The 63,192-nt window shown below is 62.3% G+C and overlaps 5 protein-coding genes and 1 long non-coding RNA gene across 8 annotated transcripts in view; 2 read left to right on the top strand and 4 right to left on the bottom strand.

Moving 5' to 3' along the window:
• The window catches only part of LOC100354648 (paraneoplastic antigen-like protein 8A), a 5,585-nt gene extending 3,897 nt beyond the window's left edge, over positions 1-1,688 (bottom strand). The window contains exon 1 of one of the 2 annotated variants that reach the window (XM_070062060.1): positions 1,562-1,688. In XM_070062060.1, coding sequence (XP_069918161.1) covers positions 1,562-1,581 — 20 coding nt within the window. In that variant the 5' untranslated portion in view covers positions 1,582-1,688. The remainder of the gene's footprint in view (positions 1-1,561) is intronic. The other variant, XM_051837416.2, reaches the window with a different exon arrangement.
• Positions 1,689-23,668: 21,980 nt separating this feature from the next.
• On the top strand, positions 23,669-30,137 carry CALM3 (calmodulin 3). The gene is made up of 6 exons (XM_051837396.2): positions 23,669-23,866; positions 26,906-26,936; positions 28,119-28,262; positions 28,343-28,449; positions 28,565-28,700; positions 28,813-30,137. The coding sequence occupies exons 1-6, from the start codon at positions 23,864-23,866 to the stop codon at positions 28,839-28,841; spliced, it is 450 nt and encodes a 149-aa protein (XP_051693356.1). The 5' UTR covers positions 23,669-23,863; the 3' UTR covers positions 28,842-30,137.
• Positions 30,138-32,720: 2,583 nt separating this feature from the next.
• PTGIR (prostaglandin I2 receptor) lies at positions 32,721-36,234 on the bottom strand. The gene is made up of 2 exons (XM_002722875.5): positions 35,148-36,234; positions 32,721-34,415 (listed from the first exon to the last, which is right to left on the bottom strand). Exons 1-2 carry the CDS (start codon positions 35,913-35,915, stop codon positions 34,056-34,058), a joined length of 1,128 nt encoding a protein of 375 aa, XP_002722921.1. The 5' UTR covers positions 35,916-36,234; the 3' UTR covers positions 32,721-34,055.
• A 1,639-nt stretch (positions 36,235-37,873) lies between these two features.
• LOC138846425 (uncharacterized) lies at positions 37,874-38,477 on the top strand. The gene is made up of 2 exons (XR_011383907.1): positions 37,874-38,059; positions 38,281-38,477. It is a non-coding gene; the product is annotated as an uncharacterized lncRNA (long non-coding RNA).
• Positions 38,478-43,963: 5,486 nt separating this feature from the next.
• Positions 43,964-46,836, bottom strand: GNG8 (G protein subunit gamma 8). 2 transcript variants are annotated; one of them, XM_051837391.2, is made up of 3 exons: positions 46,699-46,836; positions 44,496-44,581; positions 43,964-44,141 (listed from the first exon to the last, which is right to left on the bottom strand). In XM_051837391.2, the coding sequence occupies exons 2-3, from the start codon at positions 44,577-44,579 to the stop codon at positions 44,013-44,015; spliced, it is 213 nt and encodes a 70-aa protein (XP_051693351.1). In that variant the 5' UTR covers positions 44,580-44,581; positions 46,699-46,836; the 3' UTR covers positions 43,964-44,012. The 2 variants fall into 2 exon arrangements, with proteins under 2 accessions (XP_051693351.1, XP_051693350.1); XM_051837390.2 differs by lacking the exon at positions 46,699-46,836 and adding an exon at positions 45,532-45,631.
• Positions 46,837-54,749: 7,913 nt separating this feature from the next.
• DACT3 (dishevelled binding antagonist of beta catenin 3) lies at positions 54,750-62,635 on the bottom strand. The gene is made up of 4 exons (XM_002722877.5): positions 62,277-62,635; positions 57,506-57,602; positions 57,250-57,402; positions 54,750-56,287 (listed from the first exon to the last, which is right to left on the bottom strand). Exons 1-4 carry the CDS (start codon positions 62,523-62,525, stop codon positions 54,888-54,890), a joined length of 1,899 nt encoding a protein of 632 aa, XP_002722923.4. The 5' UTR covers positions 62,526-62,635; the 3' UTR covers positions 54,750-54,887.
• Positions 62,636-63,192: the final 557 nt, after the last annotated feature.

Here is a 63,192-nt window from a genome sequence, read left to right as displayed (position 1 = left end):
GGGTTCTAGTCCAGCTCTTTCATTCCTTATGTTGAATTCAGCCAACGAGACCCCCCCCCACCCGAGATGCCGGACATTAGAGGGCAGCAGGGAAAGGAGGCTTGAATCCCCTGGGTTTCTCCCCAAAACCCATAGCTTCTGTTGGGCAGCCTGCTCCAGCTGCCACTTCTGGGTTCTAGAAACTTCCAGAAATTTCCAGAAAATTCACCCCCCTCCTTTTTTTTTTTTTTTTTTTTTTTGACAGGCAGAGTTAGACAGTGAGAGAGAGACAGAAAGAAAGGTCTTCCTTTTTCCATTGGTTCACCCCCCAAATGGCTGCTACGGCTGGCGCACTGCACCAATCCGATGGCAGGAGCCAGGTGCTTCTCCTGGTCTCCCATACGGGTGCAGGGCCCAAGCACTTGGGCCATCCTCCACTGCACTCCCTGGCCACAGCAGAGAGCTGGCCTGGAAGAGGGGCAACCGGGACAGAATCCGGCGCCCACATGGGATGCTGGCGCCACAGGCGGAGGATTAACCAAGGGAGCCACAGCACCAGCCCATGGGATGGATCGGTTTCTAAGCATTTTGTTTTCTGGTCATATGGGAAAAAAGAAAATGAATCACTTGAAAGCTATAAATAAAAATTGAGTCCAGAGAATCTTTTTTTTTAAAGATTTATTTTATTTATTTGAAAGACAGAGTTACACAGAAAGATAAGGAGATACAGAGAGGTCTTCTATCCACTGGTTCACTCCCCAACTGGCCGCAAAGGCCAAAGCAGCACCAATCTGAAGCCAGGAGCCAGGAGCCAGGAGCCAGGAGCTTCTTCTGGGTCTCCCACGCGGGTGCAGGGGCCCAAGGACTTGGGCCATCTTCCACTGCTTTCTGAGGCCATAGCAGAGAGCTGGATCGGAAGTGGAGCAGCCGGGACTCGAACCGGCATCCATATGGGATGCTGGCACTGCAGGCAGTGGCTGTACCTGCTACGCCACAGCGCCAGCCCCGAGTCCAGAGAATCTTTAAACTAGGGGCTGGCACTGTGGTGTACTGGGTTAAGCCTCCACCTGCAGGGCCAGTATCCTATACGGGTGCTGGTTCAAGTCCCGGCTGCTCCACTTCCAATCCAGCTGCCTGCTGGTATGCCCAGGACAGCAGCAGAGGACGGGCCAGGTGCTTGGACCCTGAACCCATTTGGGAGACCCGGAAGGAGCTCCTGGCTCCTGACTTTGGGTTGGTCCAGCTCCAGCCATTTCAGCCATTTGGGGAGTGAACCAGAGGAAGGAAGACCCCCCCTGCCCGTAAGTCTGTCTTTCAAATAAACAAATAAAAATCTTTTTTTAAAAAAAAGTATTAAATAAAGAAAAGTGATTATAACAGACAACATTAAAATAAAAAGGGCATTATTTAAAAAAAAGGAATCTTTAAAAAACAATGCTGTGTGTATTTATCTATGTCATGTATTCCAAAATCTTTAAGATATTTTAAGAGAATTTTTTTTAAATTTGTTTATATATAAAAAGGAACTATATATATAAATGTACATATACATTTCAAGAAACTCACAGAAAAGTCACATTACCCTTTAACTCGTTTGTCCATGAGTTTCCGGAAGGTCCCTGGTGTGTGTGTGTTAGGGGGGTCAGCTGCCTGCCAACTCCCCCAGTCAGGAGCCACACAGATTGCCGGCCCATTTAAAAATAGTGGCTAGCACCTGTAACAGGAGTCCGTGTGGTTTCCATGACAACGCGTGGTCCCGTGGTTCCCGTGGCAACGCCCTGGTCTGCGGTTTCCCCGGCAACGCGTCCCCGAAGCCGCAGGTCCCGCCTCCCTCCCTGCACCGCGCGGTCCCGGATTTGCCTGTGGGCTTCTGTTTTTCCGGGCTGGGTGTTTTACGTGGGGATCCACACGGCGTGAAGATTCAGGGGGCCCGGGGCAGGCATCCTGGGCCCCGCGTGGCCACGGCCCCGCGGGCGTTGTGCAACTCCGGCTGACGCCGCCCCCCCACCTCTCCCACCCCCCAATCCCACGTCCACCCCCGCCCCCACAACGCGCAGGCGCCCACCTCAACATCTGTCCACTCACACCTTATCTCACAGCATCATTGCTAAACACGCGGATTATTTCCAGGTAGCCATACCTTTTTATTTTTATTTTTATTAAAGATTTATTTATTTGTTTGAAAGAGCTACTCAGAGGAGACACGGGGAGAGAGAGAGAGAGATCTTCCATCCGATGGTTCACTCCCCAATTAGCTGCAACAGCTGGAGCTGTGCCTATCCGAAGCCAGGAGCCAGGAGCTTCCTCTGGGTCTCCCACGTGGGTGCAGGGGCCCAAGGACTTGGCCATCTTCTACTGATCCCGCAGGCCACAGCAGAGAGCTGGATTGGAAGAGGAGCAGCCAGGTCTTGAACAGGGATGCTGGCACTGCAGGCCAGGGCTTTAACCCGCTGTGCCACAGCACCGGCCCCATACCTTTTTTTATTTTTAATTTCTATTAAAATACCCCAGAAAAAAAGAGAGAGGGAGATAATCGGTTGGCCAAGAGTTAATGGTTATTACAGCAGGAAGCTCACGATGTTATTTAGTCTCTATAGATGTAGACATTTCACAGTTTCCATAAATAAAAACTTTACAAAGGAGAGAAGAAAAATGTCTCCTCTCTAGAATTGTATCTAGAAAATACATGCAATCTGCTCTCTTTATATGAATAAGAATTAAAAAAAAAACTGTCATATCTGTCTTTGGCATCATTCCCCCTTTTTTTTACGAACATGATTTTTTAAATAAAGATTTGATTTATTTATTTGAGAGGTGAGAGAGACAGAGAGAGGGGTCTTCCATCCACTGGTTCACTCCCCAAATGGCCACAATGGCCAGAGCTGAGCCGATCCGAAGCCGGGAGCCAGGCACTTCCTCCTGGTCTCCCACACGGGTGCAGGAGCCCAAGCACTTGGGCCATCCTCCACTGCCTTCCTGGGCCACAGCAGAGAGCTGGACTGGAAGAGGGGCAGCTGGGACTAGAACCAGTGCCCAAATGGGGTGCCGGGGCCACAGGCGGAGGATTAACCTACTGTGCCATGGAGCCAGCCCCGCTAATATGATTTTATGGACAGAATAAAACCCATCTCCATAGGATTTTATTGCTTTAATCCTAGTTGTTCTCACAATGTGTATCCTTCTCTATAACCTTTTTAAAAAGATTGTATGTATTGGAGAGGCAGAGTTACAGACAAAGAGGTCTTCCATCCCTGGTTCACTTCCCAAATGGCCGGAGCTGGGCAGATCCGAAGCCAGGAGCCAGGAGCTTCCTCCAGGTCACCCACACGGGTGCTGGGCCGCAAGCACTTGGGCCATCTACTACTCCTTCCCCAGGCCATGGCAGAGATCTGGATCTGAAGGGGAGCAGCCGGGACTCGAACCTGGGGCCCATATGGGATGCTGGCGCTACAGGCAGAGGCTTAATCTATGCCACGGTGTCAGCCCACTCCCCTGCAACTTTAAAAGGTGAAACTGGGACAGGCATTTGGGTAGCAGTGGAGCTGCTTGTGTCCCACAACAGAGTCCCCATCCAGCTCCCCACTCACGCACACGCTGGGAGGCGGCAGGGGACGGCTGGAGGGCTCCTGTCGCTCCCCCTCTTCGTGGAGGAACGACACAAGACCCTGCGCTGTTCTTTTGTCTGCTCGGCCCTCCCCGGGTTTGCTGCTGGTTCTTCCCGGGTTGGCTACCGTCCCTTCCACCTCCGTGGAAGGGCGGTTCCCCCTGCCACTTTCCCCACTTCCGCGGGGGAGCAGCACACCGCCGGCCGGCTCTCTCGGGGGCTGCACGGATGTTCCTTCAAATAGATGTTCCCTGTGCATGTTGTCTCGCTCCTCCTTTATAGTCCTCTTCCACCAATCCCAACTCTGCTACCCACACGCTGAGTACGCTGCTCTCCTCCAATCAGGAGCAGGTCCTGCTGTTTATTGGTTGAACTGGAGGCAGCTGTGTAGAAGCTGTTTCCTCCTCTCCCAGCGCCATATTGTGGGAGAGCAGATGCATAGAATAAGTCTTAATTCCAGTAACTTAGTCTAGTCCGAGTTGCTCCCAGTTGCTCCCCACAGGCTCCCAGCTCTGACTCTGCCCGTGAACCTGAGCCTGAAGCAAGCTGTCTGGGCCATCCCTCTGAGCCTTCTCCCACCTTGCGTTAGTGTCTTTGGAGGAGTTACGGTGACCTCACCCCAAAATCATCACCACGCCCTCGTCCTGTGCCTGGGGATCCCGTCGTGATGGTCAGGAGCACACCACCCCTCCTTTACGAGCCTCAGTTTCTCTGTCTGCTTAATGGGGTGTTGGGAGGATTCTGGAGGCAACACACAGGAATCGGGGGCCTCTGGGTTATAGAACCCCCTCAGCACCTGTCAGTCAACGTCGCTGTTACCCTCTACGTGGAGAAATGGGTCCCGGCACTGTGGCGGGGTGGGTGACACCACCACCTGCAACACCGGCACCCCATGGAGTCCTGATTCGCACCCTGGCTGCTCCACTTCCGACCCAGCTCCCTGCTAATGCGCCTGGGAAAGCAGAGGAGAGACAGAACACGTTCATCTGCTGGTTCACTCCCCAAGTGGCCACAAGGGCCAGGGTTGGGCCAGGCTGAAGCCAGGAGTCTGGAACTCCACCCTGGTCTCCCAATGGGTGCAGGGGCCTGAGCACTTGGGCCATCTGCTGCTGTTTTCCCAGGCGCATTAGCAGGGAGCTGGATGGGAGGCCGAGCAGCCGGGACCCCAACCAGTGCTCCACCGTGGGATGCTGGCATCACAGGGCAGTGAGCCGTGAGCCCGCTGCCCTGGGCTTACAAAACTTTATTTTCTACTTTCCGAGTGTGTGCGTGTGTGGTGGCTGGGTCCTAGGTCACAGTAAAGTAGATTTCTCACCATGGACTGTGTCCACACAGGGCTGACAGCCACTGCCCTGCGTCTCCCTGTGAGTTGCTTTATCAAGGCAGAGCTGGAAGGCATGGTGGGCGGCGCCTGTAGGCTTCCAGGTGGCTGGGGTCCCGGTGTGACTTCTCAACTTGGTTGTAATTGCGATGCAATTAAAAGATACAGGACCGGGGACAGGTGTTGGGCAGAGTGGGCCAAGCCACTGCTAGAGATGCCCGCAGAGCCTGGCTCTGCTCTACAGCCCAGCCCCCTGCTCCCGCTCGCCCTGGGAGGGAGCAGGCGGCGGCTCAAGTACCTGGTGCCTGCTGCCCACATGCTAGACCCAAGTTCCTGGCTTCCGCCCGACCCAGCTCTCTGGCTGTTGCGGGCATTTGCGGAGTGAACTACTGGATAGGAGCTCTCTCTGTCTCTGTCTTTGCCTTTCAAATACATTTTTAAAAAAGACGTAGGGTCTGGTTCGTGCATTTTTTCATTATACAGAACAGAAATCTAAAATAAAGCTCAAGGCTTCAAAATGCCACCCCCACCCCCCCGGGGGCCAGCTCTGCGCCAGGCCATGCTGAGCGCCTTCTGTCTCCCTTTCTGGAAATAAAACCCAGGGATCTGGTGGCGGGAGAAGAGCCGCCGGGGCTCCGGTGACAGCCACAGCTGCAAGCTCCAATTCTGCTCTCGACCAAAAAAAAAAAAAAAAAAAAAAAAAAGTCCAGCAGCTGCCTCCCTCTGCACACGGGGAGAACATTCCAAGTGAGGCACCGTGGCCAGGAAACCGAGAGGCCCCGCATTCTTTTCCCTTCACTTATTTTTCCTGAAAAAGCCACACAGCAAAATAACCCATGCAGTAACACTGTATCCATATAAAGCTTAAACTAAGGGCCGCGGGGTTCGGAGTGAAACAGATCTTCGGGGGGGGGGGGGGGGGTGGACCTGGGGTGGGGCAGCAGGGGCTTGGGGTGGGCCCGACCCTGGGGGAGCCCCCGGGCGTCTTCACGTGGCGCTGGCTTGGAGAACTACTTGTGAGACTGTGCCTTTGCGTTTGGGGCACTGTTCTGTATGCATATTACATGTTCCACAATTTTAAAAGATGATTTGTTTTAGAAAAAAAAAACCCTCACATTCAAGTTTATAACAGCGAAATAAGTGGTTTCACTGTCTTCTAGAATGTTCCATGGCTAAAAAACTCGGGTTACAGTAGTGAAATCAGTGGTTTCACTATCTTCTAGAATGTTCCATGATAAAAAAAAAAAAACAACACCTGGGTTACAGCAGGAAACTCAACGGTTTCACTATTTTCTAGAATGTTCCCCAGCTGAAAACCTGAAGCCAGACTCGTAAACAGCACACAGTCAGGGTTAAGTCCCCTCCTCTTTCTTGGAGATGGATGCCGGCTGCGCCTGTCCTGGAAGGGGGCGGGACACAGCCTGGGCCTGTGGCCAAGCCTGCCCTGGGCTTGAAGCCTTTTGCCAAAGAAACACAGGGGAGTGAGCTGTTCCGTGCATGCTTTTTAAAAGGAGGGAGTGGCTTCTACTCCTCAAAACCAAAATGGACCGCCGTTTTCTACATTCGATAAAACCACTGCCGACTTGACGAGGCACAACTGGTCAACCCGGACAGCACCCAGTGGGCAGCGGGAGGGCTGTGAGGTGGGGGGAGCCCGGGTTCTCTGGTGGCCCAGGAGGTGTCACAGGGAGCAAACACTCAGACAGCACCCAAGGGCCCTGCACATCCGAACGGGCGGGCGCCCCCGGGGGGCAGAGGGATGCGAGGGCGGTGGGAAGGAGGTCTGTGCGGGCAGGAGGCCGCCCACTCCCCAGGGGCCCGTGCGTGGGTGTGGCTCAGCCGCCCGTGCCGAGGCCAAGGAGCCCTTAGACCGATTTCTTTCATGCAGCCAAGATAAAACGTTCCATGCGCGTCTCACGGTAACATCCGGGAGCCGGCATTTCTTCCTCCTTAAACGTTTAGTGTTACTTTGCGTCTGGAGCCTTTAGGACTAAATCCTAACTATCTAAGATACTGTGTTTTCTGCATAGAATTTGCAGGGAGTTGGTTTCCTGCCTTTCACCCCGGGACTCACGCCTCTGCCTGGCGCTGCTGGGTTCCTGCTGTGCAAGCCCCTCCCCTCTATACCTCCCCCCCCCCGGCTTCCGGGAGCCCCCCTTCTTCTTTTTCCCTCTAGATCAACTGTCCGCCCATAGAACGGGCCCACGCGGGGCCTGTGTTTCTTTCCCTAACACAGAGCTCGCCAGCTGTGCCCACGCGGCTGCCAGTGGATGACTCCCCGCGGTGTGTTTGCAGCCCGGACGAATTCATTCCCCTTTTTCATAGGCGGACGAGTAAAAGAAAGCTACTGAGCTATTGGCTGCCTGCAGAGCCTGTCAAAGAGATGGAGGGCTTGTGATCTCCAGAAGTTCTGGGCCTGAGACGGCAGCTGCAGGTGCAAAGTCCCCCGCCCCTGCCCCGGGCAGCAGGCTCGGAGGCTGGGATTTGCGGCGAATTGAATAAAAGTCGTGTGCTTGTCTCATTGGGCTCCTGGGCCCTGCCAAGGAGCCAGGGTGAGAATGGGGCAGGTTGGAGGTGTGGCCCCAGCCTTCTGGGGGCTTATGGGGAGTGAACAAGCAAACTGAATGACAGGCGCCCAGGACACCCAAGGAAGCGGCCGTGGCGCACGCGATTTGCTTGGTGGTCCCGGAGCGCCCCCTGGTGGGTACTCTAGACACTGCAGCACCCCATCTCGGCACGGCACCCCCATCTACACACCCATCCCAGCGCTCTGGCCCGCACCGCGGCAGAGTCCGAGGGCTCCCTGGAATCGGATCCCACTGGTTCGAGCCTGCACCTGTGCGGAGGGCCAGTCTCCCCTCCCCCATCCCGGCCTGCATAGCAACCCTGCAGGTTGGAACTGGGGTGTGCCGCGGCTCTGGGCCCCACGGCTACTCTTAAAGGGCTGAGTGAGAAAGAAGACGTAGGGGCTGGAGGCACCCCGCTCGCTGATCACCCCTGAAAAACGCTGGAACTCACCGAGAGCCAGATGTCACTCCAGGCGGCCCGACCGTGTTCAAGGGGCATCCCTGTGCCCCCCGCGACCGCGGGCTTGGGCACTTATCTGCCCGGGTCCAAGTGGTCTCAGCATCAAGATGGAAGAGGAGGCCGGCGCTGTGGTGCAGTGGGTTAAAGCCCCGACCTGCAGCGCTGGCATCCCTTATGGGCGCCTGTTTGAATCCCGGCTGCTCCATGTCCAATCCCTCTCCCTGCTGATGTGTCTGGGAAAGCAGCAGGTGATGGCCCAAGTCCTTGGGCCCCTGCACCCATGTGGGAAGCCAGGAAGAAGCTCCTGGCTCCTGGCTTTGGATCAGCCCAGCTCTGGCATTGCAGCCATTTGGGGAGTGAACCAGTGGATGGAAGACATCTCTCTCTCTCTCTCCTTTTCCCTGTAACTCTGCCTTTCAAATAAAATAAACATTTTTTAAAAATGGAAGTGGCTGCGCCTTGCTCCTTTGTGCTTATAGCAGATTCCCCCCCCCCCCGCCCTCAGCAAGTGCCCCAAAGACCATCGTCCACCAGCGCCTGGTCACTTGCAGCCCCCCCTGTGGCTGTGACCCGGAAGGTGGGGGAGGGGCCGGTGAGATCACTGCCCGCACCTGGTGCCCAGGCCCCTCCTTCTCTCAGGAGCTCCCTGGCCGTCGCCCCTCCCACCCCACTGCCCCCAGCCTGGAGTGCGGGTGCAGCAGGTGGGGGGCATCCAAGACTCCACAGGACAGGCGGGGACCCCTCCCTCAACCCAGGCCTGGGGTGGGACTCTGGGCCTGGCCCTGGCGCCTCTCTCCTGCTCCCCCCACATCTGCCCCTGCCCACCCCAGCCCACCCCAGGCAACCTCCACTCCAGTCCCCCCTCCCTCCACAGAGCACCCCAGACCTGACCCTGCCTCGCCCCTATCTAAATCTTTCTGTCACTCCCAGTGCCCTGGGGAGAAAGCCTTCTCCCTTCCATACCTTCCCCCCCTCCCCACGGTGACCCCCGTGCCTCAGTCATGGTCACGGCTAGGTCTCCACGAGGAGGTGCTGGCAGAGAAGGGGGGCAGAGAAGGGAGGGGGAGTGGAGGGAGACCACCCACAAAATTGAAGCGTCCAGCCCCCTGTGGCCACCAGAGGGCGCTCTGCCCCGGCCGCGGCCTCAGCCCCTGGAGCTCACCGAAGGGAGCTGCGGTCTGGAGAATTAAGGCCGGTGACCGCCACGCTCAGCCCTCCCGCGCCCAGGGCCTGCGCCCGGCCCCACGGCCTACCTCAGCCCCGCGGCTCCGAGGACTGACGGGGCCGCTCGGCTCTCCCAGCGTCACCAGCGCCCAGCGCGACCGCAGGGACCCCACGGCCCCCCGCAGGCTCCCCCACGCCCGCCCCGTGCCCCAGACCCCCCGCCCTCCACTCCCCCACCGCCGCCTCCTCTAGGCAGGCCTCCTTGATCCGCATGGCCACTTTCACTGACACCCGGGTCGTTCCCTCCCAGCGCTCAGCCTGCGCCGGCAGTGAATGAATGAATGAGTGACGTCTACGGGGGCTGAACAAGGGAGCTCCTGAATGAGTGAAGTGTCCTTCCTCCCCAACCAAGGATTCGCAGCTCCAACCAACACCCGCGGCCGAGGGTGCGGCTCCAGGCCCCAAGCTGCCAGGGGTCCTTAGGGTCCTGGAGAAAGTCCTCCAAGCCCCCTTCGGGGCGCGGTCTCCAGCTTTCCCACCCTGTGACCACGCCCTCACCGGTGGCTCCCGACCCCATGCTCCTGTCCCAAGCCTGGCCAATCAGAGCACTCACGCCCTTGCCAGTCACTGTGATTGGAGCGGAGGCAAGCACATCACCCAGCTCATCCAATAGCAGTCGGCTCTGGATCCCAACCGACTTTATGAATGAAGAGGGGCCCTGGGACCAGCCACGCCCTGTTCATTGACCTCACACACACAAAGCACTTCCCAGGTCCCCAGGGACACAGCGAGGGGGCCTCGAGGAGTCCTGCCAGGCAGCACCTCGGGCTCCACAAGCTGGGCAGGGGGTGCCAGGTCAGGAAAGGGTCTTCCAGGGGCTGCCGTGTTACAACCTTGGGGCTCCCAGGACTGACCTGGGCTCTCGTCCACAGCGGCTCAGCCACGGGGCAGGCTGCCGAACTGTGTCGCTGGTGTTTCGCCCAGAGAGAAAACAGGGTGACAGACAGTTCACTGCCAATGTGTTCCCAGACTGCAGCGGGGACGCACTCATGGGGTGCCCCAGGGCGCAGCCATGGAGCAGACTGGGGGTGCACGGCGGGGGTGTCCTGGGATAGGAAGGTCGAGGAGTGAGTGACAGCGGCACAAGGAAAACCCTTGGCCTTGTTAAATTCAGAAGAGCTCATCTGTCAGTTAAACATGGGGAGTGGAGCGAGGCCAGCATCGCCACCCAGCCGGGTTTCTGGAAAACGGATGTGGGGTGGGGAGACGCCCTCGCTGGGTGCGGCTTCAGTGGTTCTCTGCCTCCAGGAGCCCCTCGTGGTGCTCGGCTGCCCTGAGGGCTCAGCCACCCTCGCTCCAGGTTCACCAAGTCCATTGGTTCGCTCTGCCAGGGTCCACACCAGTGGCCTCCTACATGTTTATTTCACACTAGCTTGCAGGCCTGCAGCCTCCTCCCCATAGGGCGGCCCGCCCCCTCCCCACTGCCACGGAGACCCCAGCCGGGCGGGGAGCAGAAGGTGGGTGTGCTAGTTGTACCCCTGCCCCGGGCCTGCCCCCACCCCCTTCTCAGCCTCCCTCTCACCTGCTCCACCCCTGGCCCTGAGAATTAATCTCATCACAGACCTGGAGCCTGCCCACCCCCGCCAGAATAAGACCTCATTTCCCGCCTCCTCCCGTCTGGAGACAGGCCCGTCCCCGTGGGCCGTGGACCTTCCCAGGAAACAAACAAGATGCACTCATTGTCAGTGGGCCCCAGAAACGAGTGCTCAGCGCCTCGGCGACACGGAAAGTGGTTGCCTTGGCAACAGTGGTAGCCAATGGAGGAGGGAGGGGCGGGAGCATCCAGGGGCCAGGCCCCGCCCCTGGTGGCTGATACTGACAGGTGCGGGGACGACCCCGTCAGGGTTAAGGGGCAGAGGGTGTTCACATTGGACGAGAACAAGAGGGAGAATTCCTCATTGAAGGGGTCCCCAGCCGCTCCGGGGGAGGGGTGGGCACAGCTGCTCCTAGAAGGAGCCCTTCCCACTGGTGCCGGCCGCAGAGCCTGGCCGGCTGAGTCCTCAGACCGCAGGCACAGAGACCTCCCTAGGGACCTTGGACAGCTCCAGGGAGTGTTCCCCCACCACCACCCCAGCCCTCCCAGGGGAAGGCTGCTGCCTCCAGTGGGCCAGCCTCACCTCATCCAGAGCCCCAAGCCCTGCCAGTGTCCTGAACCTGACCTCTGGGCCCCACCGGTGGCCTTGCAGGGAGGTGTGGGTGCAGGGCATTGCAGCCGCCGCTGCTGGGTTCCCTCCTGCCCTGAGCCCAGCGCTGAGTGGGCAGCACCATGGCCGCAAGCCGTAGGGAGTGGGGGGAGTGGGGGTGGGGAAGACTGGGTGGCCTGGACGTGCACGGGGCCTGGCAACCCAGGGGGGCCCTGCAGAAGCTCCCGCTCTGGAGCCCTGGCGGACTCCATGGAGGACACCGGTCAGGGCGGCCACCTGTAGGGAGACCACGGGCGGCCTCTGGGTAAGGACCAAGCACTGGACACAGGAGTCCCTGCTGCTTCGTAAAAGACCGCGGGACACACCCACCCCTCCTGCTTCCGAGGCTCAGATCCGGGGGTCTGGGAGGGAGGCAGGGAGGACCCGATCTCCCGGTGGGGCAGCTGGTGATTCCAGGAGGGGGCATCCGGGTGGCACAAACAGAGGGGGAGGCAGTGGGCTGACCCAGAAGGGGGCTGAGATGAGACAGACTGTGCCCTCTTTCTCTCTCTCTAACAAAATAATAGGGGCCAGCGCTGTGGTATAGCGGGTGAAACCGCCACCTGCAGTGCCGGCATCCGTATGGGCGCTGGTTCAAGTCCTGGCTGCTCCAATTCTGATTCAGCTCTCTGCTGTGGCCTGGGAAAGCATAGAAAATGGCCCAAGTGCTTGGGCCCCTGCACCCACGTGGGAGACCTGGAAGAAGCTCCTGGCTCCTGGCTTCGGATCGGCTCAGCTCTGGCTGTTGTGGCCAACTGGGGGAGTGAACCATCAGATGGAAGACCTCCCTCTCTCTCTCTGCCTCTCCTCTCTCTGTGTAACTCTGACTTTCAAATAAATAAATAAATCTTAAAAAATAATAACTAACTAACTCTGGGACCCCTGCTTCCCCAGGCCCGGTCCTCCCAGCCTGCCGTCGCTTCTCCTGCTCTGTGAGATGTTCCCTCAGCCCATTTTCCGTGACTATAACGAATGACTCAAGCCAGCCTACTCTAAAGAAAAGGGGTTTACTCCAGCTCACAGCCCTGCAGGCCCAGGGTCCGAGCAGCCTGCCCGCCTGCCTGAACTGCTTCTCGTGCTGCGTTCCTGTCTTGTCCCCCGTCCCTTTCCTCATAAAGCGGCCAGAATCCGATCGTGGGGACCCCTCCCTCTGACCTCCTCTAACCGCGTCCCTACAGCCTCACCCCTAAACGTCACCGTGGGGTTAGGCTGCCGCCCTCCTAATACCATCCGCGCCCACCTAGGACTGAGCTCCAGCCCGAGCTGGGAGAGGCAGATGGCACTCAAACAGCAACCAACGTCTCCGGTGCTGGGGGCTTCTCGGCCTCTTGGATCTCCTCTGCCCAGCCCTGGGTCCGGAAGCATCAGACACCAGAGACACGAGTGGGAGACGGAGGCCCCCTCTCGGTCCCATTCTGCCTTGTTTGGGGTTCCCTTTCTCAGTTCCTGGTTACCTCTGCAACTCACTAATGTTGGGACATAAATAGTGCTGCTTTTAACAGTTAAAAAAATCATTTAAAAAGCAAAGAGAGAGAGTGAGGTTGACATGGAGAGATCTTCCATCCGCTGGTTCACTCTCCAAATGCCCGTGAGGGCTGGGGCTGGGCCACTCCAAAGCCAGGAGACTGGAACTCAATCCGGGCCTCTCACGAAGAGGACAGGGTCCCGAATGACCGAGCCATCACCACTGCCTCCCAGGGTGCACCTCGGCAGGAAGCGGGAGCCAGCAGCAGGCCTGGGATTTGCACCTTTCTGCCCTTCCAAGCCTGGTGGCATCAGTAGCTCAGGCAGGACCCCCAGTGATAGGAAAATGGGCGCCTGGGACCGGGGCACTGCTCTAAGAAAAACCCCTCAACCACGCGAGCTCCCGCTCCCCGTCAGGCTGCAGGCGCGAGGCTGATGGTGGCTACAGGAAGCCACCTCAGGGTTTTGTCATTCCTGACAACGTGGGGCACAGCTCACGCGCTCAGGAAGTCTGTCGTTTAGGTGCTTTTCATCTTTTTAAGATTTTTTTATGGAGCTGGCGCTGTGGCGTAGTGGGTAGTAGTGGGTAGAGCCACCACCTGCAGTGCCAGCATCCCATATGGTTACCAGTTCGAGTCCCGGCTGCTCCACTTCCAATCCAGTTCTCTGCTATGGCCTGGGAAAGCAGCAGAAGGCCCAGGGTGCAGAGGAGCAGCCACAGGACAGCATCAGCCTTGCCCTCCCGGTTTCCCAGGTGACACACTTCCCTGGGCTCGGCTTCGCAGCCTGGCATTCATGGGCTCCCAAAGCTGAGAGCCGCAGCCTACCATCCCCCTGCACATCCCAGGGCCTGTGAGTTCTCTGCACAAAGCTGATGGAGCACAGGGACCCTCCAGGTGCTCACGAGCGGGGAAGACCACGGCCGGATGTCACCGTGACGTCACTCGGGGAGGAGTCCCGTTAGCCCACGAGGGCAGGTGACACCTGGGGAGCCGCTAGCGGATCGAAGGTCTCTCTCTTTCAAATAAACGTTTGTAAGGACCGCTCAGGCTGGGATGCAGAATGGTCTTCAGCAGAGAGAGCCCCGGGTGCTGGCCTGGGCTGCAGACCCGTTCCATAAAGAACCCGTTACTACCCGCGCCAAAGGGGCGGTCTGGATAGTGAAAAGATGCTGATAAACGGGTCCATGGCGCCCCCTGGTGGAGGATGGGGAAAACGCATACGGTGACCAGCGTTCCGCCTTCGCAACAGTGTGGCCAGGCAGTTGTCGCAGGCTGCCCAGAGCTCTGCGCGACAGCCAGGCTGGGCACCAAGGCGCTCCCGCCGCGGAGAGCAGCGAGGGGTGAGGACACAGAGGTGACGGAGACGAGATGTGCAGTGAGGGTCAGCAAAATGTGGGGAAGGCAGGGAAAGAGGGGACAGTCTTCCATTGGATGCTTCACTCCCCAGATGCCTGCAACAGCCAGGGCTGGGCCAGGCGGAGCCGGGAGCTCCATCCAGGTCTGCTACGTGGCTGGCAGGAACCCAAGCACTCGAGCCAGCACCTGCTGCCTCCCAGGGTGCGCATCAGCAGGGAGCTGGATGGGAAGCAGAGGATCCGGCACATAAGCCGAGCACTCTGCTACGGGACTCGGGCGTCCCAAGCACCCTCCTGACTGCTGCATGGAATTCCTACCCTCGGGTTTCCTTTAAGCCCAGAGGAAGGGGCCAGCGTCATGGTGCAAAGGGTCGAGCCACTGCTTGCTATGCTGCCATCCCAGATCTGGTGCTGGCTCCAGTCCCCGCTGCTCCACTTCCAATCAGACTCCCTGCACTGCACCAGCAGTGGGAGATGACTCGAGTGCTACCCACATGGGAGACCCAGATGGAGTTCCAGACTCCTGGCTTCAGCTTGGCTCCCAGACATGGCTCTTGGGGCCATACAGAGTGAACCAAGGGATAGAAGATCCATCGCTCTCTCAAATAAATAAATCTTTAAAAAAAAAAAAAAAAGCGAGGAACTTCATCCAGGTCTCCCTCGGGGGTGGCAGGAACCCAAGGACTTGAACCCTCACCGCGGCCTCCAGCAGGGAGCCGGAGTCAGGAGCAGAAGCCCAGCATTGTGCCCAGGCACGCTGATGTGGGACGCAGGCATCTCAGCCGCCGGGCCAAATGCGTGGCCTGTCCGGGGCTGCTGTTGGGAGCCACGAGGCTCAGGAGCGCCATGGTGACGCTGGCTGCAGGGTACTGAGGGCGCACTCAGGGCGCTGGGCTCCACACTTTGAAACAGTTGAGATGGTTCTATGAGAAAGGACCCTCCCCCCCGCCGCCATGACAAGTGGCCGGCCCTTCCCTGCGACCCCAACGCCCCTGCTCTTCCCTGCAACCCCAACGCCCCTGCTCACCCACTGTCTTCTTGGCCACTTTAGATTTTTTAAAAACATGTTTATTGGCCGGCGCCGCGGCTCACTAGGCTAATCCTCCGCCTAGCGGCGCCGGCACACCGGGTTCTAGTCCCGGTCGGGGCGCCGGATTCTGTCCCGGTTGCCCTTCTTCCAGGCCAGCCCTCTGCTGTGGCCAGGGAGTGCAGTGGAGGATGGCCCAGGTGCTTGGGCCCTGCACCCCATGGGAGACCAGGAAAAGCACCTGGCTCCTGGCTCCTGCCATCGGATCAGCGCGGTGCGCCGGCCGCAGCGCGCTGGCCGCGGCGGCCATTGGAGGGTGAACCAACGGCAAAGGAAGACCTTTCTCTCTGTCTCTCTCTCTCACTGTCCACTCTGCCTGTCAAAAATAAAAATAAAAAAAAAAAATTAAAAAAAAAAAACATGTTTATTGATTTATTTGAAAGGCCGAGTGACAGAGAGAAAGAGAGAGAGTGCTCTTCTGTCTGCTGGTTCACTCCCCAAAAGACTGCAATGGCTGGGGCTGGGCCAGGCTGGAGCCAGGAACCAGGAACTCCATCCGGGCCTCCCATGTGGGTGCAGGGGCCCAGGCACCATCACCCAGGGGCCACCTTCCGCTGCTTCCCAGGCGCATTAGCAGGGAGCTGGATCAGAAGTGGAGCAGCGGGGACTTGAACCGGTGCTCTGATACGGGACGGTGGCAGTGCAGGCAGTGGCTTACCCCTCCACGCCACAGCGCCAGCCCCTGCAGCCTTGTTTTTTATTACAACACGGATCCTGGTGCTTCCATTCAATGTCAGTGGTGGCTGTTCTTGGTCTATCTGATCTATAAATGCATCCCTTCAGGGAGCCATGGCGCCCCCAGAGGCCGGGGATCCAGGGATCCAGGGATCCACGGAGAATCCTGGCTGCCCCAGAACCTTCCCAGGTCGGCTTGCAGGAACCGTGGCCCAGGCCTTCCCCGGGCGTTCTCCGCCGCCAGCGCCACCACGCAGAGCCACAGGCGGCAGCCGGGTTCCCTGTAGCCAGCAATGCTGTAAACGCTCTCTTTTAAAACTGGGAGATTTGGAGGCAGGTGTTTGGCCTCAATCTTTTTTTTTTTTTTAAAGATTTATTTATTTGAAAGGCAGAGGCAGAGAGAGAGAGAGAGAGAGAGAGAGAGAGAGAGAGAGGTGTTCCATCCGCTGGTTCACTCCCCAATGGCTGCAATGGCCAGAGCTGCACTGATCCAAAGCCAGGAGCCAGGAGCTTCTTCCAGGTCTCCCACATGGGTGCAGGGGCCCAAGCACTTGGGCCATCTTCCACTGCTTTCCCAGGCCACAGCAGAGAGCTGGATCGGAAGTGGAGCAGCTGGGACTCGAACCAGTGCCCATGTGGGATGCCGGCGCCACAGGCAGAGACGGTACTCACTGCGCCACAGTGCCAGGCCCTGGCCTAGCTCTCAAGATGCCCTCTGGGGCTCCGCGTCAGTTATCAGAGGGGCTGGGTTCCAGCTCTGGCTCGGGGCCTGCTGAGGCACAGCTGGGAGGCAGCAGTGATGGCCGAAGTGACGGAGGCCCTGCCACTCGCCGGGAAGACCTAGGCTGACTTCCCTGGTCCTTGTGGCCGTGCTGCCTGTGGTGATAAGCAAGGAAACTCAAAACCAGACTATCTTTTTATTTTTATTTTTTATTTTTTGACAGGCAGAGTGGACAGTGAGAGAGAGAGACAGAGAGAAAGGTCTTGAGAAAGGTCTTCCTTTGCCGCTGGTTCACCCTCCAATGGCCGCCGCGGCCGGTGCGCTGCGGCCGGCGCACCGCGCTGATCCGATGGCAGGAGCCAGGAGCCAGGTGCTTTTCCTGGTCTCCCATGGGGTGCAGGGCCCAAGCACTTGTGCCATCCTCCACTGCACTCCCGGGCCACAGCACAGAGCTAGACTGGAAGAGGAGCAACCGGGACAGAATCCGGCGCCCCGACCGGGACTAGAACCCGGTGTGCCGGCGCTGCCAGGCGGAGGATTAGCCCAGTGAGCCGTGGCGCAGGCTCAAAGCCAGACTATCGGTTTGGTTTGTTGTTGTTTAATCTTTGAAAGTCAGAGGGAGAGAGAGACTCCCACCCACTGGGTCACTTCCCGACTGCCTGGCGCCAGGAACTCAGTCCAGGTCTCCCAGGTGGCCGGCAGGGCCCCGGCCTCTTGGGCCAGCACCCACTGCCTCCCAGGGTGTGCATTCGCAGGAAGCTGGGAGCCAGCACTGGGGTTTGAACCCAGGTCCTCTCCTCTGACTGCTAGAATAAATGCCCACCCCAGCACAAAATACCACTAGCAAAGACAGGGTCAAAAAGAAAGGAAAGTTCCCCCCCCCCCAAAAAAAAAAAGTTAAGGAAACTTTTAAAAAAATTCAAATGTATAATAAAGAGAGCTTTTTCCCTCCCTGCAAAGACAAAGACACAGGCAGAGCTGCCGTTTTGCATACCAAAGCCGCCCAAAGAACCTGGTCCCACCAGGTACCAAACAGAACATTCTAAAGGAGGCCCGCCCGGTCCCGTGAGGCGACCAGGAGCCCCGAGCCCCTGCGTCCGCGTCCCCGGGGCAGCTCAGGACCGTCCCGGGAAGGACAGTTGGGAGACCTCATCTCCAGAACACTCCCTCCCCGCCAGGGAAGGCGGCGCCTCTGATTGGCTGTCTTCCTTGATCCTCCGTTGCCATGGTGACAGCCCCCCCCCCCATCCAAAGGAGCACGGACTCTCGCTGAATCACCGGAGGCTCTTTGGCTCCGGGCTGGCGACTCCGCCGCGCAGCTCCTAACAGACGCAGAGTCCGGTGTGCTTTGCAGGAGGCAGAGAGCTCAGCCCCGCGCGCAGCCGCAACTCCAGCCGCGCGCCCGCTGGTGGGAGAAGGAGACCTGCAGGGCGCTGGGTTCTCCTCGGAGACGGTGCTGAGGGTGGCAGGACAGACTCTGCCCGTGCCGCCCACGCCGTGGGCACCTGCTGTGTGCCAGGCCCCGCACCATGCCCCCTGCGCCCTCCACCCTCACTGCAATCCCTCAAAAAGGAATTACGACCACCACCACCCCCTCTCCAAAAACAGAGGCCAAGCCCGCCCAGCCAGGGACTGGAGGAGTAACGCCTGGTTTAAACCCGAGTCTCTCTAAAGGGGGAACTTCCGTGTGGAGGGAGTGAGCCGGGACCCAAGAGGACCTTGAGAAATTAGCGAATGCGTACCTGAACGAAAATACACGCACGAAATCAGCGAAGGCGTGCGCAGAGGGACAATCGTGGCTGCAAATGGCACCTATTAAAAAGGGGGCAATCCTCAGATCAGTCACCTAAATTTCCTTCTTAAAAACCAGGGGGTAGGCCGGCGCCGCGGCTCACTAGGCTAATCCTCCGCCTGCGGCACCGGCACACCGGGTTCTAGTCCCGGTCAGGGCGCCGGATTCTGTCCCGGTTGCTCCTCTTCCAGGCCAGCTCTCTGCTGTGGCCAGGGAGTGCAGTGGAAGATGGCCCTGCACCCCATGGGAGACCAGGATATGTACCTGGCTCCTGCCATCGGATCAGCGCGGTGCACTGGCCACAGCGCGCCAGCCGTGGCGGCCATTGGAGGGTGAACCAACAGCAAAGGAAGACCTTTCTCTCTGTCTCTCTCTCACTATCCACTCTGCCTGTCAAAAAAAAAAAAAAAAAAAAAAAAAAACAGGGGGTAAAAAGGGCACCAACACCCAAAGGGCAAGGAATAATCAGGATTATAGTGGAAATAAGTAAAGTAGACAATAGGAAAATAATGGGGAAAAAAGCTTGCTTCTTTCAAAAGATCAACAAAGTCTACAAATCTTCAATTAGAATGACCAAGAATAAAAAAAAAGGGGGGAGGGGATTTGGATAACTAAAATCAGGGATGAAAGTAGGAACATCATTCCTGACCTTGCAGAACTAAGGGTTGAATGAAGTCCAGGCAATTAATTAGACAAGCCATGTGAAATGGGACAGTCCCCAGGAAGACATAAACTATCCAAAAGAAATAGAAATCTAAATAGACCCATAGTAAGGGCAGAGATCAAGTTAGCAAGTTTAAAGTTTCCCATACAGAGGCTGGCTTTGTGGTGCCTGACATGTCGGCCTCCCATGAGCGCCGGTTTGGGTCCCAGCTGCTCCACTTCCGATCCAGCTCCCTGCTAGTGTGCCCAGGAGAGCAGTGGAAGATGGCCCAGGTGCCTGAACACAGGTCCTGGCTTCTGGCTTCATCCTATACAAGCTCTGGCTCTTGCAACCATTTGTGAAATGAACCAGCAGGTGGGATCTCTCTCTCTCTCTCTCTCTCTCTCTCTCTCTCTCTCTCTCTGCCATTCAAATATTTTTTTAAGAAAAGTTGCCCATATTCAACTTGCCTGCAGAGACCGGCAAATCCAGGGGCAGGCATTTGGCACAGCTGTTACCACACCGCCCGGGATGCCTGCAGCCCATATGGGAATGCCTAGATTTGAGTCCTGGATGCACCTCCGATTTAGTGTGCTACTAATGTGCCCCCAGGGGAAGCAGCAGGTGCCGGCTCAAGTACTTGAGTCCCTGCCACCTATGTGGGAGACCTGGCTGCAGCCTAGCTGTGGCGGCCATCTGGGGAGTGAAACAAAGGATGGACAGTCACTCTCTGCCTCTCCCTCTCTCTGTCACTTTGCCTTTTAAAATAAATAAATAAATCCACACACACACACACACACACACAGGATCTAACCTCACCAAGCTTGTATTCCAGTGAAAGGATCAAGCAATCACTATAATAAATACAATTATTTTTAAAAGCTTTTCGCTGCTATGAAAAATATCAGACTCAAGTGAAAGGAATCAGAACTGGTGGTTGTAGTTTTCAACGGCTCCTGGCTTAGCCATCAGGGAAAACGTGTCTTTTGAACAAACACTTGAAGCCAAGGAGGGGCTAAGCCACGTGGGTATTGTGGGGAGAGCCCTGGAAGAGGAAGTGACGCGCAGGCCCTGAGGCAGGAGCCGGAAGTGTTCAAAGAACAGCGAAGAGGCCAGGAAGGGAGGCTGGGTGAGGAGGGGGCATAGGGAGAGGAGGCCCTGGAAATCACGGGGCGTAGGATTGTGGTGTGGACTCGATGCTTCTGCTGCTGCTGGATATGAACTGGGCTTCCTGCTGTTCCCTGATTACAGTGGGCTTAAGCGTTGGCTCACTAGAAATTCCTAAAACTCAGAAGACTTACGCTATGGGGCTGGCATTGTGGTGTAGCGGGTTAAGCCTCCACCTGTGGCTCCAGCATTCCATGTGGGTGCCGGTTCTAGTCCCAGCTGCCCCACTTCCAGTTCAGCTCCCTTTTAACATGCCTGGGAAAGCAGCAGAGGGAAGTCCAAGTGCTTGGGCCCCTGCACCCTCGTGGAAGACCTGGAAGGAGATCCTGGCTTTGGCCCAGCCCAACTCCAGCCATGGCAGCAATTTGGGGAATAAACCAATGGATGGAAGATTTCTCTCTCTCTCTCTCTGTCTCTGTCTCTCTAACTCCTACTTTCAAAATAAATACATAAATCTTTAAAAGACAACAACAACAACAAAAAAAAAGGGGGGGAAGACTGAAGACACTCCTACAGGAGTCCAGGGAGACCCTGGGAGGTCAGTGACAGCATCTCCCAGTCCTGGAGAGGCGGGGCATTGGGGCCAGGGCTCCCGGGGACAGCAAATAGAAACACAGAATGTTCCACTGACTCTGAGCTTCAGATAAATAACCACAAAAGGTTTCAGGACAAGTATTTCCCACGCACTCTGGTTCAGAAATATCACAAGAAGCAAAAGAAGCCAAGCCCAAAAGAGTGCGTGTTCTGCGATTCCTTTTCCACAAACTTCTAGAACGTGGTGAACTACAGGACAGAAGGCAGAACAGTAGCTGCTTGAAGGGGGACAAGTTGACTGCAAAGGCGTACAGGGAGCTGACTCGCGGGGTGACGGACACGTCACATGTCCCACTGGCCTTGGATGGCGGCTACCTGGGTGGATGCATTGTCAAAACTCATGGGACTGAATACTTAAGATCTGTGGCATTTTATTTCCTGTAAATTAGCACGCCTGCTAAGCTGTGGGTCACGTGGCTAACTCTGAGCCAATGGCAGGCAAAGGAGGGAGGCAGGCTATGCTGATTGGCTTACACCTGAGTCCCCTCCCTAAAATGGTACCAGAGTCAGGATGGGTTCCGCAAGAGGAGACACCAACTTGTGTGCTAAGTCTATGCTTAATCCTTGTCCGAATATGACAGCAGCTGAAGCAATACACATTTATATCTCTCTTTCGAATAAAAATTTGACAACGAAGATGGTGGGCTCTGCCTCAAGGCTCCATCAAGGTCCCAGGTGCCATCCATGCCCAAGACGACCTCTCTGTAACAACGTCTCCCAGAAGTTACCTGTGTCATTTCTGCTCTCATCCTCTGGGCCAGCATCCAGTCACATGACCACCACTAACCGCAAGGAAGGCTGGGAAATGTAGTTTTGCTCCTGAGCCGCAATGAACCTGCAGCTAGAATTCAAGAAGATGGGGAGAATGCATAGTGAGAGAAAAATACAGCCTCTGCCCCCACCCCCAAAAGCCATCCTGATATCTTCAAGAGACTGAGAGTTCAATGCATGTTTAATATCGTGGGGTGTGCATACAAATTATTTGGGGTCCACTTCCAACTCAGTCTTCATTGTGCAGCCACGTGCAAGCTGCCTCAATTCTCTATGCTTGATCAACCCTCCCTACCTCCCTGGACTCAGTGAATCCCGGTGACAATAAGATAGTACTGTGCCATGAAAAATTGGAGGTAACAAATCTATAGGGAGGCTGTGAGAATTCAACGAATTTGAAGGCAAGCAAAGTGCTTGGCGCGGTGACCTGGCTAAGAGCAAGTGCTCAGGGGTGTGAGCGGTATTGTTCTGATTATGTCACAGATTTCAGTAACAGAAGCCAAGCTCCGCCTCGCAGACACTGAGACTTGAGAGGAGAGCAGGCACCTGGTGACTGGACACTGGCCGTCTCTGTTCAAGGGTCAGTGGTTGGTGATGGTGACCAAAGCAGAGGTTGGGCCAGCCCTTATTCCATCAGGAATCCTTCGGTTGCAAGTGACAGAAATCAATTCAAACGAGCTTGAGATAACAGGGAAATTTCCGGGGCTCGGGTAGCAAAAACTCCTGCCCGATGGTGTCCCGCTGGGGTCCCGCTGGGGTCTCGCTGGGGTCTCGCTGGGGTCTCGCTGGGGTCCGAAGCACCGTCCCCGGGGGACTCAATGCAGACAACTCCCGGGCGCCATTGCTCCTCGCCAGCTTCCTTCTCGCCTCCTCTAGACGACTTCTTCCTTCAGATGGGGGTATGGTGGGAAAACGGCCTCAAACAGCCTCTGTCCTCCCCCACGGCCTTGCCTCTTGTCTCTCCCCCATAGAGAAAGGCTTCCAGCTCCACAGCGCCTGATCCAAAAACCCAAGGAAGTATCCTCATTGGCTCAGCCCACCGTCCGGTCCGGATGGGGCATGCTGATTGGTCCAGCTGGACTCGCCGGCCAATACCTCAGCCAATCACCGTGGTGGGGGCGGGAACAAGTAAGAACTTGACTACCATACTAATGTGAGGCGGGTGGCAACGTTTAAACTCGATCAAACGAGTACTGCAGCCTCAGGGCATTTTCAGGACTGGAACCCTGAAATGCGGAGTGAGCGCCTGACCAGGAGATGTCAAAGGGAGTGCTTGTGCCGGGTCTCAATGAATGAATGAACGGCTGAGTTACTGCCCTGTGCCCAGGGCCGCCCCGGGACAACCCGCAGCTTCCACAGGCCCTGAGTGACTCCAGGCCGAAGCGAGCGCGGGCGCCCCGCACCCCTGTGGAGCGCGCCTCAGCCCGCAGCGCCCCGGACGGACCCTTGGGGCGGTGGGCGGAGCCTCGGAGACCCGCCGCCGCGAAGAGCCCCGCTGGGGGCGGGGCTTCAAACCCAGCATTTTGGCTTGAACCATCATCCACTTGTTAGAGGGGAGAGCCGAGAACGCCCTGCCTCTTTCGCCAGCCCTTGAACCACTCCCCGGCCACAGAAACGATGCGCCTTCTTCTATCATGGTCCCATATTTTCCCTTGTCGCTTCGTAGCCCCTCGCAGCTCCAGGCAGCCACGCATTTGAGCCTTCCCCACCACCACTACGCAGTGGCTCGACCCAGTTTGACGCATTGCAGGGAAGGCCGGACCAATCGGCGCCGCGCTCTCATTTCCGCTGTGCGTCGGGCCCAATAGCGGCGCGGCTCACAGAGGGACGCGTCACGCGCCGTCGAGCCGTGCCCCTCCGCCGGCGAGGCAAGGGAGTGGGCCCAGGGGGCGGGGCGCGCGGCCACCGAAAGTAGTCCTCCGCCGGGAGCGCGCGCGCGCGCGCTCGACGGCCGAGCCCAGCCGCGCGCGGGGCCGGGACGCGAGGGCCGCGGGCCCGTCGGCGCGGCGCGGGGCGCGGAGGGATCCGCGGAGCCGCAGTGCGGCGGCGCGCGGGCCGGGCTGGGCGGGGCCGGCGAGGCGGGGCGCGCGGCGGCGGCCGTTGAGGGACCGTTGGGGCGGGCGGCGGCGGCGGCGGCGCGCGCTTCGGGCAGTGAGTGTGGAGGCGCGGACGCGCGGCGGAGCTCGAGCTGCTGCAGCTGCTGCCGCCGCCGGAGGAACCTTGATCCCCGCGCTCCGGACACCCGGCCTTCGCCATGGTGAGTGAGGGGCCGCGGCTGGGCGCCGGGAAGCGGGCACGGCGGGGCCGGACCCCCGAGGAGGCGGGCGAGCCGCGGCCAGCGCCTGCGGAGCCCGCTCTGCCCCGCTCTTGGGGACGTCGGACCCCAGCAGGGGGCTGTGCGCGGCTTCCGAAGGCGACTCCGGCACCCACGGGTGTCCGGATCCCCGCGCGGGCATCTGGACCCGGGGGAGGGGGCGGCGAAGTGCAGAGCTGGGCTGGGCCGGGGGCGCCGTCGCGGTGAGGATGCGGGAGCCGGGGCGGAGCGCGGCCGGGCTGCTCCCGCAGGGCTGGGTGCTGGGCGCGCCGGGGCTGGGGGGGGGTCCTCATTAGAGGGGCGCTGCACGGGGGGAGGAGGTGCAGACTGGGGGTGGGTGGCGGCGAGGTCGGAAGGTGCTCTCGAAGCCCCCCGGGGGCTGAGGATGCGGCCGGCGGGCCCCGGGCCAGTGCCGGGGGGGCCGGGGGCTTGTGCTTGATGGGGGACCCATCAAGCCATCCCAAGGCTGCTGATGGGTTAAGGCTGTTTGGGGGCTGGGAGGAGGTTGGCTTTGCTGGGGGCAGGGGAGTGGGGGGCGGGAGGGGCCCCTGAGAAAATGCATTTGAAGGTGAGCCGGCAGGTGGGCTTGGGGGGGGGCTGGCGGACGTTGAAGGATGTTGAGGTGGGCCTGGGTTTAAGGGGAGATGTGGGAGCCTCCAGGGGGCGGGGGACACAGAGCAGTGCTGAGGGGGTGGGCCCCCAGGCCCTGGCCCAGGAAGAAAGGGGCTTGGGGGAAGGCCCCAGGGCGGTGGGAGCAGGTGGGCGGAGTTGTTCAGGGCCCGATGGCGCACTGGAGGCTGGTGAAGTGGGGGTGGGGGAGTGAAAGTTTGGGGTGCAGCAGATGAAGCCCGGCAGCCCATACCCAGGCCAGGCTGAGCGGGAGCGCGGGTCCCTCCTGGCTGCCAGCGCCAGCGCCGGCTGCAGCTCCTCGCCGCTGCCAGATGACCGTTCCCATGCCCTCCGGGTAGGAGCTGCAGAGCCCGGCCGGGGAGGACCCCTGGGGACCCCTTGGTCAGCCCAAGGCGTCCACGGAGCCTGGGCCGTGAGAGAAAACCTGCAGACTGGTTCTTCCCTGCTCCCTGCTGCCCGCGGCCCCCCCAGGCTCAGCCCAGGAGGCGTGCGCAGCCATCCTGCCTGGCACGGCTGGGGCGAGCCGGCGGCCGGCCGTGTATCAGATCTCAGACTTGCTGACCCAGACCTGAAGGCTCCGCTTGCCACCGCCCCGTGCTCCCCAAGCAGGGCCCCACCCCCACCCCAGGACCCCCGCATTGGCCCCGCCTAGCGTCCCTCTCCCTTGTCATCAGCAAGGTGTGGGTGGGACAGGGCACTGGGAACCGGCCTTGGACTTGGTCCTGAGCGCTGTGGCTCCCGCTTGGCCCGGGTGAGGGGCCCTGGCCCTGGTTTCTGATCTCATCTAACAACCGCCCTGGCATCGGCCGGGGGCCGGGCACGGCGGTGAAATAATACCCTCCTCCCTCCCCCACCCAAGCTGGTTTTTTTTTTCCCTGTCCAGCCTCTTGCTGGAACCCAAGAGGGCAGGGCAGCCGGGCTCAGGATCTGCGGATCTGCAGGTCGAGGCAGGGAAGCAGCCTGAGGGGGACCCGGCCCTGCTCGGGGTCCAGCAAGTGCTTCCCAGGGCTCCATTCGCGCCAGCAGCCAGGCCTCGGGAGCTGTAGCCCGAAGCTGGGGCCTTGGCGGGCCCTCCCCGCGGAGCCACGCCTTTCTGCAGCAACCCTGGTGTATAACCGGCTGGTCTGCACCTTGTCTTCGTGGTGGGGACCGGCAGGCGCCAGCCTTCGCACCACGCCGTGCGGTGGCAGGGTCGGCAGGGTCCCTGGTCGGGTCCCCTTTCCTGTGCCAGGCCGGGGCAGCTCCTCCCTCCCTCTGAAACCAGAAGCCCATCCTGCCTTCTCACTTTCCCAGGCGCTAGCTAACTCAGGTGTCGCCGGGAGAGCCAGGGCCCGCGGCACAGCCTCGCCGGCCCTCCCTCTGGAGTCTGGGCTTTTCCAGAATGTGCATGCGTGGTGGTTTTTCCCTTGTGCCCCTCCTCAGCCATCTCCCCTGTCATCATCACTTTGATGTCCCCTCCCATTCTGGGGGGCAGGGGGTGGCCTCAAGTTCCCCTTCCTTCAGGTTGAAGACAGTGCGGGCCAGTGACTGTTGACAGCTGGGGGGTGGGACAGGCGCGTCCGTCCCTGGCCTGCGTGCAGCCTGGGGTGGAGACTGCGGGTCCAGGTTGGCAGCAGGCTGGGCTCGCAGAGGCACGCCGGGCGCTGCTGTGACGTGGGCCCCTGCCCCTGTTGCGCAGTCGTCGGGCCCTCCGTGGCCAGGGCTGCTGTAGTGGCCTAAAGCTGAGTGGGGATCCGGCCCCTCCTGGCTCCTCCCCCATGGGGCTCGCCGGCCCATACCCAGGCCAGTCCTGCAGCTCCTGCCCCGCCCCCAAGCCCGCATGCACCAAGGGCTGCCTGCCGCGGAGCTGAGCTGAGGCTGGGAAGGGTTAAAGACTGCAGCGCTGCCGAGAGGAGACGAGGAGAGGAGACGATGAGACGGAGTCCGGCCACCGCTGGTGCGCGGGCGCAGCCCCCGCCGGCATCTGTGCCCCGCCCCTGCCTGCGGCTGGCTCTTGCAGGCACCCAAGCATCTCAGAGCCACTTGGGTCCACCTGGGCCTAGCGCCTGCAAATAGGTGACACAGAAACTGGCAAAGATGGCCCCAGAGGCCTTCCCTCTGCCCTACCCAAGGACGGGCCTGTTCTGGAGACTTCCAGAACAGCTGCCTCCCCAGCCCCGTGCCCCAGCCTGGGCGCCCTGCGGTGCCCCCCGGGGCAGCTGGTTTGGGTCTGGGGCAGGCGCTCGTCCTGCCTGTGGGTTTAGGCGGCTCCAAGTTTGCCAGCCACCAGGACCCAGCGTCTGAGTCCCCGGACTGCTGGCCCTGGCCAGGGCGGAGCTGGGCGGCCGCTGACCTCTCCTCCCTCCCTTCCAGGCTGACCAGCTGACCGAAGAGCAGATCGCAGGTGAGTGCAGCCCACCTGCAGCTCCTGCCAGGCCTCCCCCCACCTCTGTCACCTCCCCCAGACCAGACTCTCAGAGCTCCAGCCCGACAGGCTGTGGGCGGGGCTGCTGGCCCCCTTCAGGGAGGCACTCCCACCGGCCCAGCTTGGCCTGCTCTGCCTGCTGCTCCCTCCCGCACCCCCCATGGCGCCCTCCCGCACTGAGGGCCTTGTCTCCCTGTTGTACCCTGTCGCTCGGCTCGTGTTCCTTGGTTTGGGACTCGGTTCTGTTGGCCGCTGCTGGATCTGCAGTGCCTAGCGAGTTGTAGGCCTGGGAGACCGGCACAAGGGGGCATCAGGGAGTGGGCCTCAGCTCGCTGGTCAGGTTCACCTGGCTGTGTGACAGCCGTGACAGGGACGGCAGGAGAGCACTCACCCCCCCCCCCCACCACGCACACAGTCACACCTGCAGCTTCGAAACGCGGCCCCAGGCGGCTGCAGTGGCCTTGTTTACCCAGCGTGAGCTCAGGGGACCCCGTGACCCACTCTTGTTCTCCCCACCCCCAGAACAGCAAGCCCTCGGCACAGGGCGGTGCCAGCATCCCTGAGGACGCTAGCCCCGTTTCCCTGGGGCTCCAAGGCTCGGGGTCACAGCGGCCGGCTTTGTGTGCCCCCAACACACACACTCTCGCAGGCGCATGCGCGTACCCTGTCCCGCCGCGGGCGCTGCACGTGCACTCGCGCTCCTCACCCTGTCCCCATTAGCAAGCTGCCCACACCCTCGGGACGCGCTGCCAGGCGTCTGTTCTCTGAGGGCTGGGGGTAGGGGAGCTCCAGGTGCCAGAAGGGGCCCGGTGGGAGGGCGGGAGCCACGTGCTCCTCTCCCGCTGCGGCGCGGCCCCAGCTGCGGCCTTCCCACTCGGCACCCCCGGCTCGGCAGCCGTCCCCCACGCACCGTCCGTCAGCCGTGCTCGGCTGCCGACCACCCCCACACCTCACCACGCGCGGCGGCGCAGCTCCGGGGAGCCGGCGGTGCCCCCACTCGGCGCCTCCCTGCCCGGTCCTGCCCACGCGACCTCCTGCAACCCAGGGTCAGACCGGGCCCTCCGTGTTGAGTGACTGGAAGGGAGGGAGGACTCTCTCCCGGCGCTGGGGCGGCCCCTGGCCGGCCCCTCCCCGCCCCACCCGGCCCCTCTCTCCCCACAGAGTTCAAGGAGGCCTTTTCCCTCTTCGACAAGGACGGCGACGGCACCATCACCACCAAGGAGCTGGGGACGGTGATGCGGTCCCTGGGCCAGAACCCCACCGAAGCGGAGCTGCAAGACATGATCAACGAGGTGGACGCCGACGGTGAGCCGGGCCCTCCCGCCCGGGGCTCGGGCGCCGGCGCAGCGCCCGGCTCAAGGCCGCTCCCCGCCCTTCCCCCGCAGGAAACGGGACCATCGACTTCCCCGAGTTCCTGACCATGATGGCCAGAAAGATGAAGGACACGGACAGTGAGGAGGAGATCCGAGAGGCCTTCCGCGTCTTTGACAAGGTAGGCCGTGCTGCGGCCGCCCGCCGGGGGGGCCCTGGCTCTGCTCGTGGGCGGGCGGGGCGGGGCGGGGCGGGGCGGGCGCGAGGGGGCCCCTGAAAGCTCCGCCCGCCCCCAGGACGGGAACGGCTACATCAGCGCGGCCGAGCTGCGTCACGTCATGACGAACCTGGGCGAGAAGCTGACGGACGAGGAGGTGGACGAGATGATCCGAGAGGCCGACATCGACGGGGACGGCCAGGTCAACTACGAAGGTGAGGGCGGCGCCGGCGGGGGGCGGGGGCGGGGGGGGGCGCGCCTGCACCTGCACCTGCCCCTATCCCTATCCCTGACGCGCGCGCGGGCTCTGCCCGCCTGTCTCTGCAGAGTTTGTACAGATGATGACCGCGAAGTGAAGGCCCGGGCAGCTGGCGATGCCCGTTCTCTCGAGCTCTTCTCGCGCGCGCTCTCTCTTCGACACTCCCCCGCGTACCCCGCGTACCCCGGTTCTAGCAAACTCCAGTTGATTGACTGAGACTCTGATAAAGCAACAAAAGATTTGTCCCAAGCTGCATGCCTGCTCTCTCCTTCCTCCCTCCACGCCCCCTCCCTCCGCGCCCTCCTGCGGCCTGGGCAGGGGGCTGTCCTCCGTCTTGGTCTGTTTCCTTTTGTTTGTCATCTTGTTTGGGGTGCTGGGGTGGCCGCCAGCCTGTCCCGGACCTGCTGGGGAGGGGAGCGAGGCCCCCGCCCAGGTGGAGAGCATGCCCATGGCTGTTGCATGCAAGCAGCCTGCGTCCGGGTGCCGGGTGCGGATCCCAGCAGCCGAGGGGGGCAGGGGTGCCGAGAGAGGGCTCCGGAAGGCCTGGGGGAGCTGTGGCACTGGCTGGATGTGGCCCAGGAGGGGGGCGGGCCCGCGGGAGATGGCCAGGGTGGTGAGCGGCGCTGGGCCCTCTGGCTGCTGTGTGACCGAGCCGTTGGCTCCCTGAGGTTGGGCCGGGGGCGCTGTGCTGGTGGGCCTGTTCGGAAGGATCTCAGCTGTTCTGTAAATACCTGGTGCTAACATCTCGCGCGCTCCCGCTCGTGCTGCACCCCAGGGCCCATCCCCGAGTGGGGGAGTGGGTGTGGGCTGGTCGCTTTGTAATGTGCTGGTCCCTCCCCACCCCCGTTTTTTTTTAAATCCCCCTTGTGCCACTTAGAACTTCCATTTCGTCCCGAACCCTGCTGGGCTGGCTGGGGGCGGGGAGAGGCAGGATGCGCCCCACCGCGCTGCCCAGAGCGGGCCTACCGCCCGCTCCCTCACCCCTGTGCTGCCGTGCGCCTCTGCCCTGGCCCTGCCTGCTCCCCCTCCCCAGTGGAGAGCATGACCCCTGCCCTTGCTTCTGGGACAAGTCAGTCAAGGTGGCGCCGTGGCCGCCCGGCTCCCTCCCTCCCTCCTCCGGTCCCCATCCCCCCCCCCAGGTGGATCAAGTCTTTTTCCCCCCGGGCCCTGCCCGGCTTTGAGACCCTTCGCCGCCGCCCCCGGGCACCCAGCCTGCCAGGGCGGGGTGGACAGGGAGGCCCAGCTGAGACAAGGGCAGCTGGGCGTGGGGCTGTGGACTTTTGCGGAATGTTTTGGTTTTGTTTTTTCTTAAACCGGGCAATATCGTGTTCAGTTCAAGCTGTGAAGAAAAATATCTATCAATGTTTTCCAATAAAATACACTGACTACCTGACTTGCCTGCCGCTCAGGTCTGTGTGGGGGTCTTACCCTGGGGGGCTGCCCACTGTGCTAGAGAGAGGAACCCCCCCCGCCCTGCGAATCTGGGAACCAAGAAGGGGCAGGCCCGGGGCTGGGGTGGCAGGACCAGGCTGAAGCTGTGTGTGGGAGGGAACGGCCTGTGGGGTCCGAGGCGGGACTCCTAGAGGCTGGGTGAGTGTCGGGCAGTGCCAGCAGGGTGCCTGGCACCCTCCTTCCAGCGGTCTTGACCTCAGCAGGCCCAGTCCAGGCCCAGGCGGAGCTCAGCACAGCCGGGAGGAGGGGCTTGTTTTGAAGCTGAGCACCACGAGCCCTGAGCAAGCAGTGCAGAGACCTCATTGCCTGCTCGCGGCGAGGGGGGGTGGTCTGAACCCTGGGCGGCTCACACCTCCCAGGCAGGGCTGGGGGAGCCAGGCAGGACGGAGCCTGGAGACGCAGTGCTGCCTCCGCTCGTCCTGCCCTGCCTGGGAGCGTGGGGCCCGATCGAGGGGCCTCGGCTGGGTCCAGGGCCAGAGCCCGGCTCGACGTGGGGAAGTTAAGGCTGCTCTTCCGTGGCCCAGCCTCCGTGTGCACTCCTCCTTTTTTTTTTTTTTTTTTTTTTGAGATTTATTTATTTGAGAGGCAGAGAGAGGTCTTCCAACTGCTGGTTCACTCCCCAGATATGGCCACAATGGCTGGGGTTGGACCAGACTGAGGCCAGGAGCTTCCTCTGGGTCTCCCACGCGGGTGCAGGGGCCCAAGGACCTGGGCCGTCCTCTACTGCTTTCCCAGGCCACAGCAGAGAGCTGGATCGGAAGTGGAGCAGCCAGGACTTGAGCCGGCACCCATATGGGATGGCGGCACTGCAGGTGGCAGCTTTACCTGCTACACCACAGCGCTGGCCCCTCTGTGTGCACTCTGCCACCTGGATGTGTCATGGCACTTGGTGGTGCTGTGACTTGTGGTCTTTGGCCACCCGCCCACCTCCGTGTCCTGGCTGCACCCCTTACTGCCTTCATGGCTTCAAGCAAATAGGTGACAGCATTCCTGGACCTCAGGGATGCTGGCGTAAAATGGGTGCCTCCTGGGGCTGGGCCGAGGAGTGGACACTTGGAAAGGCGGGGGGCCCGGTGCGCCCGTACTGCTCGGGCGTGGGGAGCCCACTCTGCAGACCGGAAAGCCGGGGCCCAAAGCAGGAAGAGGCAGAGCTGGAGCGGGGACTGGCTGTGAGCCTGAGGCTCCTGACGGCTGGGTTGTGCGTGAACAGACTTCTGCAGGCCGCGGCCAGCATCCCCGTGCTGGGGCCCAGGGCGGCGGAGCTGAGAAGCCTGCGGGGCCGCCATCCCCACTCCCTGTCGGAAAGCACAGGCAGGGACTTGGCTCAGCGTCTGCAAGATGCAGCGTGAACATAACCTGTAAGCGGCAGGTAAGGTCCCCTGGGCAGGTGTGCAGAGCAGGCCTTGTGTGTGTGTGGGGGGGGGCCTGCTGGGGGCCCGTGGGCGGGGCTGAGGGTTAGGGAGCTCTGACAGGAAGGGCCCCGGGCTGCGGGGGTTGCACCACGCTTCTGGGAAGTGTCTGGGCTGGCACCCAGGCCGCCCCTCCCTCCCCTGCTTTCAACTACCGCAGCCTCCTCCTTCCTGCCGCTGGCATTATTGTCCCCCTTGGGTCCTAGACTCCGCGCCTCCATCCTTGATTATCAAAGACATGAGGAGCGCTCAGCTCCCATTGGCTGCAGGGCAAGCACCGAGGGGCGCTGCCTGCACCCCAGGCAGGGAAATGCCCCGTGGGGCTCCTTTCCACGAGCTGCTGGTGCAGCTGGGCCTGTGACCCGGCCAGGAAGCACACTGAGGACGCCCCAGGCCCCTCCCTGCCCAGCGGGGAGCCCAGCTTCTGGCGTAGAGCCAGTCGGCTTCTCGGTGTTATTCCCAGCATCACCACCAGGGGGGGCCGTGGTGCCAGGAGGCCCTGGTCAGCTGCCACTTCAGGTGTCGCCAGCATGATGGGGTGTGAGTATGTGTGTGTGTGTGTGCACGCACGTGTGTTAAGCCCCCTCCCCCTCTGCAGGGGCCCTCCCAGTTCTAGCAGGATGGGTATGAATAAATTTTTAAAGGAGGTCTCCTTGGTGACCACCGCAGGCTAGGGCGGGCGTGCCTGTGCGTGTGCTCACTGACCATGCCCTCCCGGGGCCTGCATGCTGCACATCCCCCTGTGTAACTGCATCAGTGATGCGATCGTCCAATTGTCGCCCGCCCCTTGGGGAGCAGGGAGGGACCATGTGGTGTCAGTCACGCTGCACCCCCAGCCTCAGCCAATCGGGCTCAGGGGGGTGGAGCTCAGTCCTCCCCTCCTCCAGGAAGCCCTCCCTGATGTGGGCCCTAGCCCCCAGCCTTGCCCACATTGAGAAGAGGGTGAGCAGAGAAACCTCAGCTCGGCCGGCCGTGGGGCCTAGCCCTGCTTCCAGGCAGTGGCGCCCACCCGGGAGCGGAGCCGCTCGGACAGCGCCGGGCAGCGCGGACAGCGTGAGCGAGCTGGGAGAGACCCGGGCCCGGCACGGCTGGGGTCTGAGATGAGCAGCCGGGAGTGAGGCCCTATTTTTTTTTTCTTTATTGGGGTAAGATCCCGTGACAGAAAAGCTTCCATTTTAACCACTTCAAACCTACAGTCAGAGGCGTTTAGGACACACGGCTGCGCAGCCATCACCTCTGTCGAGTCCTAGGACATTCCGTGACCCATCCGCGGGTCTCCCGGGCCTGGGGCCTGCAGCGTGGTGACTGGGGGGGAGGGGAGAGCCCCAGGGCAAGGTCTGCCTGCAGAGCAATGGGAGAAAAACCACAGGGCACGGTGACAGTGACAGTGACCGTGACCCTGCCGTGCGGGCTCCCCTCCAGCCCCCGGGTCGTAAGTGGCTTTCCAGAGGGGATGGCTTCACCCTCAGAGCAAGCCCGTGAACCAAGCAGGAGACCCGGCTGGGAAGGAAACCGGGGGACAGGGCGTGCCGGGCCCTGCAGGTGCACAGAAGCCCAGCTACACGATGCCGGCTGTGTGGCTTGGGGCAGGTGAGCGCCCTCTCTGGACCTTGAACCCGGCCTCCCAGAACCCCCTCCCCCAGCGGTGAGCGGGAAAGGGGAACTGGGGCTCCCGTCCCACTCCCCTCCCCCACCCAATGCCAGCTCACTTCCTTTCACACTGGTCAGCGCCCTCCTAAGCACCCTGGATCCCCGGCCTCTCCAGGAGTGGGGGAGGGGCGGAGGCCGCTCCCGCTGGGTCTTTCTGTTCAGCGAATGGGGGCATGGCATCCTGAGGTCTCCTGGGACACGAGGTGAGGTCAGGACCCCAGGGACAGGCCCCGGACTTGGATCTGCGATCTGGGCGGCCCGTGTGGGGTCCGCACGCCCTCACCCCCACTGCTCACCTCTCAGGGCGTGGGCGGTGCAGGCCGGGCGATGTCACCTCCACGGCAGCGGCCCCTGCGCTAGCTCTCCTTGAGGGGAGGCAGGCGTGTCCCCAGAATCCCAGGCTCTGCTGGCACAGGTGGGCCGGCCAGGGCTGCTTGGCGACCCCTGTGGGGCCCCCTCCGTGGACAAGGAGGGGAGCTGGGACCCTGACCCCCGCAGCCACAGTGCACAGAAGCCACTGGGAACTCTGCTCCCTTCTAAATATTTGGATAAGCAAGATGGATGGGCCGGAGGGCCGGAGCGGGTTATTTTGAGAGAACCCTTCCTTCTGCGCCAAGATAAACGCCCCCATCTCCTCCCAGAGCCTGTAGCGAGCACCCGCCCGCAACCGGCAGAAATAGCAGCTGGCCGCCCCCCAGAGCCCGGGGGCCACGGCTCCGACATCTGCAGCCATCAGCCCTGGCCCCGGGTTCTGCCCCCGGAAGTCCAGAGGGCAGGGGACCCCGGGGCCAGCCGAGCTGTCAGGAGAGGGAGCAGGCAACGGCCGCCTCCGCTTTGGACGGTGTTCCCACGGTGCTGCCGCCCGCCGGGGCCGCCGCCCGCCCCTGGGCCCAGGCTGACAGAGGCACCCAGGTCCCCTCTGTCGCCTGGGGGGCAGCGGGGGCCCCCGAGGCGGGCCGGGGCAGCGGTGTTTGGGAGTGTCTGAGCGCGGACCGCGGCCACAGGCAACAGAGCCAGAGCTTGAGGCGCTGGAAGACGGCTTTGCGGAACAGGATGAACACCCAGGGGTCCAGGATGGGGTTGAAGGCGTTGAAGCGGAAGGCGAGCAGGTCCCCCATCTCGCTGCTGTCGGGGGCCACAGCCTGGGTGAAGCCACGGATCTGGGGACAAGGGGGAGGGGCGTGAGGGAGCGGCCCCCTCCTCCCCGTCGCCCAGAAGTGGAAGGAAGCCAGATAAGAAAACAGCTGCTGATGTATCCGGGGTGCACAGAGGCCCGGGAGGAGGGAGACGGGGCCCGACCAGGTAAGCCCCTCCTCGCTCGGCCTGCCCGCTGCTTTTCCAGCCTGAGGTCTCCCCGGGAGCACACCCCCCCAGGGCTGGGGTCACAGCTCCCAGCTGAGCCATGGTAACCCCCACCGAGGCTCAAGGCGTTTGTACAGGCAGAAATTGTAAGCCAGTGCCACAGGCGCCGGGGCGGGGCCCAGGGTCTCTGCAGAGAGCAGGGGTGGGGACGGGGCAGGGGAGCGTGGACTGGGGGAAGTGGGGAGCAGGTGGGGCAGGGTGGGGGGCTCAGCTCTGGGATGGGGGGACCCAGGGGGCAGCCCTGGCGAGACGCGGTGCGGTTTCCACCACATGGCATCAGCTCAGAAAGGCAGGCAGGCATCATCCATCCCCTGGGCTCAGTGAGTGCTGGCCGTGGGCTCGTCACGGGGACAGGAGTGCTGGACTTAGGGGCCGGGGGTTTAGAAAGGGGGGTGAGCCAGGGGATCGAATAGGGCCCGGGCCATGCTCCCGAAAGACAGAGCCCTCCTGACCTCTGCGGAGTCTCAGCCGCACACTCAGCTGCAGGCTGAGCCGGAGCCCTCCAGCCCCGCTCCCGCAGGGGGACTCACCGTAAGCGGCAGCGAGCACACGGCCATGGTGCCCGTCATGGTGGCCAGCAGGATCAGGTGATCCACCTCGTCCTCGCGCGCCCGGGGGCCGGGGACCAGCGAGCCCTGGTGGCGCCTCTGCTGGCGGTACATGCGGCAGAGGCTGAGGGTGACCGAGCCGTTGCAGAAGACGATGGCGGCCACCAGCAGGGCCATGAGGCTGGCGTAGGCCAAGGAGAAGGCACAGCCTCCGGGCTCGGCGGAGCGCAGGCGGATGAAGCACCAGCTGCCCGGGCAGTACTGCTGGTGCTGGCCCACGCCCAGCAGCGGCAGCGAGCAGAAGAGCGTGCAGAAGGCGTAGATGGCGGGCAGCGCCAGGCGGGCACAGCGCGGCCCGTCCAGCTGTGCGTACAGGTAGGGGTGGCTGAGCGCCAGGCAGCGCTCCACAGCCATGGCGAAGAGGATGAGCGTGGAGGCCAGGCCGAAGAAGGTCATGGCGAAGGCGAAGGCGTCGCAGAGCGCGGGGCTGCCGTGGGCCAGGCCCAGCAGTGAGCTGTTGCGGGCGTAGGCCACGAACACGGCGGGGCTCAGGAAGCTGGTGCCCAGCAGGTCGGTCACGGCCAGCCCGGTGACCAGCACAGCGAAGGCCGAGGGCCGGGAGCGCCGCCGGGCGCCCAGGATGCCCAGCGCCAACCCGTTGCCTACCACGCCGGCCACGAACATGAGCGTGCTGGTGGCCGGCCCCACCGAGCCTCGCACGTAGGTGAGGTTCCGGCAGGAGTCCGCCATCCTGGCTGGGCTCGAGGGCCCCTGGGACGGGGAGGTGGGGGAGCAGGGGAGCCAGGCCGCCCCCGCGGCCCACCTGGACGCCCCCGGCCAGCCCCGGCCTCACCCTCTTTCTCCACCCCTGCCTTCTCCAGTCTCTCTCCAGCGATGTCTTCCCTTCCCTTCTCTGTGTCTTGCAGTCTCACGGTCTCCGTCCTCTCCCGCCCCCGGCCTCCTCCCCGCGCCTGCCCAGCCTCTGCCTCTCCTGTTCCCCCGGCCCCGGCTTGCTCCTCCCGTCCCCGTGGCTCTCGCCTCTGTGTCAGCGTCCCCCGCCTCCCGCCTCATCTTGCCTGCTCACCCCGGCTTTTTCATTTCCTCTCTCTGCCCCGCCCTCCCTCCCCATGGGCTCCCTCTGCCTCCCTCCCTGGCACGCACCCCGGCCCCGGCTCAGCTCATCCATCTCCAGCCTCCGCCTCTCCTCCCACCCTCACGTCCCCTCTGTGAGCCCTGACCGAGCCACCTGCCGCCACCCCGCTCAAGGGTACCCCTTTCTTCCCACCCAGGAGCTGGGCCCCCTCTCAGACCCTGGCTGGGAGCCTCTGAGTCCCCCCCACCAGGGGTGGAGGGGTACAGCTGGCCACTCCTCGAGGGCCGGGCCAGCCGGGACCCCGGCGGGGTGGCCTTTGGGATCTATTCTGGGCTCGGGGCCCCGGGGTTAGAACATTACCAGGGATTGAGAAATGACCAGGAAATTCCTCCCTGATGCAGTTTTTTCCAGACAACACTGAGATTCCTGGTCCCCGGACGCACTTCATCTTTCCAAAAGGCCGAGGAGCGAGGCGGCCAGGCCGGGGAGGAGAAAGGCCGATGCTTGGAACCTGCCCTGGGCTTCCTGCTCCCGGCTCGCAGCCGGAGGACGGAGCCAGGAGGAGGAGTGGGGCTGGCGCTCTCTCCACTCCTCCCCAGTGCTCCCAGGCCCTGGACAAGCTCCGGTGACCTTGACTTCCAAGAGCAGTATTTTAGCCATCGGTGCCACACCCCCTGTCTTTCCAGGAGCCAGCTTGGGCGTCAAGAGTACAAACTCAGGGTTCCCATCTCACTTCCACCACCTTCTGCCTGGGCAGGGTTGCTGCCTCAGTCTCCCCATTGCAGGCCAAGGCCAGCAGCCCACCCTAACAGGGGGACAGCCTGTGCGTGGGGATGCGCTTGTCCCGGGGCTGGACGGCGGGCAGCTGCCCCGCCCCCACTGCCTATCACCCGTGCCCAGCTGCCAGCCAGTTTCCGCTGAGCGTGCACCCCCGCTGCAGCCACCCTGGGGCCCTCCCAAGGATGGCACACAGCCCCGCCCGGGGGTGCCTTTGCGTGCAGGCCCCCGCCTCCTGGCCAAGTGCCCCCCACCCCACGCTTGCCAGTCCCCAGGACGAGCAGAGCTCAGGAAGTTGCAGCACATTAACGGCGGATGGCGCCTGGCGGGCTTATGGCCTGTCCTGGTGTCAGGGGAGTTGGGAGTGGCGGGAGGTGGGGAGCTCTGGTTCCCGGAGCCTCCACTCCCTTTCCCCACTCCCTCCTCCGTCAGCTTCCTGCCCCACCAGGACCGCTAAGCCTTCGGGAAGTCCTCTGTGCGCCCAAGTCCAGGGGGGACCTCGGACCCGGACCCTGCCCGCCTCCAGGCCTCAGTTTCCCACTGCGTGCCACGAGAGGCCGCTGGCAGCCAGCGGCAGGAGCCCGTGGGCGGCAGGAGCTGTGACTCACTGCTAATGAGGGGACAAAGCGTCCTGGAGTCCGCCCAGGCTCACCTCCCAGCAGCCAGGGCCCGTGGGCCAAGCCCACAAGGCAAGGGGATCTGCTCCCATCTGGGTGCCGTGTGGTGAGGGGCTGCCCCTGCTGCTCGGCGGGAGGGGCGGCTTCCGGGGGCGATGGGGAGATGTAGAGGGAACCGCACTGGGCGCGTGAGTCAGCAGCTCTCCTCTCTCCTCTCCCTGCAGGGACGGGCCTGAGCCTCCTGGAGGAGTGGGACGACAGCCCAGAGACCACTGAGGCTGTGGCGCTGACTCCGTGTGACACTGCGCCGCAGGGCTGGGGGATGGGAGCCCCAGAGAAGCTGAGTGCCGGTTCGTGAACATGGGCTGGGAGTCTGTGGGATTATTGGAACCCGCATGGTGAGCAGGGTGAGCTTGTTGTATTTATTTATTTTGAACATTTATTTATTTGAGATGCAGAGTCACAGATAGAGGGAGACACAGCAAGGTCTCCCACCCCCTGGCTCACTCCCCAAATGGTCACAATAGCTGAAGTTGGGCCAATCGGAAGCCAGGAGCCAGGAGCTTCCTGGTCTCCCACACAGGTGCAGGGGTCCAAGGACTTGGGCCATCTTCTGCTGCTTTCCCAGGCCACAGCAGAGATTGGAAGTGGAGCAGCTGGACTCGAACCAGGCTCTCCATGGGACGCCTCGACCTGGGGCCCCGCCGTGCCTGCTCCCTGGGTTAGCACCGTTATCAGGGTGAGTGTTCCTGTGAGCGCTGGTGCAGATGACGAAAAGCCATCCTGCATTTCAAAATGTTTTTGCACTGAAATAAACTTAATTTTCCAGGAACTTCCAAAACACCTGCTGCATGTGGTGCATGGGCGTGGCTGTGTGTGTGTGTGTGTGTGTGTGTGGCTGTGGGCAGCTTGGGCTCCTGGGTGTCTTTGCAGGCACAGGGGCGTCTGCGTGGGGGCGTTGCTAGTCTGTGTGCACGGAGGTCTCATTGTGCATCTGTGTGTGTCAGTCACAATAGTGAAGACTGATTTATTTATTTGAAAGGTTGAGCTACGGAGGCAGAGAGAGAAAGAGAGAAATCTTCCATCCGCCGTTCAGGCCCCAAATGCCAGCAAGGACCAGGGCTGGGCAAGGAGCTTCATCCGGGTCTCCCATGCAGGTGCAGGGGCCCAAGCACTTGGGCCATCCTCTGCTGCTTTCCCAGGCGCATTAGCAGGGAGCTGGATCAGAAGTGGAGCAGCTGGGACTTGAACCGGCGCCCACATGGGCCCCAGTAAATGCCCTTTATGGCTGTGTCTGCCCGGATGTGCGTGCAAAGCGCATCTGCACCACTCACCACTCACTGGCCTGGAATCCTGGGAAAGGGATGTCCCCAGGCCAAGCCCAGGGGTCTGGGGACAGAGCAGGGCCCAGGGGACACCACCCAATGGGCGACTAGAGAGCAGGCGGGCCCTCGGCTGAGTCACCCCACATGTCTGGATGAGTGTTCCCGAGAGACCAGGAAGTGGAGCTGTGACAGGCTCCACACGCCCACCGCCTGCCAGCACCTCCGGCTGCCGGCCCACACGTGCATCTGGACGGCACAGGCCTCTGTTCCCCGCTGGCCCTGGGCCCGACCCCTGCCTGGCCGCCTGGCTGCCCGGCTGCCCGGCTTCCGTCCTGGGGCGCTGGGCCGCCTCACGGCTTGTGCCCCCGCCACCAGCTGCTCTCGCCTGCTGGTCCCCCGTGGCTGTGTCCCGGCACCTATGGCCAGAGGCCATTTTTCTCTGCCCATGATGTGGGGGCTTCGCTGGGTCTCCTCCCTCCCTGCCTGTGCCCCTCCCCTGGGGAAACCCTCACATCCCATCCGCCAGGTCCCCCAGAACCCCAAACCTCTTCTCCACCCTCCAGACCCCCTGGCCGGGTGACTTCACCTCTCTGTAAAATGGGCACAGATGGTCCCCTTGGTGGCTATTTTGAGAATTAAGTGACCTGGAGCTCGCGAGAGGGGCTTTAGTGAGTGATGGCTGGGATGCCGGCTTGTCCTGGCTCTGGGTTCCCCCCCACTCGGCCTCGGCACGTGGGAGAGAGCAGACAGGTCCGCGATGGGGAACCTCAGGGCCCACAGAGTCTGGGGCATGAGTGGGAGGGGTTGCCGGGAGCCAACACGTCACCCCCACCCCCGCCACCCTGTGGCCTGGCCCTGACCCCTGCCTAGGCCTGGCCACCAGGAGCTGAACTCATAGCTGGGGGACAGCAGCTGGCGACACTGCCCGGTCCAAGGCTAATCAGATTACTCGGGTCTGTGCTCCTGCTACTCAACGCACGACAGCTGGGCCCCTGCCCTGTCCCTTCTGGCTTCTCCCCACACTCAGTCCTGCAGCCTCCCTGCCCCTCCTCCTCCAGGCAGACCTCCTGCCGGTCCCTCTGCGCCCCTCTTGCTTCTCCACAGCGCCTGACCTCCGAGACCAGGACCCCAGGGTCTTGGTTCCCCCTCATTGGAAGATTCTGGAATTCCAGCCCCCAGAGACCTCCAGGGTCCCGGGTCCCCTTGCCCCTTGCCTTCCTGCCTCTAAGCCGCGAGGACTCTGCTCTGTGGATCCTGGGCTCCTCCTGGCTCCTTGCCTCCCACATCCCTCCCCCACCACCCAGCTCCTCCCTGGCTCTCTCCCTGGCCCCCCCATCCCCAGGGGCTCCCCCAGACATAACGCAACCAGGCTGGAGCCTGCAGGGAGGGGGGAGGAGAGAGGGGGATGAAATTACAGCGGCTCCTGCTTGGAGCCTCCGGAGTGGGGACCCAGGGGACCCTAATCCGATGCGAATAATGGAGCAATTGCCAGACCCAGGCACGGCGCCCTGGGGAGCTGAGCCCATAGCCACCTGCAGCCAGATGCAAGGGTCCAGCTTCCCTCAGGCCCGCGCTGAGGCTCCTGGAAGAGGGGTGGGGATGCAAAGAGGAGGGGCTGCCCCTCAGCGGCCCTGGGCCAACCAGGAAGACTCAATGGCTGAACCCCCGACTTCCCTGTGTGCACCTCCCGGGGCGGGGGCAACGACCACACAGAAGGTGCTGCTTTGTTTGATTTTGGGATTCTTTGGTTGGTGTGTTTTTTTGTTTTGTTTTGTCTTTTGTTTTTTTTTTTATAGATTTATATATATATATATATATATATATATAGACAGGCAGAGTGGACAGTGAGAGAGAGAGACAGAGAGAAAGGTCTTCCTTTGCCGTTGGTTCACCCTCCAATGCCCGCCACGGCCGGCGCACCGCGCTGATCCGATGGCAGGAGCCAGGTGCTTCTCCTGGTCTCCCATGGGGTACAGGGCCCAAGCACTTGGGCCATCCTCCACTGCACTCCTGGCCACAGCAGAGAGCTGGCCTGGAAGAGGAGCAACCGGGACAGAATCCGGCACCCCGACCAGGACTAGAACCTGGTGTGCCGGCGCCGCAGGCGGAGGATTAGCCTATTGAGCCGCGGCGCCGGCCAGATTTATATTATTTTTATTTGAAAGTCAGAGTTACAGAGAGAAAGAGATCTTCCATCTGCTGGCTCACTCTTCAAATGGTGGCAGCTGGGGCTGGGCCAGGCCTAAGCCGGGAGCCAGAAACTCCATCCCAGTCTCCCACGTGGGTGCAGGGGCCCAAGCACTCAGGCATCGTCTGCTGCTTTCCCAGGTGCATCAGCAGGGAGCTGGATGGGAGTGGAGCCGCCGGGTCTCAGGTGCTTCAATGGGGGACCCCAGCATTAGGTGGTGGCTAAACCTGCTGCGCCACAACACAGGCCCCTGTTTGTTTCGAGAAGCAGAGAGAGAGAGAGAGAGAGAGAGAGAGAGAGAGAGAGAGAGATCCTGATTCCTTTCCCCCAGTATCTCCTGCCATGGCTGGGGCTGGGGCTGGGGCACAGTGAGATCAGGAACCAGGAACTGAATCAGGGCTCGCCTACGTGGGTAGCAGGGAACAACTCCTTGTGCCATCCCCGCGGCCTCCCAGGGTCTGCGCTAGTGCGATGCTGGAATCCGGAGCAGAGCTGGGCCTGGAATCCAGAGCCACTGACTCGGGGCACAAGCGTCTTCACCGGGGTTGTCACCAGTGCGCCAGACGACGCCCCTCTTTCATCTTTCTTCCTTTCTTTAAAGATTTTTTTTTTTTTTTTTGACAGGCAGAGTGGACAGTGAGAGAGAGACAGAGAGAAAGGTCTTCCTTTGCCGTTGGTTCACCCTCCAATGGCCGCCGTTGCAGCCGGCGCACCGCGCTGATCCGATGGCAGGAGCCAGGAGCCAGGTGCTTTTTCCTGGTCTCCCATGGGGTGCAGGGCCCAAGCACCTGGGCCATCCTCCACTGCACTCCCTGGCCACAGCAGAGAGCTGGCCTGGAAGAGGGGCAACCGGGACAGAATCCGGCGCCCCGACCGGGACTAGAACCCGGTGTGCCGGCGCCGCAAGGTGGAGGATTAGCCTATTGAGCCACGGCGCCGGCCTCCTTTCTTTAAAGATTTTTTAAAATTATTTTATTACTTTGAAAGACAAAGAGAGAGAGAGAGAGAGGTCTTCCATCTGCTAGGTTCACTCCCTAAATGGCCACAACAGCCAGGGCTGGGCCAGGCTGAAGCCAGGAGCCAGGAGCTTCTTCCGGATCTCCCACGCGGGTGCAGGGCCCCAGCACTTGGGCGTCCTCCACTGCTTTCCCAGGCCACAGCAGAGAGCTGGATTGGAAGTGGAGCAGCTGGGATGCGAATCGGCTTCCATTTGCGATGTCAGTGCTGCAGGCAGAGCCTTAGCCCACGGCACCGCAGCACCAGGCTGGACCCTCAGCTTCCTTAACTGGGAGTAGGGCAAGGTGGAGACTGGCGAACTGGAATGCCCAGGTCCCGTCCCCTAGCCGGTGGCCACCTGTGGGTCACCTGTGGGTCACTGGCCCTCACACCTCCAGGGAAGCCGGGAACACGGAGCTGCACGAGAAATGCTTCTGCTTTTCAACTTGGCAACCGAGCCAAGGACGTTGTAAGCAGCACATAGGCCGAAAGCAGTCACAAAATTACAGGACCGGAGCTGCGCATGCGCCGGCGGCCGCCCCCAAAGCGGGCGCCTCGGCTGCACGGGACCCCGGGGACAAATGAGGTGGGTGCAGGAATGAGCTCAGGGCCTGCCTGCTCTCTCTTCTCCGCTCGCTTCTCTCCTCTCCATGGCCTGAAGCTTTTTGTTGTTATTAAATAATTTTTTATTTATCTGAGAGAGAGAGAGAGAGAGAGTTCCCATCTGCTGGTTCACTCCCCAGATGCCCGCAACAGCCGGGCCTGGGCCAAGCCAAAGCTGCGAGCCAAGAACTCGACCTGGAGCCATCAGGGCTGCCTCCAGCATGAGCACTAGTGGGGACTTGGAATCGGGAGCCAAGCCGGGGCTTGAACCCAAGCACTTGGATAGGGGGGAGTGTCTGCAGCGATGTCTTTTTTATTTATTTATTTATTTATTTTACAGGCAGAGTGGACAGTGAGAGAGAGAGACAGAGAGAAAGGTCTTCCTTTGCCGTTGGTTCACCCTCCAATGGCTGCCGCAGCCGGCGCGCTGTGGCCAGCGCACCGTGCTGATCCGAAGGCAGGAGCCAGGTGCTTCTCCTGGTCTCCCATGGGGTGCAGGGCCCAAGCACTTGGGCCATCCTCCACTGCACTCCCTGGCCACAGCAGAGAGCTGGCCTGGAAGAGGGGCAACCGGGACAGAATCCAGCGCCCCGACCGGGACTAGAACCCAGAGTGCCGGCGCCGCTAGGCGGAGGATTAGCCTAGTGAGCCGCGGCGCCGGCCTGTCCCTAAGTTTCATAAACGCTCCAGCTGAACTGCCCCAGCCCAGCCCCGCACATTCTGTGTTGTCCAGATCTGTCTGTCCTGCTGGACTCGGCTCCCAGCAGAGCAGGGCCCGGGCTCAGCGACACCATGTCCTCAGCGTCTCCCAGAGCGGGGCCACAGTGAGTGGAGGAATGAGTGCTGGACATGACTGAACGAAGTCCAGTGGCGGAGGACAGACGTGGGCCTGTGCCGGGGGTAGGCAGATACAAAAGGGGGGGGTCATTCATTGGGTGTGTGTGCGTGTGTGTGCATTTAGAATTCCCAGGCACAGGGCGCAGAGGAGCGAGCTGGCGCCCCCAGCCCCGCCCCATCACCTCCCAGCTGGCTCAGTTTCCGCATCTGTAAGAGGTGTCTGGGGTTGTTGGGACAGTCCAATAAATTCAGGACAGGCCGTCGCACCCCGCACTCACTCGGGAGCGACGGGAAGGGACACCGCTTTCCCCACGCCAGCCACAAGCTCCGCCCCTGCCTCAGTTTCCCAGAAAGCACAGCACCAGCAGGGTCACCGACTTTATTGGATTCCGACTTGGGCGGGGGGGGGGCTCAGAGCAGCACGCAGAAGAGCCGCTTGTCGCGGAAGGGGTTCTCGGCGGCGGGTACCGGGGTCACCAGCGGGTCGTCCTTGGCGTGGGTCTCACAGAAAGCCAGGAGCTCGGCCGCCGCCTGTGACACCTGCGGGGGGGCCCCAGCGGAGACGCTGGCGCCGCGCCCCGCCCCTTGGCCCCACCCTCACCGAGCCCCGCCCCAGACCGGGCTCCCGAGGGGCTCCGCCCACTGCGGCGCCTCGCCCCGCCTCCTTGGCGCCGCCCTCACCGAGCCCCGCCCCTCCTCCGACCGGGCTCCGGAGGGGGCTCCACCCGCTCTCCGCCCCTGGGCCCCACCCTCGCCGAGCCCCGCCCCCCTCAGACCGGGCTCCCGAGGGGATCCTCCCACCGGCGGCGCCGGGCTCCGCCCCCAACGCGGCCCCGGGCAGACCCCAGCCCCAGAGCAGCGCCCCCGCCCGCTCTTCCTCTCCTGACCCAGCACCTTCATGCGGTCGATGTTCACCTCCAGCTTTAGCTGCTCCACGGTCTTGCGGGCCTCGGCGATCTTGGCCATGTTGTTGGACATGGCTGCGGTGGGGAAGGGGTTAAAAGCCGGGCGGGAGTGGGCGCTGCGGACCGGACCGGGACGCGTCTGGGTCCCCGAGTAGGGGTGGTGCTGGTGGGACGCAGGTGGAAGGCCGACGCGGGGAGAGATGATGGGCCCGGGAGGAGGGACCCAGGGCTGCACGGAATGGGGGGTACCCGAGGCAGGCGGGGCGGAGCAGACAGGAGCGAGGAGGGCGCACAGATGGGAGGCTGAGAGGCAGGTGCAGGCAGAGGCCCGGCCGGAAAGACGGGGCCACAGGTGCTAGGGCAGGATCCAGGGAAGAGCAGGAGCCAGGAGGGGGGTCCCTCCCCAGGCCAATTAGCAGAGGCTCCAGGGAGAACCGGGAATTAAGATCGCCGCGGGAGGGGCACGGAGGGGGCCTCATTAGGGCCATGGCAGCAGCTGCCCCCTCCAGCTCCTCAGGGCTCCCCCCCCCCAGCACTGGCCTCCTCAAAGGCTCCTCTGCTCGTTAACAGCCAGGGGAGAGGGCTGGGGAGCGTTCAACCCAGCCGCGGCCGATGGACAGATGGACACATGGCCAAGCAGGAGAGGACAAAGTGCTGGAGGAAGAGACAGGCGCCGGAAGATGAAAGACAGGTGAGGACAGACAGGAGAGGCTGGGGGAGGGCTGAAGGGATGGAGAGAGAGATGGAGGGGGAGATGGACGCAGAAGTAGAAGGGTCAGTGGGGTGGGGGAAGGGACCGAGAGAGGGGGACAGGAACAGAGGAGAGGGGGCAGGGTACAGACAGGACGATGGAGGGGCTAGGGAGAGATGGAGCAAGGTGGGGGGTGCAGGGACAAAGGGGGAGACAGGTGAGGGAGACGCAGAAGTGTAAAGCTTCATTCATTCATTCACTGATTCAGTCATTCCCAGGCCCATAGACGGTGGCCCCAGAGCGGACTGTGGGTACCAGGATGGGAGAGTCCTACCTGTTGCTGCTCGGGGCCAGGATGGCAGGCGGGTGGCGGCGGCTGGGAGGCAGCATCTGGGTCCCCCTCCCCGCTCCGCCCCCTCCCCTGGGGCACAGCCCCCAAGGGCCCGCCTCCTCCTGCCACTGCCACCTCCCGCCACCCCCACGCCTGGGTCTGTCCCTCTACGTCCTCTCTCTGCATCTCATCCCTTCTCTGTCCCTTGTGTCTCGGTCACTCCTGTGCTTTCCGTGTTGCCCTTGTCACAGGAAAGCCGTCTCTCCGGGTGTCCCCCGTGTCCCCCTGCGCTCACAGCCATGCAACCCTCCCACGCGTGTCCCCCGCGGCCTCTCAGCCTGTCACAGGCGGTCACACACAGACTCCCACACACAATCCCTCTCAGCGTAGCGCACCACGGCTGATGGCGGCTCGCGCGCTTCTCCCGGGTCCCTCCAAAAAACTTGTTTCAGCCCACCACGGTCTCACACACACTTCCGGATGTTACATACAACCTCCCTGTCAAGCACTCAAACACGACATCGCATGGTGTGACACCGTAACACAGCCACCGGTCCAGTGACACCCGCATCGAGCCACATGTGCTTATGCACACACACAGCTTCACACCCCCTCCCAGAGGATTGCACACCACCTACCCGGTCTCACACACACGCCCCACACGCGGGCTGCGTCACACACGGTGTCACACACACCACTTGCTGTCTGCGTCACACACGGCTGTCACACGTGCCGTCTCATTCATCATCACGCCTGCGTGCCCTGCACACACACACTCACACGGGGGCGTCACACAGCCCCTCAGAGTGGCTGACACACACCCAGGCTGTGCCCCTGGGGGTCCCCTCCTGCTGCCTGCCTGCGCCCTCTCTCGGTGAATCTCAGCCTAGCCCCCTCTGACAGGCAGCCTGCCCGTGTGACACAGCCGGACACCAAGTGGCACTCACTGCCTTACTCACATCCGCCGTCACCACACTCACACCCACCATGGCAGCTTCCTCCCCCCACCACTACCAGTAGGGCTCTCTCCCACCCATTGCCACGCGGGGTCACCCGCAGTCTCGCCGCATCACCGCTAATCTGCCCGCGTCACACAGCAGACACAGTCCCACCATCTCCTCGCACCACCCGGCGACGGTCCCACGCCCACGGCCCCTCGCCAGGGCGCACCTGCACAGAACGCCTACGGGGTGTACTCCCTGCCTCGCGGCCGCGCGCACCCGCGACGGCCCCCAAGGGTCTCCGGCCGACCCCCGCCGGGCCTCACGCACACACTCAGCCTCGGGCGGCTCCCGGCCGCCCCGCCGGACACACGGGGGCGCCCGCAGCCCGCGCGCCGAGAAGCTGCGCTGGCCGGGAGCCCCCCCACCGGCCTGCAGGAAGGTGCGGGGACCAGAGGAAGACGCCGGAGGAGGCGGAGACGGGTCGGAGGAGTGGCACCGAGGCGCGCAGGCAGAGAGGAAGAGCGAGGCGGGGAGACACCAGCCGCAGACAGGGACACGGACAGCAGCGGAGCGCGCTGCAGAGCGAGGGACCGAGGGGGACAGGGCCAGGAAGGGGCCTGCAGGGAGACGCGGGCGGGACACCCGGAGGTGGGGCACGGGGAACACGGGGGCGGGGAAGCGCGGACACGCAGAGAACCGGGCGCGCAGAGGGACAAAGAGACACCGGCGGCTTCCCCTGGGACCGCACGGTGGAGGCGTGGCCCTCGGGGGCGGTCCTGGGCGGGGCTTGCGGGGGCGTGTCCCGACGCCCCATTCGGGGGCGTGTCCTGGCCCAGCTGCGCTCCGAGGGGCGGGTCTCGGGGCTCTGGCGCCTGGAGGCCCCGGGAGCCCGCTGGGGGCGGGGCCGAGATGGGAGCCCCGGGAAGAGGTGGGAGTGGGGGAGGAGCGTCTGCCGGGCGCTCGGCCCGCTTCAATTTGGTTTTTACCGCCTGAACCGGGAGGGAAGCGAGACACGCGAGGAGGGGACGCCGGCCTGGGACCTGGTGGCGGTTGGATTGGGGAGGGTGGGGTACAGGCCCGCAGTGGCTCCCCTTCCCCTCCCCCGCGCGCGCCGCTGGACCAGGTGGGGGAGGGGAAGCGGTCCACATCTGGAAAGCATCAGCGCGCCGGACGTGCCAGGGCCTGGGGCCGGGCTGCGGAAGGAGGGAGGGGAGCCAAGGCACCCCCCCACCCCCGGAGCGGGGTCTGCCGGCGCCGAGGAGGGGCCTGGGCGTGCGCCGAGCCCGCGCCTCCCGCAGCTGGTTTCCATCAGCGGTTCTGGCCTGGGTAGCCCCCAAGGAGGAAACCCAGCTTGGGGTGGGGGCGGGGACAGGGTGACGACCCACTGTCCCCTCGTCTCCCCGACGGCGGCGGCCGGAGATTGGGGGTGGGGCCCGGACCGACGGACGCTGCCCCTGGCGAGCTGCAGACCCCGCCGTCCTCCCACCCCAGGACGGCCCAGGGCTCCGCGATGCTCTTCGGGTCCCACTTTATGGAACAGGAAACGGAGACCCCGGACTCGGGTTCACGTCTGGCTTCATGGGTGGGTGGCCACGGTGGATTCGAGGGCCAAATGCCCAGGACTGAAGTCCCCACCCAATACCTGGCGGCATCTCCAAGGAAGGCGTCCCAGAAGCTCCTGGGACACCTGACCTTCGGGGTCAGCGGGGCTCAACCCCTTCTCTCTCGCGCTCCGCAACCGACCTGGCAGCGCGGCCCGCTGACGGCAGCGCGGAAGCATCTCCGCCATCCCGCGGCTCCCACCTCCCCCGCGCCCGACCTGGCCCGGCCCCCAGAGGACGGCTGCCCGGCCTCCAAGCTGCGCTCCAAGCTTCAGTCCAGTCCCCGCAGAGCTGTGCGGGAAGGGACCACGGCTAAAACGTGGTCCCGGTAGGCGTCATAGCAAGTGTTGGCAAATACGGGGTCACAGCGGCGGGAACGCAAGTCGGTGCGGGCGGGCGTTTAGCACTGAGGCTGCCGCGTGCCTCTTGGGCTCGCATCCCTGATGGGAGGGCCTGGGTTCGAGTCCCTGATCCTCTGCCTGCACTGAGTTCCTGGCTCCTGGCCTCGGGCTGCAGCCCTGTCTTTTGTGCACATCCGGGGAGTGAACAGCAGTTGGAAATGGTCTCTTTCAAATAAAATGAAAAAAAAAAAAGTTTTTTAAGGAGTCAGGAAAGCATCTGGCCATCTGGCAATTAAACACATGCGAACCAGCAATTCCACTCCCAGGTAAGACACTGGAGAGAAACGAAAACCAAGTCCTGGCCTCACTCAAACCTGCACCCCAACATCACAGCAACGGGATTCTTCAGATCCTTCTTTTTTAAAGATTTATTATTATTATTATTATTATTATTTGAAAAGCAGAGTTACAGAGAGGGAGAGGGAGAGGGAGAGAGATGGATAGAGACGACTTCCACCTGCTGGCTCACTCCCCAAATAGCTGCACCAGCCTGTAAGCCAGGAACCAAAACTCCATCTGGGTCTCCCTCGTGGGTGCAGGGGCCCAAGTGCTTGGGCCGTCTTCCACTGCTTTCCCAGGTGTGTTAGCAGAGAGAGGCAGATCGGAAGTGGAGCAGCCGGGACTCGAACTCCAGGCTCTCATGGGAGCCCCAGCTCTGGCCCCAGCTGTAGCATTCTTAACAGCCCTAACATGCAAACAGCCCAAGCGTCTGGCATGGGCTGGACCTGAATGGGTGGACACACTTAATCCAGACGATGGAATATTACTTGGCAATGAAAAGAAATGGGATATTGACATGCTGTAGCGTGGGTGGATGCTAAATCAAAAAAGCTGTCCCCAAAACCACTGTTACATGTTGGCTTCCATTTATATGCAGTGTCCTGGATTGTCAACTCCACAGAAGACACAAGGAGAGGAATGGGTACCAGGGGCGGGGGACACTGGAGGGAGACGGTGGGGAGGGGGGCATAGGAAGGTTCTAAAATCGATCGTGGTGATGTTTGCACAGATCTGGGAATATACTGAAAACCATAGACCCATGCTTCATGGGGGGATTTCTCTGACCACTGAATTGTCTCAATTGAGTCATTAACCACACCCCCTCCAAAAAAATGGTAAGCCCCTCCCTGTTCATAGTTCTCCCATGGTTCCCACCGCACTGGGAGTGAAAACCAAGGCTCACCACGGCTCATGAGGCCCCACACATGAGGGGGTGGCCCCTCCCTTGTTCTCTGAGACCCCCTCCCCTCCTCGCTTGCACTGGTCCGGCCCAACTGGCCTCTTTGGCCGACAACCTTGGGATGGCTTTGGGCCTTGGCACCAGCTGGTCCTGGGATGTCCCACGAACCCCACTGCCCCTGTCTTGAAGGCTGCTCCAATGTCACCATCACTGATCTCACGCTGCTCCCTGTGGCGCCCAGGCCTCACAGTCGCCGCAGAATTTACCTGCTGAGTTTCATGTGCCTCCTGCCCTGGGAACAGCTCCTTGCATCTCCCTTTAGAGACCCTGCCTCCAGCAGACAGGCTGCGCAGGGTGGTGTCGGGCGCAGGGGATCTGCAGAAACACAGCCTGAGTTCGAATCCTGGCTCTGCCACTCACCAGCTTCAGATAAATTTCTTAACCTCTCTGTATCTCCCACGTCCATTGGAAAATGGGCGTGATGACCGTATCCAGCCTCATGAGGCTTAGTGAGGCCACAGACGTGGCGTGCTGAGTGTGATGCTGGCCAGTATCCTGCAGGCAGCAGGGTCCCACCCAGGAGGCAGGGTCATGCCGTTTCTGCCATGTTGACCTCCAAGTGGCCTGTGTGGCCCTGGACCTGCGTCCCTCCCCCTCCCTGGCCTCCGTGGTCCCTTTTGCAGAACAGAACTGGGGCAAATGTTCCCGGGGGTCTGACAGGCAGTGGCTTTTCCTGGAAAACTTTAACAAACAGGTTTTATTTATTGCTTTTCTAAAATACACACAGGCCTATCTCCCCGCGTGCACAAGAATGGGCGCTCCACAGGGCAGGAGCTGTCTTCTGTTCCCTGCTGGGCCCCGGAAGCAGAGGGGAGCCCTGCAGGCATACTCCTCCACAAAGGGACAGAGAAGTGGCCCACCCATGTGGACACAGAGGGCTAAGCAGCAACCAGGACCCCAGGGCGGAGCCTGGGCTCTGACTGCCAGTGGCTGGGTGACCAGGACAAGTCACGGCCTCTCTCTCTGTGACCCATCCATGCAATGAGTTGTAATGATTGGGTTTACGCGACAAAAATGGACGAGGAGTGTGAACAGGCAATTCACAGAAGAGGAAATACAAGCGCCCATGAGCACACAAAGCTGTGTGCGTCCTCAGGAAATGGGGGGCAGGGAGAGACTTGCTAATTCAGAGTCCATGGACAGGTGGCAGGCCTAGCCGTTAAGGTGCTGGAGGCGAGTTAAGCCACTGTCTGCAATGCTGGCATCCCATATGGGCACTGGTTCAAGTCCTAGCTGCTCCACTTCTGATCCAGCTCCCTGCTAATGTACCTGGGAAAGCAATGGAGGATGGCCCAAGTGCTTGGGCCCCTGCACCCATGTGGGAGACCCGGAAGAAGCTCCTGGCTCTGGACTTTGGCCTCGATCTGTAAATCCCTCTAACTCTGGCCTTCAAATAAACAACTGAATAAATCTGGTTTGGACGCCCTCTGCATCACTGCGCCTGGGCTCACACCCGGCTCCAGCGTCCTTCTCTTCCCTGGGAGGCAACAGCGACGGCTCCCTGCCCAGCCAGGAGGATGAGTTCCCAGCCCCTGACCAGTCCTGGCCACTGCAGGCCTTTAGGGAGTGAACCAGTGGATTGAAAAACTCTCTCTCTCTCTCTCTCTCTCTCTCCCCCCTCCCTCTCTCTCCCTCTCAGATCAACCGATCAATAACAATTAGAAAACAGGGTACAGCTAGCTCTCTCCCATAAGACTGGCAAAGCAGAAACGATGCAGAGCGTGTGTTTCTTTGGGAAACGAGCATCTCTCTCTCTCTCTCTTTTGACAGGCAGAGTGGACAGTGAGAGAGAGAGACAGAGAGAAAGGTCTTCCTTTGCCGTTGGTTCACCCTCCAATGGCCGCCGCGGCCGGCGCACTGCACTGATCCGATGGCAGGAGCCAGGAGCCAAGTGCTTTTCCTGGTCTCCCATGGGGTGCAGGGTCCAAGCACTTGGGCCATCCTCCACTGCACTGCCGGGCCACAGCAGAGAGCTGGCCTGGAAGAGGGGCAACTGGGACAGAATCTGGCGCCCTGACCGGGACTAGAACCTGGTGTGCCGGCGCCGCAAGGCAGAGGATTAGCCTAGTGAGCCGCGGTGCTGGCCCGAAAACGAGCATCTCACAAACGGCTGTCAGAGATGTGTGGGCAGGGGCGGCGTTGGTGGGTCAGGCCACAGTCTGAGCGACACCAGCACCCCACGTGAGCACCGGCTCAAGTCCTGGCTGCTTCACTGCCGGTCCAGCTCCCTGCCAATGTGCCTGGGGAGGCAGAGGAAGACGGCCCAAGTGCTTGGGACCCTGTCACCCACGTGGGAGACCCAGGTGGAGTTCCAGGCCCCTGGCTTCTGTGGCCCTTTGGGGAGTGAACCAGGGGATGGGGAAGGTCTCTTTCTGCCTTTCAAATTAAGAAAATAAGCCGGCGCCGCGGCTCACTAGGCTAATCCTCCGCCTTGCGGCGCCGGCACACCGGGTTCTAGTCCCGGTCGGGGCGCCGGATTCTGTCCCGGTTGCCCCTCTTCCAGGCCAGCTCTCTGCTGTGGCCCGGGAGGGCAGTGGAGGATGGCCCAAGTGCTTGGCCCTGCACCTGCATGGGAGACCAGGAGAAGCACCTGGCTCCTGCCATCGGATCAGCGCGGTGCACTAGCCGTGGCGGCCATTGGAGGGTGAACCAACGGCAAAGGAAGACCTTTCTCTCTGTCTCTCTCTCTCACTATCCACTCTGCCTGTCAAAAAAGAAATTAAGAAAATAAATATTTTTAATGGACATGCTATATAATGATCAAGCAATTCTACCTCCAGGAACAGACCCTGCAGACGGCACTATAGCAAGGCTCATGCAGTGGAAGGATGGGAACACTGACACAACAAGGTCAAGTTATGCAGATTCTGGGGCTGGTGATGTGGCTTAGTGGGTAAAGCCGCTGCTTGCAGTGCCAGCATCCCATATGGGTGCTGGTTCTAGTCCCGGCTGCTCCACTTCAGATCCAGCTCCCTGCTATGGCCTGGGAAAACAGTAGAAGATGGCCCAAGTTCTTGGGCCCCTGCACTCGTGTTGGGAGACCCTGAAGAAGCTCTTGGCTCCTGGCTTCAGATCAGCGCAGCTCCAGCCATTGTGGCCAGTTGGGGAGTGAACCAGTGGATGGAAGACCTCTCTCTCTCTCTCTCTCTCTCTCTCTCTCTTTCTCTCTCTCTCTACCTCTCCTCTGTGTTATTCTTTCAAGTAAATAAATAAATCTCTTCTTTTAAATTATGGAAATTCCCATGATGGAGTCTTATATGCAGCTATTACTTGATAATAATCTAGTGATAGGAAAAGAAATTCTCTAAAGACAGATGAAATGGTAAAATTCCTAGATGAACAGAACTTAGCAAAACTGACAGGAGAAAAAATAGAAAACCTACACAGTACTACAAGTATCAAGGCAGTGCAATCCTTAACCAAAACTTCTGCAGAAAGAGATCTCCGAGCACAGATACGTTCACACACACGCACACAAAAATGGGGTGCAAGCCCGTGGCCCACCTTCTGGGATGCCCCATTTCCCATCAGGTAGGGCTGGGTTCAGGACCTGGCTTGAGGTTCCAATCACAGCTTCTCCCTGGTGCAGACCCTGGGAGGCAGCGGCGATGGCGCAAGTGGTCGGGTCCCTGCACCCCATGTGGGAGAGCTGCACTGAGTTCCCAGCTGCGAGCTTTGGCTTGGCCCAGCCCTGTGATTGCAGGCATTTGGGAAGTGAACCAGCAAACAGGAGGAGCCTCTCAAATGAATATTTTTTTAAGTGATATGCTACATGTATGTAATTCAACTTATATATATAGCTTTGCATATAAATGACATACATATGAGAAGGTTTCAAAAGTTCACAGAACATGAAAGGAAAATACGTTATGAATTTTCCATGAGCTTTTGCAAGTCACCTCATTATGTATGGGCACCTGGGGGCCGCCCTGTTCCCCATACTGTTCCAACTTTTATTTATTTAGATTTTGCTAGGTATTTTCATCTTATCTGAGAGGCAGAGATCTTCCATTCATTCTGCACAAAGGCCAGGGCTGGACCAAGTGGAAGCAGGAGCCTGGAACTCCAGCCGGGTCTCCCGCAAGGGGCGCAGGGAGCCAAGCACTGGAGCCGTCACCTGCTGCCTTCCAGGGTGCCCTTAGCAGGAAGCCGGGTCAGGAGCGGAGTCGCCAGGGCCAGACACGGGCTGCCAGCGTCCCAAGCAGCGTCTCAGCAGCCGTGCAATGGCCGGTGCCTGAACTCCAGCGAGCAAACAGCCAGCGGTGGGATCACCAGCAGTCAGCCAGCGGGAGGAGAGGTGTTGAACGCCGGCTCAGCACCTGTTCCTCCAAAGAAGAAACATTGCTGCCACTCCTCCCCCAACCCAGAAGCCAGCCCACATGTATGTAACACTGTGCATTTATTTACAAAGAGGTCAGAGAAACACAGGGAATCCGGCCCCCGTGTGGACCGGGGAGTCGCCATCGTCATAATAAATACAGCCATTAAAAAAAAGGAGAAAACAGATACTGGCTTGGACCAGCCGAGGGTCCTCAGGCTCCCCCCACTCCCTCACAGGGGGAGCGCGAGATGGAGACCGTCTTCCTTCCCTCTCCTCCCTCCCGAGCTGTCCAGAGAGGGAGGTAGAAGAGTCCTTTCCAGGTGTCGCCAAGTCCTGTTTGACCCTCAAAACCCCCGAGTCGGAGCTCCCGCCCTGCCCACCTGAGCCAGGGCATGTCCCTGACCAGGATGCCAAGGGGGAATCAGCCTGAGGGTCCAGGAACATGGAGGGGCACTTTGTGAATGAGCCAGGGCACAGAAAGGAGGCTGGGGATGGGGGGGCCCGGTCAGTGACGGAAGTGAAAGGCTAACCGACAGACTAAGCTTCTAAGGTGGGGAGATTCGACCCGAATCACCGCTTCCGCCGGCGCGGACACCCATTGTACAGATGTGGAGAGTGAGGCCTGTGGAGGAGCAGCATCCTCGCCCAAGGGGTTCGAAGCCAGAAGCCACCCTGGATGGGACTCTGCCCCCGTTCCTCCCTGCAGACCCAGACCGCTGTGGCGGGGGCAGGGGGGCGTGAGGAGGGTCTTTGGGGAAAACAAAAACCCGGTGGTCTTTGGAAGGTTCACGTGGGAGGGTCGGCGATCGGGAGTGCGAAGGTGCAGAGGCCGCGAAGGGGGAGTCCCCGGAGTCACACCGTGGTCATGACCTTGAGCGAACCCGAACGGAAACGCAAGATCTTCTTCTTCAGGGCGTGGGACGCCTTGATCTTCACGAAGACTTTGGCAGGGCCCGCGGGCGCCCCGCCGCCCGCCCCGCCTCCAGCCCCGGGGGCCGCGGTGGCCGCCACCAGCTGCTGCGGCCACACGAGGCCCCCGCTGCCGTCCGAGTCGCTGGAGGCCGAGCTGAAGGCGGGCGACTCGCCCTCGCTGGCGCTCGACTCGCTCTCCCCGTAGCCGCCGCCGGCACCTCCCGGGGGCCCGCGGCGGCCGAGGGGCCCCAGGCGTCCAGCCGAGCACTCGGAGTCGCTGCCCGCGCAGCCGTAGAGCAGGCGGCGCGGAGGGGCAGATGGCGAGGGGCCGGGCGCGGGGCCGCGCGGCGCGGGGCCCCGGGGCCGTCCGCGGCGCCCGTCCGCAGCGTCGATCTCGGCGGTGGAGCGCCAGCGACGGCAGGAGCCCGCGGCCTGGGCCGCGAGCGTGGGCGCTGGGCCGCGGCGGGGTCGCGGCGGCCGGGGCTCCTCCCGCTCGGCCGTGGGGTACTTGGGGGCGCCCGGAGGCACCGCGGCGGCGCGGCCCAGCAGGCTGGTTTCCGACTGCGAGCGCGCGGCCTTGCGTGCCCGGGGCGAGCCCCGGCGGCCCGTGGCCTCGGTCATGCGTCCGCGGCGGCCCGCGGCCCGGGGGCGCTCCCGGGGGGGCGACTGCTCCACGCTGCGGCCGCGGGTCAGCGGTGGCGCTTTGCGACGCGCCGCGCGCCCCGGGAGCCCGCGCGTGGCGGCCTGCGCGCCGGGGATGTACTGCGCCTTCACCAGGCGGCCCTCGGCGGGGCTGTCGGGCGGCGAGGGCCCTGCGGGCGGCCCGGCGGGCTCGGGCGCCGCCTCCGACTCCCACGGAGAGGCCCAGGCGCGGCTCAGGGCGGCGGGGCTGGTGGGGCGGCCCCCGACGCGCTCCACTGGGGCCTCGGGCGCGGGACGCGCGCCTCCGGGGGGCGGGGACGCGTCGGGCGGCCGCTGGCGCACGCTGTTCTGGCGCCGCGGGCCCCCGTCCGCGCCCCCGGGGCTAGTCCGGGGCTGGCCCGCCCCCCGGCGGCGGCGCCTGCGCAGGAGCGCCGAGATGTAGCCGTCCAGGGGCCGCCCGGCGCCCGCCGCCGCGTCGGGCGAGTCGGCGGGAGGGCGGGCGCAGGGCCGAGGGCTGCGCAGCGCCACGGCGTGAAGGGGGCTGGGCGTCAGGAAGGGCCCCGCGCGGGCCCGCCGCTCCGCCGAGGAGCAGGCCTCGGGGCCCGCGGACCCCGCAGCCGTCGGGTAGGGCGCGGAGAAGGACCGTGGCACCGCGGCCCGCACGCCCACCGCCTCCGGAACGCTGGGACTGGCATCTCCTAGGGGAGGGAGGCAAAGGGGGGAAGAGAGTGGAGGGGCTCTCTGAGTCCTTCCTCCTCCGCGGCCTGCGCAGGACGGGAGCCCGCCTCCCTCCTGGCCTCCACACCTCTCCTGCTCTCATACGGGATCCACCACACAGTCTTCAAGGGGCCTACGAGACGCTGCAACCCCCATCTCTTGCTCCTCTCTGCAGTTCTAGGTCTGGAGCCACACTGGCCGCCTGGATGCACCTGCCAGTCGCACTCCCGCCACAGGGCCTTTGCACCTGCCATTCCTGCTTCCTGGATGGCTCTCCCCCCAGACTGCCTGCCTGACCCGCTGCCTCATTTTCTGCAGGGGCCGCTCGAATGGCCCAGGGGCCACAGAGCCCTCCCTGGCTGGATTTTCTAAAATCGCAAATTCGAGGACACCCGCAAGTCCCTTTGTGTAGTTTATCTTGTCACAGCACAGCAACGTGGCAATGCAAGAGTTTGTGGGGAGGCGGCCCTTGTGCCGCAGGTTAGCCCCATCATATCCGAGTGCCGGGTTCGAGTCCTGACTACTCCACACTTTCAATCCAGCTCCCTGCTAAGGCACCTGCAACGCAGCAGAGGATGGCCCAAGCGCTCGGGCCCCTGCCAGCCACGTGGGGGGCCCAGATGGAGGTCCAGGCTCCTGGCTCTGTATGTTATCAGCTCTCACCAGCGGGCAGAACCTCCCGTTGGGTTCAAGGAGTGTCCCTCACTCCCAGGACAGCACTAGAGCGGCGCACAGGAGGGCCCCAGGCTGACCGAGTTACTACCCTGGGAGACACCCAGTGCCTCTCATTAACCCGGCCTGACAGCCGGAGAGACGGAAGCCCGAAAGGAAGAGACAGGCTCAGCAATGCCAGGGAAGGGGGCTGGCGCAGCCAGAACCCGCGTCCAGGGCTGACGCACTGCCCTCTCCCTGGCCTCAGGGCCCCCAGCCCCACCCACCTTACCTAGGGACTTGGGCCTCTCGCTGGCATAGATGCCGCGGGGTGCAGAGGGACCCAGGCGTCCATAGGAGCCAGATCCGGAGAAGCCACTGTCCCCGCAAAAGGTCGAGGACGGCGAGTCTGCACCTGCCGTGGAGCCGGGGTCTTCATAAAAGCCTGGACATCAGGGAGAAGCAGACAGTCAGGGGTCGCGGCAGGCACGGACTGGGGGCATCCCAGGCACACCCTGCCCCCCGCCCCGCCCCCCGCCCTTGCTCACCTGAGCTGCGCCCGCTCTCCTGCTCCAGGCCCCCGGACTCCAAGCTCAGGTCTCCCAGCTGCTGGCCCAGGTCCCAGATGAGCCCGGGCAGGGCCTCCTGAGGGGCGGGGACAGCAGGGCAGTCAGACCCCCCCCGGCCCTCTCTCTGCCCACCGGGCGCCATTACCATGAGCTCCTGGGCAGTTTTCCTTGGACAAGAGAGGCTCCTCTGACTTGGACGATCGGTCCCTGCAGCCCTATTAGAAAGTCCCGCTGGCAGTCTAACTCTGGTGGCTTATTCCCCCCTCTATGCAAGGTTGGGGAGCCTCAGCCCCTGCCCCCTGCTACTGGCTGATTCTCCCATCTTGCTCCTGACCCCCAACCGCACTTAGAATGTCCCTCTCTGAGTCTGACTTCCGATTCCCTGCTCTAAGGTGGTGTCCAGGAGCCCTGAGCCCTGAGCCCTGGGCCTGTCTTCTCCCAGGCTCGGACCCTTCTTTCTTTGGATGCTGCCAGTGCCCCCTGCCACCCCTTGGGAGGAAGTCCTTTTGCAAGTCTGCCTCAAGTCCTTCATGCTGCACACCAGCTGCATCGCTCACAGGGACAAAATGGGAAGTCTTGCTATAACTCTAGCACTACTGGTACTGCCGCTGTGGTCTCCTGCATGTTTCTCTGCTCCGGGACCGCCTCCTCCACGGAGCCTCCTGGATCTGTTGCCACCTGGAAATCCACACCACTCTGTCCACGCCACTCGCTGCCCCGAGAAAGTTCTGGGAGCCCACCTGGAATGGTTCTCGCTGCAGGAAGATGCCACTGCTTATCAGGCATGGCGAAATGAAGAGGAAACCCCTTGAGTGGAGTGGGTGTTTGGCACAGTAGCCAGGGCACCATCTGGGACGCCCGCATCCCCCATTGGAGCACTTGGGTTCGAGTCCCAGCTCCGCTCCGAATCCAGCTTCCTGCTGGTGCGCGCCCTCAGAGGCAGCGGCGATGGCTCACGTGCCTGGGTCCCTGCACCCACGTGGGAGACCCGGATAGAGCTCCTGGCTCCTGGCTTCTGCCTGGCCCAGCCCTGGCTGTTGCAGGCATTTGTGGTGTGTGTGTGTTGTGTGTGTGTGTGTGTGTGTGTGTGTATACCAGTGGTTGGAAGATCTTTCTGCCTTTCAAATAAAATGAAAATAAATAAATAAATTTGAATAATGTTTATTTAAAAAAAGGGGGTGGGTGTGGGGTGGGGGAAAGAAAACCCTTTTTTGGGAAGTGGCCGTGACCTTCTAGATGGTGACAGCGGGGCTGGGACACCCCAGATGCACAGACGGGGTCTCCGGGCCATAGGACAGCCCAGGGCCAGGGCCACTGTCACGGGGGTCCGAGTGTCTGAGCGCAGCCAGAGGTAGCAGCAGCCCGAGCTGCCGGTTGACCCGCAGACAAAAGCGGCTTGTGTGGAAGGCTGCAGGAGGAGGGCGGGGCGGAGGGGCTGGCAGGGCCTGCACCAGCCCTGCCTATTTAGGGCAGAAAAAAGCCTGGCCGGTTCCCCCGCAGCCACAGCCCCCCTCCCCAGCTCCCGAGTCTCCCGGCCCCTCCCCTCCCCCTCCCCCAGAACAGAAGCCCCCATCTGGGCCTGTTTATACAAAGAAGGTCAACAAATCATTCCCGTTTGGGCTCCCGCCCTGGGCATGCGAAGATGTTCGCGGCGGAGTCATCTGGCCGCGGAGCTCAGAAAAGCCGCTCAACTGTGCGGCCTCGGGGAGTGGCTAAAAAAAAATCCCGGCTCGCCCAGATCCCCCCCCCCCCCCCCCGGCAGGGCCCACTGATCACAGGCGCACGCTGGCCCCCGCTCCCTGCTGGTGCTGCGCCTGCCTGCACGCAGCACCCCACCACGTCCTCCCCCTCTGGCTCACTCCCTCCCTTCCTTCAGGTGTCTGGATGGGCGATCCCACCCCTGACTCGCTTCCCAAATAGCCGCCCCGCCATTCTGCGCCCCGATGTCCTGCTTCCTCCCCCACCCCCACACACAGCGGTAATGGCCTCTCATCCGGACAGTAGGATCTCATTCCTGCAACATCAGTCCTAGCACACCAGAGACTTGCCCCCATTCTGTTCTCGCCTACACCGCCCAAGGCTTAGCGCAGACATAAGAGTGATGGCTGCTGGGGAGTACTACACAGCCGTGAACATGGACTGAGGCAAGACCCACATGGAGTAGAAAGGGCTGTGGCTCTCACTTCCACCACTCGGGAGCTGGGCCCAGGAAGGCGCATCTCTAGCAAGGTCTGTGTGAGTGCTGCCGGGCAGGGGTCCACACCTTGAGAAACCCCCGGCGTGGTCTCAGACCTCGCGCAAGAACCAGGTTTCGTGAGAGGCCGTTCTGGCCAAAAGCCGAGGAGCCCCGCGATGTGGAATCTGTTTTCGTGATTAATGCATTGGAAGAGAGGACCGGACAGGCTCAAACCCAAGGTGACAACAGGGGTGACCTCAGGGGCGGCTGGGCGCAGGGGGCAGGAGGGGCGGCCGGGTTGGTGGGAGAAGCGTTCAGGAAGGTGGAGGCCGCCTCCCCGCCGCTGGGGGTCCGCCTCCCCGCCGCTGGGGGTCCGCCTCCCCGCCGCCACGCCGGGCACGCGCACGGCCCCTCCTCTGCCGCGTGGGCCCTCAGGACTCCGGCCCTTTTGGGGTTTTGTGAGGTTCAGTTCCTTGGAGGCGCCCAATCAGTGCTGGCTTGTGTTATTGCAAGAGAGCCACGGGTCGGCTACATGGAAAATAGGACGTCTCCTTTCGCTTGTATAATTAGAAATAAGGGGGGAGGCTGGATGTGGGGTACCTTCTGCACGGCTGGTCTTAGCTCCTCCACTGCAGGGCAGGAGTTAGGGGACGGCCAGGAGGCCCCCCAAGGACTTCCCCAGCCTGCACCCCGCCATGAGCAAGTCTGGCCTCATTCCTGCCTGTGGCAAAAGGCTGTGGGTATGGTCCCTGCTCCCCTCAGGGCTCCTCCCTCTCAGGCAGGCTTCCCAAGGGGGTGGTGGGACCCCCCCCCCCCAGCCCCGCAGCCCTTGCTTCTCTCCTCAAGTGCCCCTGGCTGGTGCCCTCTCAGCTCTGTTAGGAAGTCCCTCTGCGAGTCTAACTTAAGTCCTCCTTGCTGGAAGGCAACTTTTTCCTTCTTAGATGCAAACAGGACCTAGAGAGGCCCTGGCCCCCACGCCGGGGCTCCGCCCAAGGTCTTCAGCGGGCACCCCATCAATCGGATTGCAAAGTCAGCCCAGGCTGGCTTCGGTCCTGGCACCCCTGGGATGGTGGTGGGGGCAGCGGGGGTCAGAGGAGACCCCACCCCTCCTTAGAAGGACCCAGGAACCCCGACACTGGAGGGGTTTATATTTAGCGCGGCTCTGCTCCTCCCCCCGCCCCCTCCCGCCTGCCTCCGCCTCCTCCCCGAGGCTGGGGCGAGCATTGCTTGGAGACTGGGGGGCCGGGCCCCTCCGCCGCCGCCGCCGCCGCCGCCGCCGCCGCCGCCGCCGCCGCCGCCTCCTGCCGGCCGGGAGCGCGAACGCCGGGAGCAGGGGCGCCGGAGGAGCCAGAAAGGGGAGCTGAGGGGCAGAGGGGGAACGACCCAGCCAGCCCGGCCTTGGCCTCCCCACCACCCCGCCCCGCACCGTCGGGGTGGGCGGCGCCTTCGGCAGCCCGGGGCGGGGGGGGGGGGAGCCGGGGAAGGCCCCCACCCTCCGTCTCTAACTGTGGGAGGGGGTGGGGCCTCCCACAGCTGTTTCTGTTTCCAAAGAATGTGCAGGGTCCCGCTGCCGGCCGGGGGAGGGGCTGGGCTGCGGCCCCGGAGTCTGGCTGCCGCCCCCTCCCCACTTCCCATCTGGGGAGGGGGCAGCCGAGGTCAGCAGCAGAGAGAGCCCCCTCCCCCGCCACCGCGGCTCAGGTTTCCCCAAACGGGAAGCTCTGACCACACACACAGGCTCGGGGATGGGCTCTGCGGGCTGGGGGGAGGGGAGAGGAGGGCCCGAGACGGACGTGGGGCAGAGATGCGAGCAGGGCGGACCCGCGAGAGCGAGCCGGGATGGAGAGGCAGAGTGTGGCGCGGGGAAGACAGAGTCCCGAAGCCCCGGCAGCAGCCGGGAGAGGGAGGCAGGGTGCTGCTCTGACATCGTGCTGCAGACCCCGCTCCTCTCCCACCGTGCGAGCCGGGCTCAGCCGGCGGCCCCGGGTGGCTCCCGGGAGGGCTGGCACCAGGTAGGAAGGAGGGCAAGCGACGCCCGGGGGTCAGGATCCCCCCAGCAGGGAGCCCTCCCCCCACCGCGCCCCCTGCGGAGATCTCCAAGCGCACGGGGACTTGGGGAAGATGGAACCCCGGGAGTGCGGGCCGAGCGGGGCTTGTCGGACGCCGGCTGTGTGACCTTGGGCCAGTCGCTTCCTCTCTCTGAGCCTCAGTTCCCGGCTCCGTAAAATGGGGACTATCACCCCCCCCCCCAGCTCCTCAGCTGCACGAAGTGCTCGAACCAGGGCCTGGCACATCCCTGGCGCCCAAGGATCTTTTGGGGGTAGTGGTGGTTGGGGAGCAGCGAATGGGGCCTAACAGCTCCCCAGGCCCCGGCGACGGCCGATCTGGGGGCGGGGAGGCCGGGTCCCGCCCGCCGCCCCGACTCTGGGCTCTCCAGCCCTACCCGTTGTCCTCCCTCCTCCCCACCCCCCCAACCCGGGACCGGTGTCCGAGCATCCAACCGAGACAGACAGACGGACGGACGGACAGGCACAGACGGGGGTGGAGGCAGGGACGGACGGACAGGCGGCCCCTCACCAGCTGCTCCTCCAGGGCCGCCGCGGCCCGGCGCGCCGCCGCGGCATCTTCGTCCTCGTCGGCGTCCTCCTCGTCCTCGGCTTCGGCGCCCCCCATTCCGGGCTGGGCCAGCCGCAGCGCCTGCTGCACGCGGTACTCCTGCCTCTCCCGGAGCCAATGCAACTCACAGAGCCCGGCCAGGCTGCCCTCCAGCCAGCCCCGCAGCCGGCCCCGCTCGGGGCTCACCGGGAACGAGAAGGCCCGGATCATGGCTGCGGCCCCCCGCCCCAGCCCGGCCGGGCCCCGCGGCCACCCCTCTCCCGGTCCCACCTCCCCGCCCCAGCAGCCCGCCTGCCCGCTCGCCCGCCCGCCCGCCCGCTGGCCGGGCTGTCACCGTCTCATCTGCATAGGCGCCCGCCCATTGGGCCGCCCACCCGCGCCTTATCTACATGGCCACGCCTCTAGCGGCCGAGCAACCGCCGCCTATTGGCCAGCTCTCTTCCTTACGAGGACGGTCGGCGGTGCGCCCCGCGCCGCCCAGCACGACGCATGCTCGCAGCTACCCACTCGCTCGGCAGACGAGCTGGCTCGACACGCCCCCCTGCGCGCCGGCCTTTTGGGCTACGGCCACGCCCCCTGCGCGTCACAATGAAACAAGTCCGCCCTTGCTCCAGTGCCATTGGTCCGTGCGACCCCGGTTCCGCAGCTGGTTCCGCCCCCTTGCGGGCGAGCTCCGGCTACCATTGGGCGGTCTGGCTGGAGGGGTGTGGTGATTTATAAATAGAGACTGGGTCCACGTGACAGGTTGGCAGCTGCTGCCAGTCTTTCCTCGCTAACGAGGCTGCGCAGAGGGAGAACCGGGTGAGAGGGTCGAGTGCTGATTTCGCCTCCTCTTCCAGGAAGCCTGCCCGGGCCGGCGGCTGAAAAACCAGACGGG

The sequence above is a fragment of the Oryctolagus cuniculus genome, chromosome 18 (genome assembly GCF_964237555.1).
Source record: "Oryctolagus cuniculus chromosome 18, mOryCun1.1, whole genome shotgun sequence".
NCBI classification, from domain to species: Eukaryota; Metazoa; Chordata; class Mammalia; order Lagomorpha; family Leporidae; genus Oryctolagus; species Oryctolagus cuniculus.
Note: the sequence above shows the minus strand (reverse complement) of the source record. Positions and strands in the feature narration are given on the sequence as shown.

Excerpts from the sequence above, each read along its gene's own strand:
- GNG8 (XM_051837391.2), bottom strand. The coding sequence starts at position 44,579 with ATGTCCAACAACATGGCCAAGATCGCCGAGGCCCGCAAGACCGTGGAG. Across the intron at positions 44,142-44,495 it reads TGAACATCGACCGCATGAAG|GTGTCACAGGCGGCGGCCGA; the intron begins GTGCTGGGTCAG and ends GCCCCCCCGCAG.
- CALM3 (XM_051837396.2), top strand. Across the intron at positions 28,450-28,564 it reads CCTTCCGCGTCTTTGACAAG|GACGGGAACGGCTACATCAG; the intron begins GTAGGCCGTGCT and ends GCCCGCCCCCAG. Across the intron at positions 28,701-28,812 it reads CGGCCAGGTCAACTACGAAG|AGTTTGTACAGATGATGACC; the intron begins GTGAGGGCGGCG and ends CTGTCTCTGCAG.
- DACT3 (XM_002722877.5), bottom strand. The coding sequence starts at position 62,525 with ATGATCCGGGCCTTCTCGTTCCCGGTGAGCCCCGAGCGGGGCCGGCTG. Across the intron at positions 57,403-57,505 it reads GGAGAGCGGGCGCAGCTCAG|GCTTTTATGAAGACCCCGGC; the intron begins GTGAGCAAGGGC and ends CCTGATGTCCAG. Across the intron at positions 56,288-57,249 it reads CGAGAGGCCCAAGTCCCTAG|GAGATGCCAGTCCCAGCGTT; the intron begins GTAAGGTGGGTG and ends TCCCTCCCCTAG.
- PTGIR (XM_002722875.5), bottom strand. The coding sequence starts at position 35,915 with ATGGCGGACTCCTGCCGGAACCTCACCTACGTGCGAGGCTCGGTGGGG. Across the intron at positions 34,416-35,147 it reads TGTGCTCGCTGCCGCTTACG|ATCCGTGGCTTCACCCAGGC; the intron begins GTGAGTCCCCCT and ends CCTTGTCCCCAG.